General features: G+C 38.0%; 1 protein-coding gene across 1 annotated transcript; it reads left to right on the plus strand.

The window, feature by feature from the left end:
- The first annotated feature begins 3325 nt into the window (after window positions 1–3325).
- CABCOCO1 (ciliary associated calcium binding coiled-coil 1) lies at window positions 3326–49382 on the plus strand. The gene is made up of 8 exons (XM_085309354.1): window positions 3326–3362; window positions 3986–4095; window positions 6877–7046; window positions 10231–10375; window positions 16521–16593; window positions 45783–45893; window positions 46300–46440; window positions 49192–49382. Exons 1-8 carry the CDS (start codon window positions 3327–3329, stop codon window positions 49267–49269), a joined length of 864 nt encoding a protein of 287 aa, XP_085165480.1. The 5' UTR covers window position 3326; the 3' UTR covers window positions 49270–49382.
- Window positions 49383–72089: the final 22707 nt, after the last annotated feature.

Below are 72089 nucleotides of genomic sequence, written 5' to 3' on the forward strand. Positions count from 1 at the left end.
AAGTTGTAACTGATTCGTGACAATGTTTTGGGAAGTGTGACTGCAGTCACAGTCAGAGAGCAGGAGCTGAGGCAGCTTAAAATGAACAAGCTCTAGTGCTGGAGCCCATCTGGCTGCGGCAGCACAGAGTTCAGCCCAGCCTGGTCTCCCCGATGGAGTAAGGACAGGAGGGTCTCAGGTTCTTTACGCTTCGGACCTTTGACATGAAATGCGATAGCAGATAAGCTATTCCTGTGTGAACGTATTTTGAAGGATACTTGTGATTTTGCAAAGCTTGTTGTTGCATACAAATGGAAGTAAGTCTTCTTTTTGCATGATAAACTTTGCCTGATACCTTTGAAGAAATAGTGAGGAATTAATTAGTTTGTATAGATTCTTGGGAGTTCAGGTAAAAGTAGCTTTCCAGAATGTTCAACTTTTCACCTAGTAACCTGTTCTTTAGACCAAAAGACATAGTAAATGGAGAAAAAAAAGTTTTCATGCATCTGTACTTTACAGGACTACTCCTGTGATCTGGACTGGTGGAAGAGTGTAGGGTAGGCGTGTGCCTGGGGGGGGGGGGGCTTCGTTCTTGCTCAGCCTTCCAGGCCCTTTGCTCGTCTGCACTTACAGTTGGCTTGTAAGCACAGAAGAAAAACTGGAAGAAAGCTTGATAAGAACAAATACATTATGCTTCAAACTTTATTATGCTTTTCTTTCTAATAAATTGTTAAATTCCTCATGCTATGCTGATGAAGTCCATTTGGGATAATCCCTGTATAATGTCAATGTATTGCCTTACAAACTAGAGTCAGTAAGATGTTGACTGGCTGATGAGTAATATACTATTTATATAATGATGTAAAAGGACATTGTAAACTGGCCTATCTATTGGATATTCTGAGAGAAAGAAATAATTGCTATTAACTTGATTTCTTAAACATCGATAACAGTTATTCTTTTAATTTTGGCTTTCACTGCTTCCAAAGAATCCTTTGTTCGATGAAACACTGCTGTTCATTTCAGGAAAGCATTAATATTTTTACTAATTAATCAAAACTGTCTTTCAATAATTGCATAGCTTTAGTACATTGAGCTACTTACTTATTTTTCTAACTAGGGTATGCAGCTTCAATTGTATCTATATTACTGTTGTAGGAGTATTTCTTTTCATGCTGCATGAATTATTGCTATTAAAAACAAAAACAAGCTAATGTCGTGCTATTACCTCTGAAGGAAGCTTTCATTTGCTTCGTTCCTTTTGTTCTGATGAGGTATTGTGTCTGAGACTGACTTCTTTATAGTTCGGAACAGTAACTTTTCATATTAAAGTACATGTGAAAGTACTTCAGTGGTTAGTAAAGAAAAACCTAGTCTGTCCACTAAGTCCAGTGTTCTTTGCTACTGTCAGTCCTTTTTCATTGGTCTCCAGTGGTATAATTCAGCTGGCCCCAAAAAGTCTATCTTTTTTGAAAAATATATCTTCTCGCAATCCGGCAGCAGCAGGGGGAGCAGTGTAGCTTTATTTCGGGGCTCTGCTGTCTCCTTGACCAATACTAGAGTTTGCTGATTATCAGTCCAGAACAGTTGCATTCAATTTCACAATTTAGCTCGTATAAGGAAATCTTCCACTTGTCTCTATAGCTGAGCTAAAAACCTTATGCTTCATCCTGTTGTACGTCCTTGGCCATGGAATCCTTTTTCTTGACCCACAGATGCAAAAATGTACCTGTTATAAGTACAGATTTCGGTGTTCAGGTTTTACCCAGACAGTTTTGTGTCCTAATACAGAAACATCTCAGGCTTGTTGGAGTTGGACTCATTAGGCTGGAAGGGGTCTCTGAGAGCTTGGTTAGCCCAACCGCCTGCTTGAAGCTAAGCCAGTAGCAATTTCAGACCAAGCTGCTCTGGGCTTTGTTCAGCTGACTCTTGAAAATCTTCAGGGATGGAGATTCTTCCACTTTTCTAGGTAACGTGTTCAAATGCCTAATTATTCTCACAGTGAATTTTTCCCCCCCCCCCAATTCAAAGTCATTTTTCCCTGTCCTCAGTGTGACCACTGTCTCTTGGTCTCCTGCCATGCACCTCTGTAAAGAGTCTGCTTGTGTCGTCTTGGCAAATTCCTCTTCAGGAGTGAAAAGCTGTTATTAGGTTCCCCGGAGCCAGTTTTTCCTCCAGATTAAACAAGCCCAGCCTGTCCCTTCTCTTAGCCTCTCCTGGATCGTGTGCTGTAGCTTCCTGACTGTCTTGGCAGCCCTTCACTGAACCTGCCCAAGTTTATCTGCATCTTTCCTGTACTGGGGGCCTATGTAATTGGACACAGTATTTGTCTACATGTGGTCTAATAAATGCTGATAAAGTTTCTTTCCAGATTACTGGCTGTGCTCCCATGACATGGTTCAACACTCTGTTAGCCTTTACTGCTACCAGGGCGCACTGATGGCTCTTGTTTAGCCTACACTCCACCAGGACCCTCAGGTCCTTTATGGGAATTGTTGAATTTCATGAGGTTCCTGTTGTCCCATTCCTGTCTGGTACCTCTGCATAGTGGTCGTGCCCTTGAGGATATTGACTGCATCCTCCACTTTGGTACCATCCTCAAACTTGACAAGGGCATGTTCCATGTCCTCCAGGTCCCGGACAAAGGAATTAAACAGGCTAGATCCCTTGATAACCTGCTGAGGAACTTCCCTTGTAACCAGCCTTCAAGTAGAGTGCAAACCATCAACTGCTATCTTCAGGGTTTTATCAGGGTCCRTCCTTTGAGCCTGACGAGGCAGCCAGTTTTTCATTCATCTAGTAGTCCGCTCATCTGGACTGCAAAATTCTGACTTGAATACAAGGATTTGGTGAAATCAGTTCCTTTTTTAAGAACTTTGTAATGCTTTTGAGTTGTTTTCCTTTATTATATAATACCTTGAAACTTGCGGGAGGACTCAAGAGTTGCTAAAATGATGGTCTTCATTGTGTGACTTTCCTTGGGATTGCACCTTGAACATAATYGGTGCATCTGAACTAACTGCTGATAATCATTATCAGTATAGCATATAATTTTAACAGCACGGAGATTATTTCATAGTTGTTAAGTGTAATGTTGAGTGTCTTTACAAATGATGATTTAATAATGTTCTTTGACATTTTAATTCATTGACTAAATATTCTATAAAATTATATTTAAAAATCCGTTGAAAAACTCTGTAAAGCAGTTATTTATCTACTATTTTGTCTCTTTCTTAGATTTGTTGCTGGAGTCCATGTTCAAATGTTTCATTACGTGTGTTTGGTCCATGACACACACAAAAAATAAGAACATTTTATTGTATTTTATTTAGTAAGATGATTGCATTATGTGTTCGTGTTGCTTTTATTACCCCTGGCTACAGGTACGTTCTGGTATTTCCTATAAGGAACTGCCTTCTGTATTACAAATACGTAGACCTTTCCTGAAAAAGTCATGTCAAGTTCCTGTCTGTATTATCATTGTATTGTGGCATACAGCTTGGACTTTTTTTGTTTACGGAAAATAGTAAGAGTAAACATCAAATTTCTAAAATGTGATCAAGAACTCCAGGGTGAAGAGCAAATAATATGATATTGTGTATGTGTACTCATAATACCTTAAGCAGAAATTGATTTTAAAAATTAGTTACTGTGCAGTTTGGCATCATGCTGGTCAAATCTGGATTCATGGATTTTCTACATCTGTATATTTTTAATCTTTTTACTTACAAGTATATGTAATCTTGTGCTGCATATAATATGTTACTATATTCCCACATTAATTTAAGAGAAAAATACTGTTTTCCATGCATCTCCCTTCTTTTCTCTAGGCAAAAATGTGTTAGGGTGTCATGTTGATGACATTTAATCATAGTTGCATTCAGTTTTTTGTATTTGTTAAATCAATTCTTTCTGTACATTTTAGAAATGAAAATATTATTTAGACAAGTTACTGGTAAAATGAAATAAACCTTTTACAATTATATTCATATATGTGTGTGTATAGGAAGAAGAGCAAGATCAGGATACCATAGATGGAAAGATGATTCAATGGACATTTCTTTCTCCTTCCCAAATTAGTGCTTTGTCAGAAGAAAATATAGAAGGAGTTCAAAAGTAAGTGACTATGATAACAGTGCTAGAACTAAAATTGATTAGAACTAATTAGAATTAATAGTGAAATAAAAATTGTAGCACGTTTTTAATTTCTATTGCGATGATTGTGATGTTGATCTTTGTCAGATGAATCACTCATGATTTAATACATGTTGTGAAAGATAGGATTTCTTAAGGAGATGTGTTTATCTCAGGATCTTACTAAAACAGTTAGTGTTTGCATAACTCTGTATTATAACATGTGAGACTAAAAAAATCAGAAAGATTTTGAAATCAGAAGGGTTTTAAAATTTCAGAGACCTTTAAGAAAGTATTAATAGGTAGTCATTATGGTACACTGGGGAAGAAAGGGACAGCCAAAGATTTGTGAGGTAAGCCCATGTTGTCTTTCCTTTAGCAACACTGTCTTGTTACTGGAAATAATAGTAGTAACAGCTAAATTTAGAAGGCCAGAAATACAGCCTGAGAGATTTAAATACGAAAATGCTAGACTTACATTGCAGGAACGGAATTTTCAGAAGTGCTTAAAATAATTTAAGAATACTTGTCTCTACCAGTAAATTCTGGTACTCTTAACTACTTCTGGGGAAAATACCCAAAACACACAAAGTTCTTCAGAATAAATGAAATAAATGAAATGTTTAAGAGAAACTAAAATATATTTCCTGAAAGATATTCTGTTCCTCTTCATTTTTATTTTAAGAAAAAAATCTTTAATTGATGGGATTTTTTAAGATACCTGGACAAGGAGTTTCTCCACATCAAGTAGTAAAAAGGTGAAAGAATTTTTTTTTTCACTTACTCTTTTCACTTCTGTGATAGGCCACCCACTTTAATAGAAACAGAAGCATGGAACTCACTGGAGTCTAAGATTTGTTCAATGACACAATTTCCTGCTAAACCTTCTCATCAGTATTAAAAAGGAAAATGCTGAGAGTCCTTATGTTTTTTCTTTTCTCAATTGATCACATATGGATTTATGTGTGTGTGTGTGTATTTATACAAAGAAACACTGCACAAATGGATCTTAAAGTATATACTACATCTAATTGAAAAGGGGATGTTTGCAGAGTATTTTGTGCATTATAAGCATTTTAGATCCATGAAATTTCATTAGTACACCACAGTGCATCATTTTTATATACAAGGGTAGTTTGAAGGCCGCAGATAGGAACAGAAAAACAGATAGATGATCTGATTCAGTAAGAGAATTTTAATGTCGCGTGTTCCCGTATGTCTTGGAGTTTTATACTGCTGTTCATCTCCATAGCACTTGAGCACTTTTCATGATGGAGGAAATAGCAATCAAAATAAGGAAGAAATCTAAAGCACCCATCATTTCCCGATCATTTATAGACAGAGTTGTCAGTAGTTTGCTTTACAGAATATTGAGAAGATGAGTACTGGCATTGTTAGCAGCACCAGAAAAATCTAAATCCTTCAGAAGTTCTAATTATGAAAACACAGAGTTGGCAGAAGCTTCAGAAAGAAAGGATATGGACTATTTCAAACCATGGCAAGTTCAGTTGGCCACATTCCACCTCTATTTCAGTACATAGTTAAGTGTCTTGTACAGCTGTACAAATTTGTCAGAACAAAGGAATACATATTTTAAACAAAACTGATTGAATTATGCTTTTTACTTTGTTAACTATTGAGCCTTTAATTAAAAAAAAAACTTTCATCTTGTTTGACAATGTATTTCTGTTAGTTTGGTGAAAATCCTTAAAAAAAAAAAAAAAGAAGCACTTGCCTATCAGTAGGTCTGAGATTAATGCTTTTTATTAGGAAGGAATAAGAAACTGAGGGAACAAAAAAAGTTTAGCTCTTTTATAGGGGAGGAGAAATTGTAACTACAACTGACACCCATATCATCATGTGTAGTTAAGAAGCCAGAGACTGCTTTAATACAAAATTTAACTACTTCAGAAAAAGCTGAGGTTGTACTGCAAGAACTTGAAACTGAAGTCCTGGATCTGATCCTGTATATGATGGGGGAAGTAGAAAAGTTCATACAATAGTAGAAGACATTATTAATTCTATGTTTGGATAGAATATAGGTAAATAGGTTAGCAACAGCATGGTCTCCCTAAAGGGAATGTATTTTTCTCTCATCACTGCTTTTTAAATTCAGTGAAAATTTTCCAGGGTGTGCCAATAAAATAGGATGAAGCGCTTTCCTAAAATCTAAACTATTATGAAAGTGGAATTTAAACATCTAAATAATTTAGATGTTTCAGTAATCTTATATTGTATTATTTGCATGAATTACAAATATAACTTTTCTTCAGAGGGTACATGAAAAAGGAATGTTAAACAGGAGCAAGATCACTTGTTAATATTGTAAACATGTATTAATAAGAGAAATACTAGTAATAGAAAGTGAGACTAATTGACAYATTTTATTCTACAACTCCATCCCTGAACAAATATTGATTTTTCTCTTGGTTTTTCAGTGTATTTTTTTTCTGATTTTTTTTTCCTCTCTCATATTTGTTAATTCATTGACCATATTTTAATATTGAAATAGCATCTGTTGAAAAGCTGTAGGTGTTTATTTTTTCCAGTTGGCAGTTTGTCCTCTTATCATGAACACTTATACCTTGAAAATGATGTAGCTAAGTTTCAGGAAAATGTGTGTGTGTGTGTATATATATATATGTGTGTGTGTGTGTATATATATATACATATATATAAAATTACAAGCAGGCTAAGGTAATCTTTGGAATCTATAATTGTTTTTTTAATCTCAATATCTTACTATATGCTATTTCTTGTTAGAAAGCTGGAAGAATTCCTGAATTTTAAACAATTAAAAACATCATTGAAGGAAGCTATTTTGCTAGATTATTATACCTCAGGATTTTGGTGGGCTAAAGAAATGAACTTCAGTCTTACACAACTCACAGGATTCATGGGTCTGTTAAATTTCCTACTGGAGAACCTCAGTGGTAAGTATAATTAAAATTATAAAATAAAAATACCTGAAGTGGAAGACAAGAATGTCTTCCAGTCATTTTAACAGAATGATTTTTAATTACAAGTAATTGTAAAATTATTTATTTTCCTCTTGAATGTTGGCACGTTATAACTTGTCCTGATAATAAGTCTTCTTGACTGACATTAAACTTTGGTTAGAGGGGAATGTAGTCTGTTTAGCAGAATTTTCCTTGTTCTTTGTACAGTACATGGTGCAAGAGGGCCAGGCCCTGAATAGGGCCTGAATAGACCTTATCATTCCTTTGGTAAAATAAATAATAATTGCAGTAGAGAGCAGAGAACTCTTAAATTCTGGTTCCAGCTCTATTGGTGACAGACTCTCTCTAGCCTTGGGCACATTTCTCTGCTGTTTGAGATAATCAGTACATCCTGTAATGATTTACAGCGGGTGAATTACATTTATTTTATCATTGGAGGTGAACTCTTAGGCAGCTTTCTATATACCAAATACTGCACTTCTGGCACAAAATATATAGGTTAACTAAGAATTGGTGAAGGAAGTAAACTGGCATCACTGCCAAAGATGAAAAACAACAATAAAAGGACTGTAGCTCCTGCAGCTCTGAAGAAGTTTGCTGCAAAGTATATATCTTTGGTCTAGTGGGAACAAAATAGCCATAAAAATTGTAGTAACATCCTCTCAAAAGCCCTTTTCAGAGATCACAATGCTTACTTAACATTCACTTTGAAGGTAAGTATGTCGAGAAAAGTCCATCCCAGAGGAAGAGTGAGAGGACTCAGTGGTTCCATTCAAAGGGAAAGATGAATATTTAAAACTCAGGCTCGTAATAGAGGTTATATTCTTTCATTGTGATTTAATTCAAGGGCTTTTTGACTTGGAATTTTGACAGAACATGTACGTGCTTTATGATCATTGGAATTGCAGTTGTCCTTCCTGTTTCCAATGAGAAAGCATCATAGCATATGCTAACTATGTTAGTGCAACAGTGGAGGAGAAGGGAACGTGTCAGAAATCAGTTTTATTAGACTGTGTGTAATGCTTGTGCACCAGACAGGGTGGCAGCCCAATGGCTTATTAAAGCTGACTGACATTTTTCAGGAATATGATCTTAGTTGCATAAATCTTTGCCAAACTCTAACTCTTTAAGCTGAAATTTTCTGTGACAAGGTCTACCTCAGCTTAATTTTTACATAGAAGTTTAAAATAAAGCAGTTAAATGGGCTTCCAGCCAGAAACAATGGGAAAAAAATATGTTCTTTTGTGTGTGTGAAATGATCCTGGTATGTTTTTTTTAACAGGTCTGATACCCCTATGCTTTGAAGTAAAGCAAGGATGGTGAATTTACTTTTTGCTGTCCTGCAAAAATCCATTCAGATTTGGCTAGGATACATGGCCTTTGGGGGAAGAAAATGCAGTTTGTAAATGCTTACTAGAGATGTCTTAGATTTTTTTTTTCACAGCTAAATTTCCCAAATAATCCATCTTATGAAGTATGCTGTAGCCCAGGGCTGAAATGAATTTGCTTGTAATTACTGTTCTCAGCTGGTGCAAGCTGCAAGACCAAACATTGCAAATAATAGCAAAAAGCTACTATCTTCTAGAATTTTAATGACCATTTCCTTTTCCTTCCCTACACTGGACCTGGAAAAGTAAGCTGATTTGAACATAATAGCAACAACAATATAAAACAGGAAGAATTAATTTAAGAGGGATGTGGAAGCTCATTTGAGACTGGTAAAAGAGAGAGGAAAATTGAGATTTAGAAAGTTAGAGGCTGTGGATGATTGGGTGAAGAGAAACAGATGGAGAGCCAAAGAATCTTTGCTGCCTGGACAAGAATTTCTTGGGAAGAAAATGAAACAGGATAAGGATAACTGATAACAGAACAGGAACAGGATAACAGCTAAGGAGCCAGGATAAATTATTTCTGTGATTTGGTTTACCTTCTATGCATTGAAGATAACGGGCTCCGGTCCTACCTCATAGAAGTGCTGTGACAGGCATCCTGAGAGATGCAATCGAGACTGAAAATCAACTGGACAGAGGAAAGGGAAAATTTGGACTAGCTGGAGAAAGGGACTGGGTCTTGTGGCTTGTTCTCTGACTTTACTTTCCCGCTGGCTGCGATATTTCTGGTTCTATTACTCTTTCCCATTTCCTGTGGTTTCTCTTCTATTTCCTCTACGTTCTCTGTATGTATTGCCTCTGTTACCAAAAACAAAGGTGAAATTTTCAGGGTTTTGATTGCTGTACCACTAAAGGGCAAAACTATAAAGATCAGAATCTTTTAGTTTTTTTTTTTTTAATTTGTTTTTTGTACAAAGAACCAAGGAGCAGATCAGTAGAGTATTAAAGCAATAAGAAAAATAAATCTATTTCACGACTGCTAGATATGTCCTCATTTTCTACTCTATTTTTTTGAGATTTTATAAGAACAAGTAAACAGTATTTTTTCTTTCTAATTTCACCATAGTCCTAGTGATAGTATATGCTGAATACAAATCAGAAAGATGAAACCTCTAGTTTTAAACAGAAGGTTCAACAAATGCTGTGATATTTTCCTCTTTGTCAAGCCAGTTTATGAAAACAATTTAAATTTTAGTTTCAAGCTGGTTTGGCATTTGGCTTTGATTTCCAGAGTGGAAATACAAAGTAATTAGCTACTTCAGGCTTGCAAAAATCTCCCACTGTTTGATGATGCATGCAGAATATTAAGCATAATTAAATTTAATTAATTATGACTGTAAGCTCTTTAAAAACATATTGGTTACCCTTTTTAATATCTATTCCTGTATTACTGGTTTACATTGCAAGGGACTGGGTCAGAAGGACAGTCATTTACAATTCATAAACAACAGTAGATTTATTTTAAAGATAATCATACTATACACCTCAAATTTACCTGATATTCTGCCTACGGTTATATCTAATTAAGTAAAAGATAAACCTATAGCATCATATATATATATATATATCCTTATGATCCTTCTATTACAAGGCACCATCAGTGAATTTGTCATAGAACATTAACATACATTTCATTGGTAGGAATAATGGTAAAAGGCAAAAATGTTTGGCTGCTGTTTTTAAGTTTCTGCATGACTCATAACTTCTTAAACTTCAGGAAGTCTTGTGACTACAGTGTGCTAAACAAAATCTGGATTACTTTGCAGACAAACATATGACATTAGGTGATAACATAAAAGAACTCGGAAGAACAATGGCTGGAATAGGAGGAACTCATTCAGAAGGAAGTGGTGACTTGGATTTCTTCAGTGTTGAACAAGCCAAAGCAATCATTGATTACTTGAATATCAGGTATTTCCCAGGATCAATTATTTCTTATTCTAATAATTTAACACTAAGAAGTCTGCTTGTAAAGTAAGCTAAAATTAGTTAGTTGGATATGTTGATGCTCTACCAACAGAGTGGACACGCCAAACTTTAAAAAGAAAGAATAAACAAGTAGCAGTAAAGATCTGGCCTCAGATATCAAAGCTTAAGAAATTCAAAATTTAGACTGGAAGTTTATCTCCAATRTAAGATTATGCTGAAAAGATTCTTTTTGGTTTGTGTTTTGTGTTTTATTTTGTTTTTTTCCTGGATGATTTAAGGGAAAGCGGAGAGGGTAGTGTATAGAGAATGCTCTTGATTTCCTTTCAAAACATTATACTTAGATTCAAGTTGAACAAAAGCTTAGGTCATGTCTATAAGTATTTTCAGCCTTGCTAGCTGTAGTGGATGATTTAGCTGGTTTAAGGTTAGCCATTTTACAAAATTAATGGCTATGGCAAATCAGCATGAGTCATAAAAATGATTGCATTTCAAAGTCAGCAAAAATTCAGCATCTAGACAAAGAAGTCTCTTGACAGGTCTCAGTTTTTAAAGAGACACAGAAAGAGATGCAAACAGCAGTAAATTACTTATCTTAGGCTACTATCCAACTCATTTTTTCTATCGTATATCTCTGTATAAAGTCTCAATGATACAGTGAAGTGTAAAACTTATCTCCACTGACATGTCATAATCATAACAGTGGCAATACCCATATACCACTGTTTCTAGTATACGATGGACAGAATGCTTCTCAAGCTGTTGTATCACTCATGTATGCTGGGGGCAAGAAGAGATGGGAAATGGAAAAGATACTATTCTATTGCATGCTTATGTACTATGCTAGATATATATCCATTCAGCTTATTTCCTGACTTGAATGGCAATGCTAAAAGGAGGAAGTTTGGTTTGTAGCAGATGGGCATAAAAAATGAGGAAGATCGTGATGTCATGGTTGATCCAAATTTAGAATTGTTGGGAATTTTCTGACTATTCTTTTTCTAGGAAAAGTTTTACACATCAAAAATGTTTTTGTGTGTTTTCTTGGATGCGGAAAAGTGTTTCTTCATGAAAACAGACAGAAATGTTACAGTGGCTAATTGTATCCTGGTTTAGAGCACTCACAATTTCGGACTTGAGTGTTAAAACCCATCCCAGGTGATTTCTCTGGGCTATAAAGTCTGTCTGTTTTCCCTGCTCCCTCCCTGTCTGTCTGACTGTCTGTCTTTGTCTTATCTTTTTGGTGGAAAATGTAGTGAACTTAAGGTTCTTCCTGTTATGAAATCAGAACATCTCTTTAAATCTCAGATCTCTGTAGTCAAGGCAAACCAATGTCCTGCCAAGTACTAGCCCTAAACTTGAATGAAACTTGGCATTAAGATATCTCACTCAACTTTATCTTCTCCTTTCCCGTCTGTGCCTTTTACATATGTATGTGGAGCAAATGTTCTTTCCAAATTGAATCTCTATAGTTTGCGTGTAAACTATGTCTTGTCAGAAATCCTGTCCATGAAGCAAGTCCTTCATGGTCACAGGGATTTGGTGAGGCAGATTATGTGCTCTGTCCTACTACCACTGAAGTATTATTAACTCAATGGGAATACAATCAGACCACAAGGCTTTATCAGTAGATGACATTCTGGCCACCAGATACGTGATTTTATATTCAGATTCCGCTCAACTTGTAACAAGTACATGCTGTCACAAGTTCATGAATATTTAAACATACACTGGAGTTTATCATATGTATCCAATTTATACAATCCATTATCCCAATCATTTGAATTTCCTTTTTTCTAAAAAAAGAACTGAATCAGCGTACTTTTTATTTGGATTTTGAACTTACTCAGAGATAGGTGAGTGAGTTTTATTACAATACAAATTAATGCATTACTTCAACGTTTTTTTTATTTTAAATGATAGACCTATAGCTTTTTTTTTTTCCACTCAAGATAGTGTGACATGCTTTAGTTCAGATCACATTTTTACAGGTGAGTGATAAGCCCGTGGGATTTATAATGGAAATGAGGACAAACGCTTAGCCACGTTGGCACAAACTGTGCAGCAACTGTAATGACGCCTTCAGGTTTGGTGAAAGGTGACAGTTATCATCTTTTTATCTTGTCTCCTTGGGCAAACACGCATCAACATATCTCTTGACATTTTCTCTCAGGAAGCAGTGGAGCTAAGGAAAAATGTCAATGTTAATCACTTTCAGATTCTTATATGACATCATAAGATGCCCTATTCTTAAAAATCTTACTTGCATAAGTAAGATTCTTTTTGCATGATTGCTGAAAATATTGGCACAAAATCTTTTAATTGTTCCCAATAGATGTAAACAAACAAGGGAACAAAAAAAGCACATTGTGTAATACCTGAGAGAAGAAAGATAACTATGCTTTTGTTTTGAGCTAAATACTGAGGCTGTCTAATTTGTGATTTGATTTAAGGAACATTAAATGGAGGAATTCTTTCCTTACTATAGAGTTAAGGGTGTCAGGTTGAACGGACTTCTGCTTTTTTTTCCCCTTCTTCTTCTTCTTCTTCTTCTTTTTTTTTTAATATTCAGAATTGCCGAAAGTAATGAGATTTGTATTTGTGGGAGTATTATAAAATTATCTGTACATTTAACATAGTCCACAAAGAATACATTTTGAGACTCTAAGGGGAAGAACAGATTTTTATGGTGCTGTCAATCTGACTCCTTCCCAAGGCACTAGAATAAATAAAAGAAGAAAGTTCAAAATGTTAAGTTCTATCAATACAATTTGAAACATAGATATCGTTTTTTGTATGTCTATGATAATAAAATATTTTTTGTCTTTTCAAATAATCCCTGTTACAGTATTACCAGAAAATAGGCAGGTATCTGTGATGACAATAATGTCTTCATTAATCCATCTGTCATTTCCAGATAAATCCTGAAGTTYATGTAAACATAGTTCCTGTCTCTCCACTGAAATGTGGAAGGAATTCTTTGGTGAAGTATTATTATAAAAACATACAGCAAATGAAATGTCAAATACCGTAACTTAAATTAATTGCCTGTGTGATTGGGTTTGGGGAAAGGGAGCTTGTTACTTGTGGTAGCTCGATTTCTTAGACAAATTGGCAATCAAATTTATTTTTAAGAAATGATAATTGAATGACTGAATTAAATGTAAATGTAGAGTAGAACTTTTATGCGGCACTTAAAGAGCCAAATGTTCAATGAGGCTGCCATAATACTTCTCACAAAATCAGGAAATGCATCTGTACACATGTGCAAAAATACCTGCGACCATTCAGGCAAATGTGTATTTGAAAGTTATACAGATGCATTTGACTAAACGTCTTGGAAAAAGCATTACAGTCACGAGCGAGAGGCGGCAGTGCCACCTTCGCCCCTTCTAATGGGGAGCTGCTTTCAAGGGCCGGAAGACCCGCTCCTGTACCTTAGCTGGCCCTTTAGCACCGCTGAAATTAGAGGAAATTCTCTGTGGCCTGCAGTATTTCTTGAAGTCTCTTTGGTCCATGGCAGTGACCTGTGACACCTTGTAGAAAATGGTGGGGATTTGGGGAGGGACAGTTGCCTGAAACTGCGTGCACTGAACATGAGACTCACGCAGTTGATAGTATGAATGCGGCTTTGAACGCGGTTTCTGTGGTAGTTTCCAAAGAGCCTTACTTAGAAGGCACGTTTAATTGTTTCATAGTTAACAAATGTTTGCAAAACAGTTATATTTTGCCTTGAGATGTTCTGCTTGCTCTTCCTTCACCCCTTCTACTGTTTCGGTAGTTTTGGCCGGGAGTGTTTCTGTCATAATTTTTCAACCTGTTTCCATTAGGATTAATTTATTGTAAAAGAGAACTATCTTACTCRAAGGCACATATTTTTTCTAAAATGTACTGTGCCTATCATGCAGTTGGGTTTACTCTGATCTTCTAAAAAGAAAAACAAACAAACAAACAAAAAACCCCAAAACATTGTATTTTGAGCTTTGCTTGTTTCCTAGGAAAGCATGATACTTGATGCCCCAAATAAAAGCCAAAATTCACRTATACTTCTGCAGTAGTGAGAATTATTCCTGGCAGTCTATTTAAGAGACACTTAATRAAACAGGGAGGAGCTTCCCTAAAAGAAATCAAATAAAAACGTCGTTTTAAAATACTGGTGTACACCCTCTGAAGAGGGATAAGAAGAATTGTTTATCAGCGGCACATATATGCTATCTCTGTATTGGCAGTCGCCTTACAGACTGAAAGATGTGGAATGAGGGCACCACCTTTTGACAGATGACTTTGGAGTGGAAACTGTTGATTTCTTAATCTCTTGGCCCAGAAGTAAATAGTGTTAGGCTTTGATGTGTAACTGTAACACTTGATATCCAGTGGTAAGTAGCAGTAGCATTAGCATTAGCTGGATAGTTGCATACATGGTGTGTATTAGTTGCATCACAGAACCATAGAAAAATTTAGATTAGACGGGACTTCTGGAGGCATCTAGTCCAGCYTCCTGCTCCAGCCAGGGCTAACTTCAACATTAGGCCAGGTTGCTTATGGCTGTGTCCAGCCAAGTTTTGAGTATTGCCAAGGACAGAGMTGCTGCAGCCCTGCTGCTTAGCCTGTCCCAGGGCCTAATTGCTATCATGGCAAAAAATTTTTTYCTTACATTCAGTTGAAATTTTTCATGTTGCAACTTGTGCCATTGTCTCTTTGCCTTTCCTGTATACCTCTGGCTCCCTCYTCTCTGTACCTCCTTAGGTTGTGGATGACTGCAACTGGATCCCCCCTTTGGCTTCTCATCCYCTGGCTAAGCAAACCCAGGTCCATTAGTATCTCCTCCAGTGTCACACAGTCGAGCTCCGACCTTTGTATTGGCCCTGTGCTGTACTCCCTCCATGTTGTCCTTGTCTCTTGTACACAGGGGCCCAAAACTGGACACAGTATTCCAGATGTGGTGTCCAGGGGCTGAGCGAAGAGGCATCAGCCTCCTGGGTGCTGGCCCTCTTATAAAGAAAGCTATGCTCTGTGTCCTTAGCTGGAGAGGACAACAGCTGGTTACAGGCATTCCCTCCGATTATTGCCATAGCTTTCACAGGTATGTGAGTGTGATAAACTCTTTGAATCATTCCTCAACCTGAACTTTGTATGAAATCACAGAGCTGTGGTGTTAATCATGTGTCAAAATGACTTGAGCAAAGCCAGAAATTCTGTATCCTAATTTTAGGAGAACAAGTAATTGTAACAGATAGACTGTGACAAACCAAACCTTTGATTAAAAGATATACTATATCATTGATCATTAGGAAAGAGAATAAGAAAAATTATTTAAAACATGTGGAAGCCATATATATATTTTAAGAAGATAACATTGAGAGAGTTTACTGTAAGGTTTTTCTTTTTTGTAATAGACAATACAAGCATGTTCATCTCATTTTAAGTAGTCTGTCAATCAATTTCTGTCAATCTACTGTACTCTACAATTGCTGGAAAAAAACTAACTTCAACAAGGAATTTCTTTTTCTTTTTTTTTCTCCATTCCTCCCACCTTTTTCAAGAAAAGCAGCTCTTTTCCTCTGCCCGCCAGTCTGCTCTCTTCCTTGTGTTGTGCATAATTTTAAAATAAGCACCAGGCAAGTTTGTCTTAAAAAAGAAAAAAAAAAGTGCTGGTTCTGTAACATGATTCTGAGAGAATAAATGCTTCCATTCTTTATTGTTTTCATGTTCCAAGATCAAACTTGCTTAGTAGCCTACAGACCATCCCAGAATCTGGAAGCTGGATTGACTTTTGTTTCCTTCTTGTCTAGTGTTGCCAGTATTAAAGTCATAAGTATCCTGATGATAAATGCTTCAGGAATCGCTTTTTTCAGAACAGAGCTTTCAGTCTTCTAAACTCGTTTTCAGTAATGAGTGCGTGTGTGTATTCTTAAATGTAATGTGGTATTTTCTATAACTATCTAACAGTAAACCCTGTAAATTAAATATTCTGCAAATTATAGCTGAAGTTAAATAAGCATTTCTTATTAACATTTGGAATATCACCATAGTGGAGAATAACTGTTAGTGTAACAGATTTTTTTTTAATGGTGTTACCTTTCTAAAGATTTATTACTGTACTAGTACATTTTTTTCTCTTGTTTTCCAGCTTATTTCAACACTATAAACTGTATGAATATCTTTTCCATAGTCCTAGAGAAGAACTTGYGATAAGTGATGAGGTAAGTCATTTATGTCGATGGGACTCGTTATTGCAGAGTCATTTAATGAATGCACTGTGGCATATGTTTTATATTGCTCAAAGCTACTTCATGTCAACATTACTCCATTACTAACAGGATAAAATAGCAGATTAAAGAATACAAGTTAGATGTTTTGATCCTTATATTCAAAATGAATTTTGGATTTCAAAGAAGTGTAAATACATTCCTTGGCTAAGATGCTAGTTGTGCTAAATCAAGAGTACCTCTGTGTATATATTTTTAAGGTGGTGCATGTAATTTGAATTAGCAATGCATGAGTCTGATTATACTTCAAAGTCAGCAAAAAGGTTATGTACTAAGCCTAGACTGACCGCAGTCCTAATATTTATATATGTATATGTATGTATGTTTGTTTCTGTTGTAGCCATCAACAATTATTTATACTGATTATTCAGAAACAAGCTAAGTAGAAATTCAGCATTCTGAAGGCATTCGGTTAATAACAGTGAGWCGGCCTGATTGTAAACTTTGCCATGTATTCTAACTTGTATGTAGAAAAAATAGGTAAGAAGATGCATTGTCTCAAGATGTGATCTTTAATCAAATGGACAGATTCAGTTCATCAAATAAACCTTCCTTTAACTGGACTATACTTATTGAGGATATATTTCACAATGCATCAGAAAAGATTTTACTGTTACATAAGAAACAACTGGTTACTCTGAGAGACGCAGTAGTAGAATTTTTTTGAAGGCACTTACATTTTAGTTTATCAGTATACAGGAAAAATAGATTAATGCATTTGAATATGTTCTCTACCCTTGAAGCTAGGAATTTATGTCTATAAAGAATATGGTATAGTTTCTTCCAGTGTTGTTTATAAATAAATGAATAAAACACTAGAAGTATTTTTCCTGAAGTGGACGCAAATATTTTGGAAATTATTCTTAGCATTTGTAAGATGGAGTAAAATTCCGGCTGTGCTGAATCAGTGACAAAACTGTTATAAGTTAAGTAGAGCATGGCTTCAACCTTAGTATATTTGTTTGGTTTTTCTGTATTGACTAATCAGGTCAGTGATGGGTTAGCACTTCCTAATTGGTAAAAATATTTTTAATGAGGCTTCTGTTAAGCAATTCCGTGTGTAAATTTGGGTAACGTAYTTTACCAGTTATAAGCCACCTCTGAGTGGCTAAGAATCAGTTCTTGGAATCAATCAGTACGCGACTTTGCAGTTTCTCAGTCATGGAAAAAATGTCTGTTCTCCGCTGTCTGCCCCCCGAAGTGTGCCGTCCCCAGCTGGGCGGCGAGGGAAATGCGTGTCTGCGAGTTAGTTTGGGGAAGATCCAGCCAGGGACAAGTGCAATTTACAAATTCTAACCATCACTAAAACCTTCAGGACGGATTTTAACTGTAACTCTCTGTTAAAGCCAATTACTAGCTATGTGGCAGCTCGGTTTAGTAAGTCTATTTTGTATTCTAAAGTCCAAAGAAGAGAGTCTTTAATTTGTGCAGCTATACTGCCATACCCAATAAGATCAATGCTTATCTTTTGTGTAGATTTTATTTTGGTAGTGATGTATTGTTCCTCAACAAGTTACTGTTACAATATGTATAGCTTTGAAGCTATGCATACAAATTTGTGTGTCATGTATGTTCCCTTTATTAGTTAAAATGTGGTGAGAGGTGAACTCAGTGTAAAATTCAAGTTCTCTGGCTACAGCTTTGTTTCAATTCAAAATCCCTTTTTCATAACGGAGAGCGTTCCCTTGTATCCGTGCAGTGCCGGAGGTGAACGGCTCAGACTCTAGCAAGGGAGAGGAGCAGAGGTGGTTCCCTGTGCGTGGCTTTSGCGGGAGCGTTCCGGGAGCCGCGTGCCCAGCAGCGCACGTGTGCAGGGCRCTGAAGGGGGCTCGGCACTCTCGGGGAAATCTGATTGCTAAAAGGAGCAGGTAAAGCTGTGGTGTAAAACTGGCTGCTGTCTTGATGTATAGAGCACTGTTGTAACGAAATGGGTGCTATGGATACGCGGCAGCCCACGGCTAAGCTCAGTATGCTCACATCTTAGAAATTCTCATTTAGCTCTGCTGGTAAGAGCCTGTTCTTTGGGAAAGGCCAAACTGTAACAGCCAGATTTGCCTGAATAACAAGAACCRTGATGTTCTAAGAGCTTAATTACAGTGTTATCTTCTTCTGCAAATGAAGACTTTGAGGCAAATCGATAACATGAATGACTTGCTTCAGCTGAGTAAATCTGTGTTCCGTGTGTGGTGAAAGTATTACTTACTGAAGAAAAGTCCGATAGTCTAATGACAAGACCTGTTTCTTTAAAAGATCTACAGCTACAGCAAATAAAAGTAGTACTTAGTGTTGTAATGGATATCCTTTTGGAGAAGACACAGTATGTGTTTTCCAGAGAAAACTTAGTGCAATGGGTTATAAACTTTTTGAATTTTACTTTTTCTCTCATGCAGACATTTGTACAGTGTTCTCAATCAGATTTCCCTTTTGATCTTTCGCTGCAGTTATTTCCAAATGACCCTGTTGTTTCCTGTGTGGAATAAAATCAGACAAGAAAAGGGAAATGACTCAGAACTGAGTTAGATTATGCATACAATATCTGTGGTCATGCCAATTAACAAAATTTAAGTTACTTAAAAATGGCACATAATTAGTGAACTGTCACAGTCTGATTAATACTCTTAGTCTGATACAGCTAGCATAATAGAACYAACTTTGTAAAATACAGATAATATTTAAGTATTAAAAGAAAAAAAAAGAAACAAATGACTGGCTAATATAAATATATTTTAGCTTCAGCTAAAGCCTTTAAATCAAACTGCCTGAGGTGATCATATTGCCTAGGAAAAAAGGTTAAAACTGAAAGACATGAATGCTTGGTTAGATGATAAAACACACATCGTACATCTAATCTAGTTTGACAGTCTTTAAAATTTAAAACTTGCCTTTTCAGCTATCAAATCACTTCTCCTTCACTCTAGACCTACAGAGACCTATGTATTACATATGCATGAATACCTGTGAGAAAATCTGATGGTAYAAGGAATTACAGAGAAGTGTTAAAATTGCTGAGTAAATCCTTTGCTTTTTTTTTTCTGTTAGCATTATGAGCAGTTTCCCACATTCAAAACCATTACAGAAGAAATAGCACTTCAGCTGTACTGTGGCCACAATGCAAAATAAAATGTATGTACTGCTAAYGTAACAGAGTTCTTTAAGAACATTGTTGTTAAAGATACTGTTTTTTCCTTGTGTCAGTTCTGGAGATTTTACTCCCGAGCTGTGATTTAGTACACCTATATTACCTTGCRATTTCAAAGAAAGCAAATAGAGTACAGACTAAATCTTGATGTGCAGGGATTCARCGGAGCAATTCCCATTAACACATGTCAGATCTTGTAAAAAGGTTTAAACTGTTAATACATGAATTGTGTAGAAGGTTTTTATTATTTTCTATTTCTATGTTCAGTTAATTTGCTTTGCTTTGATAGGATGATATATTACAGCACATTGTGTAAATTTTTTTTTTCCTCATATTTACAAATTGTGCCTTATACTACAGTTCATGTTTTTGATGCTCTCTGTTGTGTATTTTTGGATGGAATCGGACTGAARTCTTCTGGGATTGTCTGCTTTGAAACATTTCCTAATAAAAAATAATGTGGTTGGTAAATCTAGTTTTATTTCTGGTTGCTTTAGCCAGCCTGATGGAGTAATCTGCTATTTTATGGCCCAGATGACTAGCTAAGTTTAACTTCTTGAAGTAGTAGTGTACAATGTAATTTTCTTTAGAGATGTCATAGTGGGTCAGGTTGCAATAAAAATATCAAAGATTAAGTTTAATGGTAGTGCACATTCAATATTATAGCAGTTACTAGATATCATACCCTGTGCTTAGAGTTCCGTAACAGTTTCCATTAATGCCTTGTTTCCATGTGCTCCTTGCTTTCCAAAACATTAAGCTTTTGGACTATGTCTGGTCTTTATCCAAATGTGGGGACTTTTTTTTTTTTTTTTTTTTTTTAAGAACAAAATACCTTCTGTGTTTGAATTCAAAGGGGGTGGATGGGAAGAATATACTATATGAAGACTAATAAACCTTTTTTTTCTGATGGTAAAAGACCTGAAGTCTGGGACTTTACTTTGATATATGATCCTCATTAGGTGTTGCACAGTTTGATTGGTTAATCAAAATCATTTTTAAAGCAATTTAGTCAATGATTTCTTGAGAACTGCATTTTGAAGCTGTRTGAAACCAGAACATTTCAGTTCATGCTAGAGACTCATTCCCCAGCTAATGGAGTGCACGCTTTTCAAAGCTTGATGGTTTGAAATATTTGTGATGCTTAAAAACCACTGAGTTGATTTTGTGTGGCTTTGTTTTGTAAATATCACCATGGCAAAGACATCGAGACTGATGTGAAGGAACCAGAGCACAAGACTAAAAGGGACCTCTTCAACTGTCCCTTCTTCTCATAGGCAGGCGTATCTATAATCCCCTTGAGAAACTTGTCCAGCTCCAGCTTAAAAACAGTTAGCTGTTTTGTCTCTGCTATTTCAGTTAGAAAGCTGCCCTAGAGCCTGATTTCTGTAATGGTTAGAAAACTTGTAATTTCCAACCTAAATGTATTCATGACAAGCTTATGTGCTCTTGTTCTTGTGCCAGTTTGTGCCAGTATTGACCTTTAGTGTCCCCCCCCCATTCTGGATGTTTACTTTTCCAGTGTATAAAGAGACAGCAATCTTACTGTCAGCCTTCATTTAGCTAAACTAAAATAGCCGGTCTTCTTCCCTCTCGACTTTTAAGATAGGCTTTTGTTACATACATTCTTAGGTACATACCATCTGCTACTAATCCTACTGACCTTTTCTATTTTTGTTTTTTAAATTCATTTTGTTTGTTCATAAATGACCGAACTGCGCCTAATATTGCTGCTGAGGTGAAAGCGAGGCCTTGCATGACGCAGTAGTGCTTTCTTTTTCTCTGCTGGGGATATTTGACATGGTGCATCCTAGAATCAGTCACGTGTGTCACAGCTGTGTCATTGGCTGTCTCCTAGCAGGCCTGCTGTTCTGGGTCCTCTTGATTTCTGTCTTTTCCAACTGATGTAGTCCCAGTATATAGCAGGTTTTTAAAAATTTTGTCCCAACAATGTCACTTCACAATTTATATTATTGAATATAAGATTGAATATTGTTCGAGGTCATTCAGTCTCACCTGTATGATATACCATTCCTCTCATGAGTTGATCACATCTCTCACCTTGTCTAGAAAAAGGATTTCCATATTAAATAAACTACAAAAGTAGTCAGGCATAGCGTAACTTTCATAAACCAATGTTGCCTGATATTCCTTTTTTCGTTTACTTTCATATCCTTATTTATTTTTTCCTTCAGAAAATGTTCAAGTCTTGCCTTCTATGGAGATCAAAACTACAGCTTCAGCAGTAGGTTCATTATTTCACAATTATGAATGTTTAAAACTAGCAGACTGGTACTTGGTTCTTTGATGTCTGAGGGAGAATTCTTGATGTCTGTTATTGAAGTGTGTAGTACCTACGACTGGATTACTGAAGTAAGCAATTGGAGAGCCAGCAGTTTTCAGGGACAAAAATAACTGATATTCAGTCTTTTGATCTCGAAGTTTGATGCTGTGATTGTAACCAGAGATCTTGGAGGACTTATGATTACACTGAATGAAAAAGAAGAGTCTGTTGGGATTGTATGCATCATTACTTGAAATATTTTAAAATAATACTACTTTTAAGCATGTCTTGCTCATTAGAAACCTCCCTTGTTTTTCAAAGAATGTCTCTGGTATATGCAGTTATCAGTAGTACCAGAAGTTATACTGGACTTTAACAATTATGTTTCTAGGTAGGTCACATGCTGATGGGTTTTTTCAGCTGTTTTAACATTTTGTGTGTTTTGGTAGCCAGACTATGGTGCCCTGGAAGCCACCGTGAGTTCCCGAGAGTGGGTGGAACTTTAAAGCCAGTGCTGAGTACTTCTGCAAATCTTGCATTAGAGAATGATTGACATTTCTTTTTTAAAATTACTTAAGAAGCATCCAATATGAAACAAATCTGCTTTTTAATTTGGTAGTATGTATGAAGTCATGAAAACAAAGATTCAGCCAGAAAAAATGGAGAATAGCTGACATAGGCTATACCTGCAGAATGCTGAGCACTATGGTTCTGACCCAGCCAGCATTTAAACAAGTGCCTCATTTTAAGCACTTAGGTAATTTTATTTCAGTGGACTTATTCATATACACAGAGTTAAACTGAGAAGTGACTGGCGTCAGACTGCTCTGTGCCCTGGAGGATGAAAAGCTAAAGACGCTAGAGCAAAAATAGTTTTTGAAGCTCATTATAACTTTGTTTCAGTTATGCAGTTACAAAACATTGCATTTATGAATACGGGATGTTAAATATGAGAGGGGGGGGAAAAAAGAATGTTGTTGGTGGTAAAACATTTCTGGAACTATTCAGGAATTAATGTATACACAGATGTGATCTCTTTTTTAAAAATTATTTAGAAAGTGGCTTGGTTTCTGTATTTTTATGTGGTGTAAATATATATAGTACTGATAACAGCAACTCGGAATTGTAGACTTTGACAGGAAGGGTAGGCAGTATATTAATGTCAGCATGTTTCTGCTCTTCATCAGAATATTTTAAGAGCCAGATGACTAAGTGCTGTATCAGATGGCCATAGCATATGTATAAAAATATTCATAAATCAATATTTAAGTATAGATGTGTGTGACTTTTAATGAAAAACAATGAGATTGGGAAAAATATATTGATTTGGGAACATTTTACAGTGGTTAAACAAAGTACCTGAGGGCTGATTAACATGATAAGAAWTCTGTTTTACTTTTCTAGTATTCCTGAATAGCTTACTGGGTTGATGCCCTTTGGGAGGCCTTGTTGCATTACTTGACCGGCATGTAACAAAGCAATCGGAGCTGAGCAAAGATCGGTAATTCTGTTTCAGAGGAGATTCAGAGATTTTGCAGTTTGGTTTCGTTCTAGTTTAAAAGTCTCCTTCTCTGGAGATMTTCAAGGCCCGCCTGGCTGCAGCCCTGTCTACCATGCTCTAGGTGACCCTGCTGAGCAGGGAGGTTGGACTAGATGATCTCCAAAGGTCCCTTCCAACCTTACTGATTCTGTGAAAACAAAATATAAAACACTCTTAACAGAACTGCTGTTCTAGCGTTGCTCGGTTTAAACTCGCTTGCTCTGCAGCAGTCCTCTTGAAGGCTGCCTCGGGATCCAGGCCCCCAGCAGCTCTGCCCTGGGCCTTACGGGGTGGTCGCTTCCTCTGAAGCGAGGTCCGTGTGCTTCAGGGGTTTGAGATCTGCCCTCAGCAGTCCATAAAGCATGTTGTTGGGGAACCAGTAACCTAGAAACCGTGTTGCCAGACTGGGCAGGGTGGCAAGCTGTCCAAAGAGCCATGTAGGTAAGCTGGTGAGGAACTGGGTAGGATGTTACTGGAGCGTTTGCAAATCCTATCCTAATTTTTTAGTCAGTTCAAAAAATAATGCTTGTGAGGAATCTGCCAAAAAATGATTTTATTTGAATTTTATTTGAATTACTTCATTCCAATATGTTCACTGCAGGACAATACTGTTTTTTATGTGAAAATATTCCACGTAGCATACTGTGGATCAAGGAGTTGTTTAAGAAGATACTGTGTTTCACATATATTTTTGTTCAAATTTAGCATTGGTTGTTTATTGATTGCCAGCAGCTACCTTTTGAGTATTTACTGGTCCAGTGGGAGATGACTTACTGGTGACTGTTTGGTTTGCAAGAGTAATTGCTCTATCTCAAAAATTTCCATTATTATTTTTACTAATTGGCAATTAGAGCTAGGCAGGCAGAGAACAGTGGACAACTTTTACTACATTGAACTATTTTTGTACTCTTTATCTGATGTTTCCCATCTTATTGCAGGTTAAACTGTGTTCATAAAAGGATCTGTGGAATGGACAAGTGATGTGGTATTTCATGGGAAATGGGGTCCCCACAGGGGAATGCTTATGTATCAAATTCATACGTCTTTTGTTATGAATATGTTTTTTTTACCTTACTCATATAAAAAATAGCATAGCATTTTTTACTGTAATGATTTATAATCAATATGTATTTTAATAGCATTTTTATCCAGTTGGTTGCTGTTATGAAAAGAGAGCAAACGTATACCAAGTCTAAATAATAAACAAGTTTTGCATTCCTTTAAAGTCTCTTTTTAAAATGCACCAGAAAGTTTGTGTTTTCTAATTTCATCTTGAMGTTTATAACTTGTCATAAGGTACAACATAAAGTATTTTTACTGAACATTGAATCTGATGTATTTGCATATTTAATTCATAAAATGTTATTTTGATTCTCTGTATATATGCTAAGATCAGCAAAATGCAATGTTACTAATTAGAAAGCTGAGGTTTATAGGATGTATGGTTGGTTTGTGAAATAACTTATGTAGCTGCTTAGGCTTACATTTAATAAACCTTAGCTAGGAAAATTGTTTAAATTTCAAAGAAAAGATAATAAATAAAATGAGGGCATAGAATATTAATGTGAACTGTGCCTTTAAAATATATATATATATATATATATATATATATATTTAGTATTCAAAGTTAAATAGTGGTGGTCTGTTAACAATCTAGGGCTATTTGGCAAGTCTTTAAACTTACTCAATAATCAAAACATAAAAGGACAATGGAAACGTTTTACAATAAAAGAAAAAGGAGTTGCGTACAGAAACCAAACAAATTATTCTCTGCTTTTCCTTGCTAAGGAGGTGAACTTTATAGGAAGGGCGGCAAGCCCTGAGTTAGGGTTGCCTTTTCCTGTCTTTGTTATAAATTATATCTGTCTGTGAAGAATCCTCTCCGGTTACTTGGTACTTCAGGGTTACGGGGGAGATGTGCATGTGAAGCTGAGAAAGACATGTAAGGGAGAGCCTCCTTCTATTTTCTCTCTCTCTCTCTTTTTTTTTTTTTTTTTAGAGGTATTGAGCTACTGTAGCTATCTCACTTTGGCCGCCGGAATGGAATCTCTTGAACTTTAACTCAAGAATATAAAATGCCTTCTATTTTTTTTTTTTTGAAAATGGCAATTTTTCATATTCATACGACTAGATTTCTTAAGATCCAGTTATATAAATAGAAAATTAACAAAACAACTGTTTTCTTCAACATTTCTATTATTTGTTGTTTGTAACTTTCCTTGTTAGACTTTTGGAAGACTTACGCACCATTTAGGTTCAGTGTAGTCATTCAAAATAAGTTTTAGTTAAGGTTTACGTGGGGAGGACATTTGGCAAAGGAGTGGACTTTATCCCAAGTGTAACGCTTGATTCTTTCCTGTAAGTCTGAATACACTCTGCAGCATTGTTATCTGCACCAAAAATGTGGGAGGTGGGTGCCARATAATATCAGAGGAAGAGCTGTGTGCTTGAGCTTGGTGCCCTCCACGTGCCCTCCTCTCCCTGTCCCTGACGAGCACCTAAAGAGAGCATGGAGCCATTGCAGTCTGAGCTCCAGTAGCCCATGCGTGCCTGTGCTGACAGGAGAGAATGGGCCGACCGAGGTCCTCTGCTATCTCTACTGTTTCTCTGTCTGTCTAAAGCAGAAGCAGGAGTCGTTTACAGGTTATTAGCAGAACAGAGAGGGAGCTTCTGTCCCTTTCCCTTTCTTCTGTGCAGGCTGACGGCCACCTCCCAGCAGCTCTAGCCCATTTAATTTTCATATTTTCTGTTCCTGTGTTTTGGGAAACAARTTCAGTTTTGGGACTCATCAGCCTTAAATAATCCTCGTGTGTTGTGACTCTCCTTGATTCACCTCATTGCTTATTATTCCTGTTACCTGAACTATTTATGTTCTGACTTCCCACTGTACTGTTGARAATTTGGTAGTCAAGTAATCCTGAGTCTCTTCTTGGCTAACTTATAACTACCAGGARGAGTACTTTGGTTTTTGTATCTAGTGTTTGCTTTTCCTTACATTTAAGAATGGGCAGAATCCTCAGCTGACCTTAAGAGATGGTAAGGTAGCGAGTACCTGTATGAATATTATTTACCTTTTTTTTTTTTCCCCCAAACTGATTTCGCCCTCAAAGTTTGTCTTTGTCTCAGATTGCAAAGCCTATACTAGAGCCTGTGTAGGTTCTGCAGATGATGCTGTGTCCAGGATAAGACCCAAACAGAGATGGATGTTTACAGCTGAAATACATTAACGGTTTGCTGTCCACTTTTGTTTTCAGTGATCCTTCTGATCTTTTGATTGGTTTTACGTGAAAGTCCCGCAACATTGTAAAAATATAATGTAGAAAATATTGCTACTTATTTTGTAGCACAAAACATCTTACATCTTTTACACATACTAATACATGTATTACTCTATTTTCTTGATGTCGGAATTCCTGTGCGTGGTTGGAGTTTTGTCGTCTCTGTGTTCTGTCCAAGTAACGCTACTCAAGGAACAATACCTTCGGAGCAGTTGCTCAGTAGTTTGTTTTGACTGTACATATCAAATTTGGCTTATGAATGCAGTCAAAGGAAATGGCRTAGATTCTAAGTGATAAAAATAAATGTCGCATGCTTCATTAATAGCAACACAGTCCAAATATGGTCCCAGAGTTAGGAAAATATCCTGTGCTGGAGAAGTCTTGAATTCTGGATTGATGAAGGTTGTGGGCAAGTTTCAGACATTAAGAGGCTGGAATTCAGGTCTATATTTTTAGCTTCCTTAAATGTTGTGTGTTGTGAATAGAGATTCACTGCAACCATTGACAGTGTGTATAGGCCCCCCATGTATATTAGTCTTGTTTAATAAAAAAGAGGAAGGAGCAATAGGGGTATTCCTTAGTGTTTATTACACTTCTAATATCTCCCTAGCATTCTTACAGGGTTTTTCTTAGCATTCGTTTTTGTATTCATGACACACATTTATCATTTTCAACTCTATCTGTTATACATTTAAGTGCATTTAATGATTTTYCTTTGTTCTAAGGGAGGTATTTTGTCAGCTTTTTGTGTTCTCCAAGAGTTAGGGTGCAGCTGAAGATTTACATTTGGAGAAATGTTAAATTACCTGTAATGATTATCCTTCAAATAAGGTATTTAGAGGTTTTACCGTCAGTTAGTTTTGTTACTGGAGTCTATTTTTAAGTTTTAGCATTACCATTAAAACTAATAGCTGGAGGGTAGGTTGGAGACATATTTTTCTTTCTTTTTCTTTCTCCTCCTTTTTTTAAAAAAAAAAAAAAAAAAAAAAAGAAGTAGTCCTACCAGTGGTACCTTGTAGTGCCCTTCTCTGGGAGTTCCAAAAGCATTTGTATTTGTTTTGAGAATGACCCCTGAGTTTATTGGAAGGTGCACCCATGCTGGTATGTAACTGAATATTGAATCTTACCTTCAAGATACATTCATTGTTGTCTAATAATCAAATTCTGTTGAGAGGTCAAGAAATTATCAGAATGAAGCACAGGGCCAAAGACTACTCATTTTGCCTATGATAAAGTTTTTATGTTCTGTCTCTTTCTGCTGCACTTGCAAACGTGATTCTCTGAATTATTCCTGAAATGTAAAAATAATCTCCTTTCCTTTAGAACCTTGGCATAGCCAGGCAGAATAGAAGTTCAAGACAGGATTTCAAGCTTATCTCCATTTCCTAACAACTCTTACTTTGAGTCCAGTTCCTACCATTGTTATTCAGACCATTTTTATTGCGGTGTATTTAATACACTTTGTTCTGATCAACCTCCTCAATTAAATGGGTAAATAATAATAATAATAATAAAAGGATACATTGTCAAATTATTAGAAGCAATCAGTCAATCCAAGCATTCCTGGAATTATGTAATGAGTAGAAAACATAGGACTTTGGTATCAGAGTCATAAAGGTCAAGTTTTTAAATCTGACAATGAGAAAACATTACTATTTTGGCACATTTTCTGTGAATTTAAATCACAAATTATTGTGTACAGTCAAAATCAGAGCAACTGAAAAAATAATACAGCACAGACTATTAATTTCAGATACAAATGACAGATATTAGACAAGCTTAGAAGTCTGACAGACTAAGAGAATCTTAATATTTGACAAGTGCAAGATAAAATGASAACTTATCTTGTGGATTATTTTTTTCTTGCATAGTAGAGGGAACATTACACAAACTAATAAGCAGAAAACAGCATGAATTTAGAATACTGTGCAGTGAGGGAGCTTATTTAGGAAATAGGAAAGCTTAAGGACTGTACATTAGACAGTGGCCAACAAGACACAGTATAGTAAACGGGAGAGTGTGGGTTGCTTTGGGAATTGGGAATTAGACACTGTAAATTTTAACTGCTTGTTTGCCATTTTGAATACAGTCACCACTTTGCAGACTGTAACATGAAAAGGTCTCATTCCACTTTGTAGTGAATAAATACCAATTACAAAGGCAACCTACTTTCTTGCTTAGCACTTATCTGTTAATGTACTACCAAATTTGAAAGCAAAAGTAATTGCTTTATCAGATAGATGTACATAGCTCCAGCCTGTACAGAAAAATAGAATTAGATTTTTTTTTTGTAATTTTCCCTTTCCTCTTTCTACCTAATCTAATTGAGGTAAAGTGAGTGAAGAGTAAAGAAAAGATAGCATGAATGTTAACAAACAAACCCCCAACCTGCTGAAATTCAATCGTATAACAGGCTTTTTTTATAGGTTTGTGTTACTTAGTGGTTTCTGTGTGTCAAGTCCAGTAAGATCCARTTGGTGGAGGGAATAAAATTTCACGTTAACAATACACTAAGCACACACAGTGCTAGAATAAACACTACTGGTGCAATGAGGTATTTCAGCTCCATTTTTACCTGTGAAGCAAATTGGCTCTGTCAGCTCCCTGTTAAGACCCATTTCTTTTCTTGGGCTACSTAGAGACTTCTGTGTGATAATAAGATAGTATCAGCATGCAATTCTATTGAACTTTATATTCGAGGAATATTAACCTCTACTTAACAATAACATTCTGAATTTGAAAATTAAAGAAATTTTTAAGATGGAGAATTTTGGACAAATTCATGGGATGGCCCATGAGAAGTTTATGCTTCTCTGAACTACTGCTGGATATAAATTTTGAGTTTGCAGTTAGGATTTAGGATGTACTTCATGGAGCCTCAATCCACAGTACTCCAAGAAATTTCAGGGGATCTAATAAAATTGTATCCAAAATACATGCTATAATACCATGGTGTGTAATAGTAGCAAAATTGGGYGTCAAATTGTAGATGATTTAAATTCAAAAATATTCTTGCAAAAATGCRAACATCTCATATTTACAGTTGTATAAAATGCTGCTATAGCTTTATGGGTGTGTATGTTAGGGAAAGTAGAAAGTTCTGTGTTATTTCATCTTATGGATCATTCCTGAACAAGGCTTCATATTCAAAACATTTTAACTGATTTTACTTTCTGTTTTCACAAGTAAATTAAGGAGCATATTTAATTTTCAACATTAAGTGAAAGGTTGCTGCAGTATTTCTTCAATATAACAGAAACTGTGTTTGTTAATATACTTTGGSCACATTTAAATTCTAATCACATAGGCGAAAGGAAGTAATGGCAAGTAAATTTAAATTACACAACAGTAAAGACTTTCATCCTTTGAAAATATTTTAGCACAGGCTTTTTTCCCCTCACTTTGATTATCTGTGATCACAGCAGCAGAATTCTATTGCTGTTGCCATAATTTCAAAAGCATAACTGTGCTAACATGAAATAGGTATATACAGGTACATTTGCCAACTTGTTTTAATTTTTTCATTTGCTTTCCACCTCCTGTCCTGGGAGGGGCTGCTGATCAGTACGCTGACTGAAGGAAAATGTAAATTTGTTGCAGGAGAGAACAGAGACATGCAGGCAGCTTCTGCAAAATAAGTAAGTCTTTTTTACTGGTTTCAGAGTGAAAAATATTAAATTTCCATCCCATTAAAATCTGTCCCTTGGACCTCTGGGATTGCCCACTACACTGGATGTTTCTCTGGATCAGGCCTCACGAGCTGTACACATCTAGTCATCTAATTCCCATAGCTTGCCTCCTCGTGTAAGCTGGGTCTTGGCTTAGAGAGAGAAGCGTCTTGTAAACAGGACACTTTGTGACTGTGGAGGCGAGGAGGATTCTGTCGGAAGAACCATTTTCCTCCTTCTCTCTGGCTTGATGCCCTCCTGCCATGAGACTTTCCACCTCTTTAGCAGCACCTGCTTATTGTAAAACTGAGATGGAGGAACTAAGAGACACTGTGAGCAAAAATAAATTCCTCCATTTTTTTTGTTTATTGCCACATTTAACCTCTGTTCTTTTAATCATAAGCACAGCAGGAGAAAGGGGATGTGCTTTAACAACTTGTCAGGTATTAAGTAGTGTGAATTTTTAGCTAGAAATCATTCTATCAGTAGGAAGTAAACAATGAGGCCACATATATTTAATTTTTAATACATTTTGAGTTATGCTGTTCTTTTAATTGCATTAATCAGGCAGGCTCCAACACTGCAAGCCTGAGGCTAGAAGTGCAGTTTCAATGCTTTGTAATAAATTTGCCAAATTTTGGAAATAGATGAAATGGCTTAATATTAAATATTTACTTGATTTAAATTTCGCTAACCTATGCACTTTATAATTCATATTTTTTCGGTGCAACCTACTACCACAGCAGGATGATCATAATAGTAATTGCAGTAGTAAGCATTCTTTTTGCACACAGGTTTTGTTTATAAAACTAGACAAATAACTAGACCAGGAGTATTGAGGGAATGCTAAAGATCTACAGAGCATTTGACTTCAAGGTCACTGGTTTGAGCACACATCATTAAAGACACAGTTAACATCTGACTGCTGCTTCCTAACATAGGTGAAATCGGTGTGAGGTGTCATTGAGACAAGGACAAGGTCTGAAAAGGAGGAGGCATTGGGAAGCACCCAGCCTAGCAGGCTCCTCTCTTCCCCTGCCTGGAATCCTAAGGGCTGTGTTCGTTCTTCAGTCCGGAAAGGTTAAAAAGGTTGTAGCCACCCTGCTTGGTCTCGCTCGATTTCGTAAGTTTGATTGAGTTGAGCTGGGTTACTGCTCAGTTGAAACAGCTCCAAGGAAAACTCAGGTGTTGTAGAAAATAGTTTGATGATGTAATAACCGGTGAACCCAGTTTGATGCTACTAGGTGCTGCAGAACAGGCTCTTGGAAAGCTGTAAAACTGGTGTGCTGGCCCCTTCTGTTACCTCAGGCGTATAAATCACAAGCATAGGAACGTTAGCCGCGAAGTCTCCCTGCCTGCGTCCAGGGGAGCGCTTGCAGCCTGCCAGCGCTGGCCGCCGCGCAGGCGAGACCCCGTGAGGTGCKCCTCCTTTTGTGCGGTGGTGTGGCGGGTCCAGGCTTTTCTAAAGAAGTGGTTGTCTTTCAGTGGTGTGATGATCCCTTTACGTGGGACTTCGAAGAAGATCAGGCGTGTTTGGAGGAATGAGTGTGTGTAACATGGCCGCGGATTTTATTAGCCACTTCATATCTAGTTGTCAAAATATAGTAATTTGCCTTTGTCTAATAGGCTGGAAGGGTCTTGTTTCTCCCTTCCGTTGTGTGAGCAGTCGAGACTCTAAAGGTTTGGTTCCCTGGCTGAGTCTGTTGTCCTCTTCTGTTTTGTTGCTGTTTTAAAATCTGGGTTGAGATTGGATCTAGGATGCATGGATTTTAGTGAAATAAGGACTTCAATTATTATAAAAGAGCTCTCGTCTTTTCCAAGGTGGTTTTGTTTGCAAGCATATATAAAAGCAAACGTGTAACATAAGCAGTTATACTATTAATAAGCTCTCTCAAAAAAATGTTTTACTAGTAAGAAGGGAAATAATATGAGAGAGAGGAGAGAGGGAGAAATTCTGCCTTCTAGACAAAGGGAAATAAAAAGTGTTTGTAGATAAAATACTGAAATAAGCAACATTGGTTTGATATAGTTTGTTCCTGATGACCTTTAGCCCTTGTTACTTGTATACTTAAAGCTTCTATATCTTTGAAAGAGCTTTTTTCACAAGTTTTTTATAGTTTAGTGTATGTATACATTGAAAATGATCATAATTAATAATTAAAGTGGGATTTTCTTTTTATTCTCAATGCTTGTCAGGAGCAAAAAGCGGTTTTTGAAGAACTCTTAGCCGTCTGAGCAATTGAATTAGTCAGATGTAGCAATAGATAATTTATAGATGATTTTACAGACTTACAATGGGTAAATGCCACTGGAAGATTTTTGTAATAGAATTTTATGAATGAAATTGTGTTGTACTTGTAATGAAGTACATGATGTTCAGTAAAAGGAACTCTGGAATTTTTCTGAATTTTTGGTGTAATAACCTTAGCCCATGTTTGTTTTTATTAGGAAAATAAAGTTCAAGAGCCTTGAAGGGGCTAGATGCCTTTTTGACTGAATACAACAGCTTTGTTTATAGGGAAAGTATTTCAAGCTCTAGGTATTCACACATTAAAAAGGGGAATGTTTGTCTTTTCATAAAAGACTCCATCTAAATTTCCCCATCACAATTTTATTTTTGACCATGACAGTTTAAGGGAAGGAGGCAGAGGTCAAAATCAAGATATTTTTGCTGTAGGCTAGAGGGAAAGTTCCGTAGTATATGTTGCGTTCTGTCTGAACGAAGTCATTGGGGTTGGTCCCTCACTTCGCACCGTGAATTTTTCGCCTCCATATTTTAATATGATATTTCGTGACATAAACAGCAATTAGATTTTAAAATTGTTTTCGTTTCTATAAGAAAACAGCATATGACTTGAAATAATTCAAAGAAATTTTTCAGTCACGAGTTACGGCAACCTGCAGTATTTGTTTGGAGGATTTTTCAGGGTCTGAAAGAAAGAAAAAAATTACATAGATTCAACAAAACTTTTACATTTCAAATATTAGTGCATCAGCTTTATTGGAAGATGCTGAAATTGTTCAAATGATCTCAGTAAAACAATTTGGACTACAGTTCCTGGAATGCTCATGAACCTGACATGTCTACATAGTCTTTTAAAGTCATAATCCATCATTCTGATGCTAGATCGATGGATTGTGACTTTCTGATGTCAGATCTGTGAGTTAAGGCTTTTTTGACTACAGCCTGCTATCCAATTATTGCCCCTATTCATATATTATAAATCATTACCCCTTCACCAGGTAGTCAGCAGTTTGTATTTCCCAACATTTCAGAGCCTTCTTTTTTCAGCCTTTGTTGCGCTCCCATTAAGCAATCAGAAATGGGGAGTACTGACCTGAAAAACAGAGCTTCTATCACAGCAAATCACTGAGGGAACAACATTTGTTTCTATTTTTTGTAGTTGTTAGACGCTCTGTTGAAATAGAGGGAATTAGATTAGATTGAAACAAATCTCATCCCCTTACTGCACAAACAAGCAATATAATAAATTAGTACAAAAGTTGTTGGCATATATTGACTTTATTTTTAAGTGCTCATGCCTRAGTTTCTCACAAAATGATGCTTTTTTTCTGATAAGGTGATTTTTTTAATATAAAATAGATTGGCTTTTGATTTAAAGCTGGAATTTGCTAGTATACTGCCTTAAGTAATTGTGTATATTACTGGCTGTTAAACAGGAGTTCCCTTAAATGAATTATTTATAGAGTAATCTTACTTCTAATGCAGTGATGTGTATAGTATAGGTACAAAATGCTTTACTGTAACCAGTTTAGGTGTGTCAAATCAAAATTTACCTTTTAACSTTATTAAAAGATACTTAGAGACAATTTAGGTCCTATCCTGCATCCAGAGAGGTCATTAAATGAAACGTAATCATGCCGTGTTGGAGAGTGATCTCAACAGGTTTCTCAGGCTAGTAGAATGTAGATCCAGTCTATATGTAGATGGGAAAAAATCGCTGGTATGATTTTTTTGGAGTTTTATTTCATTTTGCTCTACTGATAGTTCTTCATTAGGATATGATTTTCATAGTAGATGGCTGTGCATAAAATATGTCCAGTTGATACACTGCTAGCTGAACTGCTGTCAGAAAAGGATGTTAAGCAGTGATAAGCAGAGTGGTATAATGAATGTGGTAGAATTAAGCTTTTAGTGACTACTTGTTTGGGTCCTGTGTGAGAGCTGTCACAGCACTGCCTCGTACCTCAGTTCCTCCTTCATGTCACCAGCCACATAGATTCCAAAATCTTTGCCATAAGGACTCTTTCCATGGCATTTTTCTGGAAAAAAAAGATTTGCCTGTCTTGTGTTACCTGTGTTGCTGTTTTGCAAGTCAAGTGAGTCATCTGCAACTGTATGGGAAAGTTAATATGCTTTAATATGCTGTAACTTAGTTCTCCGTAGAGGAAGCTGACCTTGCCTTGGTATTTTCATGTAGTTAACTTCTCCTTGTTTTAGGAGCTCTGAACATTGCTGTTTCCTGTTGCCCCTTTTACTTTTGAGAATTTTGGCCATTTATACCTAAGACTTCCAGGGTGCTGCAAAGTGTTAGAAAGAGCTTGGGGTGTGTTGGGAGAGCACAGCAATAGACATGGCATGAATGCTTCAGGAGAAAACATGTCTTGAAGGACAAGTACCAGCGCAAATCAGGAGCGGTTTCAGTGCTGTTCTTGGTTTTCATGGAGTTCCAAAGTGATGCAGCTTTATAGCCAGATTCTGTTGACAGGAAGACTAGCAAAGCTCTTTGTCATCCGTGAAAGTAGGTTCCAACCCATTTTCAAATTTCCTGTGAAATGCAATTGCCCACTAGATGGAGACATAATATTTTATACATTAGTGGCTATACAGATGGTAATCAAATCCACCAGCTGCTGCCTGCTTTTTCTGGGCATCTCGCCAATTCACTGGCAGTATGTTGACTGGGAAGCAGACAGTGACACACTTTGATCGAAATGCTTGTATGATGATTTTTTTGTTGTAATATTATTGTTTTTTTWAAAAAATGATAAAAGAGATCAAGATGTGTGCCTTGATCAAAGAGTACTGCTGTCTGCTTCCCCATCAGCAAGTTCTAATTTATAGAAATCGGATTGCGTGGAAAGCAATCAGCAAAGGTTTGAATTCTTTCTTATTTTACTTGCTGCCAGGAGATGCTGACAAGTGAGAAAATTAAAATCAGAGAAGGTGGGGARAGCATTAGTAAAACACTAGTTGAAATATAATTATTTAAATTTYACATTTTTAATAATTTCAGGGCTGTAAGAAATCAGGTTAAAGCATTCAAATTGGCTATTACTTGTGTTCTAAGAGGAGCTTAGGATCTTTCTGTGATGGAGGATGTTGCTTTGAGGCTAATTTACCATGGAGAGACAAATATATGTGTAAAGTTARTTGTTGTCAAGGAGAAATAACCTTCTGTGATTTTGGAGCCAATTTTTTCAACAGTCTCTCCTATCAGTTCTTTCTTTCATATGGAGCTGCACATCCAGTACAATTTACTAGAGTGTATAAATATACAGAGAACACTTGCAAAGAACATTTAAACAGTCAGTTCTATAAATATGAAGACAGCATGTGCAGAATTTGAGGGCTCCTAATGAAAATTTGCCCATTGTATTTGGCAAGTACGGTCTTTTTTGGCTCTTGATACCAATTCTTTCTTTAAAGCTCTGAGTTGAAAGAAGGAAAATATGTCTACATGTCTAAACTTAAATAACAATTTCAGAGTTACGGATATATATGTACATTGAGGTTGTGTCAACAGGAGAAAGACTATGTTTTGGTGCATAGGTATGTGTTTCTGACCAGCACAACACACAAGCTCAGGGGCAGTGGTTAGAGTTGCTTCACATGCTGCCAAACATTAAAATTAAAATAATCATATRGCAGCAGAGACACAGGATACATGAGTTTTTGTCTGAATTGACAATTTGTCTAAATCCTCTAAACTGATRCAAGAGGGAGGTAGACTGAGGTAGGTAAGGAAGTGAATGGGGCCCATCTCCCCAAGTTTTCCAGCTGGTTTCTTCAATACGATTGTTGGGTTATGAGTCTATTGGAGCAGTAAGCTAAAAGCTTGGTATGGTCACAGGTGACGTCATTGCAGGCCATCCTAGACGTTCAGCCGCTTCAGGCAGCCYGGCGTGCTTGGCAGCTGTGGCCGAACAGGAATTTGAGACTAGAATAGCACGTGTTGCAGGTCAGCATTGCTACCAGAGTGGTAAAGACGGATCCGTTCAGCCTCGCTGCCTCTCCGAGCCCGAGACATKCAACACTGTTGCTCGCTACTTCCCATCTCTCCTCTGTCTTCCCCTACACATTTACTCACACTTCTCCCTCAACTGCTGAGTAAGCCTTTTCCTTCTACAAGACCAGTTTGGTTCCTCTGTGCCCTCCCCTTTCTTGCACCGACTTTTGCCRTTAGTGCTTTTTCGACTCCCTCCTCGGCAGCTCTGCCTGGCAGGCCAGACCCATTTGATGTTCCCAATAGGCTTTTTTCACGGAGGACTCAACTGAACAGCAGCAGCTATGGAGCAGGCAGTGCCGTGTTTCCGAGTAGAGGGAGACTGCCCCGTTTGAAGGCTGGGCGTTCTCAGGGTGCTGCTGTTTGCCATTTGCTTCCTTTATGTGCTTAGGCTGTCTCTGTGCTATTTATGAAAGCTGCCAGGGGAAAGGTGCCATTAAAAGGAATAAGTAAATAAATCCCTTTGGCATCATTGCTTCATTTCTTTTCTGTCAAAAGCTGACCATCGCAGACATGTTGTCCTTATCCCGTGAAGCAAACTGTATTCAGACTTACCTTATTTTCCTCACCTGTTTTTGTAGAACAGAGTTTCTTGAAAAGACAAAACGCAAGGAGAGGAAAGAATAGGATGCGTTTTAATCCTTCATATCCACTTATGTGGCCTTTAGAAAATTTTTGTATAGTTTTTTCAATGCCATGCTAGTGTCTGAAGAAAGAAAATCCGAAGCTCCTTTACTGTATTCAACACAGAATAATAAAATATACTGCTAAATCAAAGAATAATCGACATATATGGAGATATATAGTTGGACTGATCTGAATGTTGAGTTGCAAATAAGTATGCAGGTAACAAACTCTTTGACTAATAGTTGCTCTGAAATCCAAATAGGTCAACACATAGTGTTGAAAAACATTCCAATGCCGCACTCTCTACGGCTAGCTCAAGATSTTAGCTTCAGTTTAGTATCAATTCAAAGTTCTAAATCTGTGCTATCAATCCTAGCTTGACTGAAAATTCTACATGATTATGGAAATTTCTTTAGCAAATGTCAGATGGTTGTTTTTTGGACTGTTCGTGGTAATTTTCAGAAAAATCAAAATCAGTGCTTATAAGGGATAAGGAGTTAAGTGAGTGCTGTATTTTTTCTTCAGGGAAAAAATATTCAATGATTTTTTTTTCTCATTCTGTATTTAAACAATTTCAGAAATGTCTACATTTGATTATGTGATTTGTTGTGAGTTTCATAACAAGTCAAAGCAGACTGAGATTTGTATGCCTTTTCACCAGAAACCYTTTCATGCCCCAACAGAAATGGAAATGACCCTTCATCTCAGAAATCTTCCAAGTCTAAGTGGGAGGAAACTTTCTGTAAGGAGATACTACCTTCTCAAAAACAAGCTCACATCATCCAAGGTGTGGTTGGCTTTGGCAGTTAACCAAGAGGAAGTTTACTAGATTACAAATCAACCACCAAGCCAAGCTATGCTCAAACAAAGCTTTGTTTAACTCTAGTGTTAATCAGACTAAACCTGATCCTATCCATAAGTACATTTTTATTTAACATGAATGACAGCATTATAAGATACAGTTAAAAATAACCCCAAGTTTCATGTGAGTTCTGTATAAATAGACTTATGAACACAACCCTTAATAAAGGAAAGCCTGTTTACAATGGGCTATGAAATTTAATTTAAGTATGATATGAGGAAGCGATGGTTTCTTTTTACTAAAAAGCTATGGTTGGAGTACTTCAGTTTCAAGTTATGTAGAAACACAATTGCAAAGAAGTACTGGTAACTTAATGAGTTATATAATTTCTTGTGTGTGTACTGATCAAATATTCTGGTGTTAAAACAGACTAGTTTCACACAGAGAGGTGACTGAAAACTAACTCTGAAATTCAAGAGAAAAATTGGCTTACTTCTGTATTCCCAAATTGGAAAATGCATGTTAATAACTTAATTTTGATGATAAAAACATGAAACATAGGTCCCTAAAACAGTGTCTAGTCAATTTTCTGATAAAGTAAATTTGTTTTCCCATTTGTGATTAAAATGACCTACAGTAAGATTTTTTTTGAACTAGGTGTTAATTAAAAATATGGAAATGGACTTAAAAAAAACATTGCAGTTCACGGTGGAATAATTACCATAACTGATTTGTTCCCACAACTATGCCTGTTCTGAGATGTTTTTAAGATGTCTAAGTTACTGGTTGTTTTTCTGCTTGATTGTTTCCAAAGCAAAATGTGATTCCAATAAAAACAGTAATTGAATTTACAGTCCATAGGACAAATTGTTGTTTTAGCAGAAACTTACACGCTCAGGCAAAGACTTCATGTTTTAGGTCTAATAACGAATAAAGTAAGCTCACCATTTTTATGTGGCCCTCTATCTTGAAAAGTTTTCTAATGTAGCATATTTTGAAAAATCTGTATTGCAGTTTTTAAAATATTTGAGCAATTTTTCYATTGCTAGCTCAGAATCAATATTGTTCAGGTTTTGTTTCTTAATGTGATCTTTTAAATATTAGAGCRGTTTTTCTTGTACCGTCAGATAAGGGTGAATCACTATAGACAAGCGTGTTGAGATCTGATGCACCCGATGGGGAGGGCAGGGAGAGCTTGTCACGTGGTGGTCTGGGAATGTACGGACTGGGGGGAGGAGGGCTTGTCCACGACTGCTCTTGCGTGGAGGAAATGTTTTCAGAGGAACTGCGCAAGAAAAGAAGGAACCAGAAGGGAGTGTGATGGCCGGGCAGTGGGTAAGGGCAGTAGGTGCARTCTCCATCCAGCTTCAGGCAGTGGTGACGTATTACTGCGTCAACAGCCCCAAACTCTTCTTCTGYGATCGCGCTTGCTTAGCAGGAGCTAATCAGTTCCATGAAGCCGAACCCTTTTTATTTCAAAGGTTTCTCCTTGAACTTCTTCACGGTTGGGGGGAACCATCTTTGTGCCTTTCTTTCGCAAACGCTGTACTCATATTTAGATAGAGCCTGTCAACCGGGCTTACCCCACCAACGGGAGTCTGGTGGCGTAATGTGCGCTCCCTAGACACACTCCTGCCTTGGTACTTTTACCTGCAGTAATGTAACTAGTTTGTAAGTGGCGTGAGATACGCCAAAGAGATRTGTGTATGCCAGAGATACATATATTTATGTTAGTGCTTTTGGCAGTCCTCGGGCTGACCTAAAGCACTACAGTGCTAGTAATAGTTGGCGAGATACTACTGCTTCGAGGCTCAAGAGAGTGTACTTTTATGGGTTTGTAATGTAGTCATGTGACTAGTGAAAAAAATGATTTGTTTTTCCAGTATTTGTAGATCCAGCTAGGTGGTTGATGTGGGAGAGGCCCCACCCTCCTCTTTTTCTTTCTTTCTTTCTTTTTTTTTTTTTTAAAAGGTTTTAAGTCTCTGTTAAACATAACTACAGCCAGAATAGGAGCTGGCTTCTGTTTCCTTGTATGGTGGGTGCCCTTGAAGTGGAGGGGAAGGGCCGGCGTTTTGAAGAGTGCTGCCATACGAGAATTGTACTTTCAGGTACTAAAAAATCCCTCATACCTCCTCAAAACACATATACACTTTTTAAAAATGGTATTGTTAACTCCAAGCATTTTAAATGATGAGTCAGAACCCAAGATATCATGAGATAGATTTGCTTAAAAGTAGTGGTAGTTTGGTTCTTGTTGCTTGCACTCTATTTTTTTGAGCTTTTAAGATTTGTTTTCCTYTTTTTCTCTGCAGTCATGAGAGCTACATACTAACTTTATTTTTTAAATAAAAGCTGAGATTCTTTTGTATTCCCATAACTCTAGAAGAGTTGGCAATGCTGAACACTCTGTGAATCCAGAGTGACCGTTCCAAGGTGAATCATTTACTGATGTGCCCTCGGCATGAAAGCCAACTGGCGATTTTTTTTTTTTTTGGATGTCTCCTACTTTGTCTGTCTTAATAATCTGAGAATTGGCAGTATTACTCGGAAGCTTTGTAAAAGCAAAAATAGACGAGCGCGGCTCAGTAAAATGAGGATCTTTTTTTCTGGGGTCTTAGGATATTCTTACAGAATCTAGGTATTAAGGGCATTCTGCACTAAGGTGTCTCTGGAGAGGAATGCTGTGGTTATGTTTTGCAGAAGCACCCTTTTCTACTCAGTCAAGCATTAAAATTAACAATAGCAGTTAGAGTAGCAAAAAAAAAGTCCTAGTTGTTGCCTCGTATAGTTGCTGAAACAGTAAGAGGACTTGCAAAAGCTTAAGCTCTGAGTAAAAATATTTATAACTGTGACGGTGTGTTTCCTTAGTATAATTTATGGGCAAAATGTAGGAAAGGAGGAACACAAGCTATAAATAATATGCTATATGTAAACATAATGGTGGCAGTGAATTCTTTTTATTTAAAAATTAATATTGATGTTCATTAATATAAATTACCACATTTCAGATGACTCTGATGTYCTTGAGGCCAGATGTCACTGACTGATTTACAGCTTCCTGGGGGGGAGGAGCAGATCCTGTTTTGTCAATGTAGTTGTGGCACCAAATTGCTCCAGAATAGCTATTTTGGACTAGATTAATTACTAATATATTGTCAGCAAAGTTGTGTCACAGCTCTACATGTTTTTGCTTCTTGTTCTGTTCAAAAATGTGGAAAACTCTCTTTAAAATATATTAACTCGAATTCTGAAATGGAGGAAAAAGAGCATAAAGTATAACTTTTAACTTAATGACTTTTTGTCTTATTTAAGGAATAGTGATTTGCAATATCCTGCCCGGGAACATGAACACAGAATTTCCATGTAAATCATTGGCAACTGAGGAACATACTTCAGAGGCCAAGTTTAGTCCCTCATTGATCTTAATTTTCTACTTTAAATATTAACACAAATGTGTACGGTCAAAATAGTGCAGAAGCAAACTCTGCTATCTTAGTCATGCTGTGCAGCTCACGTATCTGGATTAAGTTTTTGAGTGCCTCGTAACATCCTGCAGTCCCTCGGACCTTGCGCGTAAATCACTGCCCGTAGGATAGCGGACGCAKCTGAAGAGCGGTCGGCAGCCTCCCAGACCCCCGCGCCCGCGCTGGTGGGCGACGCCGCAGCGCCCCGTTCAGCGGCCCCTTGTGCTTGCCTCTCCCAGGAGATGCAAAATGGTGGGTTGAGTCAAAGTGGGACAGCGGGTCTCTGTCCATTAGTCAATGAGTTAAATCAAATTCAGCCATATGAAATACAAAAACCTAACAAACCATGTCTTGTAAGTGTCTTTTATCCAAGCAACTGAAAGTCGGGTTTGTGAACGTGTGGCTGAGCATGCTTAGCAAGAATAGCAAAGTCATGTAAATCCTGTGTTATATATTTTGGTTCATAAGAAATCTCATTTAGGCAAAAGATAAGCCTGTGCGCGTATCAGTAGCATAACGTCCTACAGCATACAATTAGCAACAATATAGATTATATAAATGTGGAGGATAAAACACAAAGAACACCCTTTTAAAAAATGTGTCCGTCATTCACGTAAAGCCAAATCGATACCCCACTGAAGGCTATTGAAAGGTTTTGAAAGATGCTACCAGGCTTTAGCAGTGATCCATGCTGAACTCAGGATATTTTTTCCAATCTTCATAAATAATTATTTTCCTATCTTTCTTAAGCTACAATGCTTTCATTAGCAAATGATTCTATGATACAAACAGCTTTGTATCAAACAAGCACCTACGACACCCCAACCCTGTCTCTTCTCATTTAGGAGATAAGTAAGCGTAAACTTCAAATTCTGATTTTCTGCAAATATATTAGTAAATGCAAACTGACCTTGGCCTTAGCTTTGTTAATATCCACACTCTGACATTTATTCCCTGAGTAGATTCGTTTCCTTCATGCTACATACATAAATACTGCAGAGCTTTCCAATGACTTGAATTAGAGTGCAAGTAAATAGCCGTTTTAATCTACATAATATTTTGAGAGCAGACGTTTTGTGCTATGACTATTAAGATACACCTAGCAGCCATTTGTATAGTACTAGAAACCTCTTACATGTATTATTAAAGGTAATACTATCAGCTGGGCCTTGTTTCATGCCACAGAAACTTAAATAATAAAATATAGTGTGGATAAAATCAGCAATAATAGTAACTTAAACAAAATTAATTTAAGTAACAGATAACATCTGGGGGAAAATGTAATGGTATATTGGTAACTTATGCAAAGCTAATTTTATAATAACTACCACATCTGTGGAACTCATTTATTAGAATGCCTTACCAATCTTCTTTCCTGCCATTATTCTGCCTTAGAAATTTTCCTGTATGCTTTATTGTTTTTGCTCTGCTTACATTTATAAAAAGGTAATGTGCTAGCTCTCAATAATACGAAAAGCATGCAAGTATATGTACAGAGTAACATGCCACTTTTTATACTGTATCTGTTTTTATGCAAACTTTTACTAGAAAGAGTTCTGGGGGGAAAAAATTGTAGCATATGGCTATAAATTCAGAATGCTATTTAGACACCAGCTACAATCCTCTGCTGTGACTATGCTGAGATTTGATGTGGCTCGAGTGGGAAAGCAAAGGTGATGCTGAATGATATCTTCCATATTAACCTCTGCTGAATGTTAGAGCAGCCTCTAGCCTACTGCAACTTGTCCAGGTTCAAGTGGCCTTTGGCAACCCATTGCACCTTGAAATTAGTAAGAATGTTGAATTTAATTTCTGCTGCCTCCAGTCTCCTTCAGAGCATCCCTTTATCTGCAGCTGACACTGATACGCCCTCTACCCTTGTGCAGCTGTCCTAGGATTTCTTAATGTTTGAATTCTTATGGACTTACTGGACTGCAATGTGCATGAAAATACTGCAAATTAATTTTAAGGCCACCATCATCTTGCCAAACTAGTTTTCATACTTATATAATTATATTGATTCAAAAAGACACTTTGAATAAGACATCTTTGTCATAGTGAATAATGCTCAGATAATGACAAATCTTCAGGAATTAAGGGGCGTATGAATTTTTTAATGTAGGTCACTGGAAGCAATTTGCCTTAAATTTAGTCCAAATTCAGAAACTTGCAATTTTTTTTTTTAAGCTAACTGTATAACACTTACTGTGTCGTCTTCTCTGTTTTTAAGTAGATTGTACTACAGAGCCATTAGTACTGTTAAACATGAGGTTTTGTTCAAAGGAAATACAAAGACTTAATTGTATTTTTAAAGGAAAGTATTGCATCAGAAGGATTCATTTAAAAACATTTGCTGGCTTCAGGCTCTCACCACAATTCATTCGTTCTAATTTTCCTCTGGACTTGCTGAGGACACGACATATAGGAAAGAGCAATTCAGAATGGCATTTTTAGGTCACTATATTTTGGCTGTGAACTGTAGTACTGCTCATAAACTTATTACTAAACAAAATACTTCATATTCTACATTGCAGTTTCAGTGAATTTTAAAAAACTTTTGGCTGAATGTTGAGCCTATTATGGCTCATTAAAGAGACTAGTTCTGCTGTAATTTAGTTATTTCTTAATGATCCAAGGGTTATTATTAGACACAGAACAGCTGAGTAAAGAATAGCTCTCTTTAAAAGGATGCAGTGAAGCAAAAATATTATCCTAAAACAAAACCTCTGGAAATCTCATCCATGCTACAAAAATGTATTTGATTAGCTATGAATTGATTTTAAAAATCCAATCTAGATTTTTACAGTTTCATTATTCTTTAAATTTATATCAGAATGAATAAGTGGAATAATGAGTTGAGCTAAATAAGAAAAATATTTTGAGTTAATAGTTAAGTAATTAACCAAAAATATAATTTTAAGGGTGTGGAAACTATTTGTGAATTCTAGTCCAATTCAGCAAACATTTTTGAAAGAAAAATGCAAGGTGAGAGATCAAATAAAATTGAAATATTAGCTAAATCAAAACAATTCAAATTTAATTTTAAAATAGCATTAGAATTTTAAAATATAACTTTTTATCTTAGAAAGAATAACACTTAATTCTACTTAAGACTTTTCATTTTCTCATCAAAATGAAAACTTTTTGACTATTTCACTTGCCTTTAGACACTAACAAAATGCTATAAAGTTTTAGTCACAAGTGATGCAGAAAAATGCTGCTTGATCTCTTTAAAATCCATTTTTCTCCTCACTTAAATTCTGAAAATCTTTCTATCAGCCTTTGGGGTTCAAATAAGTTTGGAGTAGTACTACCTACCTTTTTTGGCTCTCTCTCACGAGACAGGTAATCTTAAAGACAATGTCAGAACCCCAGTATAACTTCTGAAATGTTTTAGGATAACGGAAGAGATCTTTAACAGCAAAAAGTACAATGACTTGGCCTCACTTTTTTTTTTTTTAATTTTGTCTTCATTTTTGCAGACCTATAGAACCTTAAATATTTCAAAACATCTAACTGTAGCCAAGTAACTGTAAATAAGCCAAATATTAATCTAGCTATGATTTTAAGGCTATGAGAAAACAACTTATGGGAGCCACAGTTACACCACTATGAGTTGATGAAGTTGAGCTACAGCATCCAAGCAAAACCATGCTGTAAAACTTGATGCAGAGCTGTAACATCTGCCCTGTACTTCCCCTTCACAGAGGTCTCAAATATACCRTTTTAGCATTATACCCCTGTTCTTTGGTCATTCAAAACTGCCTTGTGTCATCCAATTTGGCATGTGTGTTGTCTGTCATCCATAAACAAACAACCCCCTCCCCCCATGCGTGCACACACACACTTGACTCTTTTAAAGACTCAGGTCTTTCTCTGCATCACTCCTTAGAGCCCTAAAACTAGGGCCAAAGAAAAAGTGCTGCATCCAGCTACTCTGGTAGCAGAGTAATTCTCAGAGCATTCCTGGAGCAGCAGTTTACAAGGCAACAGAATACCATTAAAGTTGCCGTCTTCACAAGAAAAGAAAAAGAAAAATGGATTTTTTTCTTTCCCCCCCCCCCAACTGCCAGTATGTGATTGAACTTGCCCCACCTGCAGATGACACTTTTCCTGTTCCGCTGGAAGAAGGTATACCTTTTGATATCAGCTCATCACCTACAGCTGCAGAGATGGAATCTAAGGTATGTGTGTTTTCCTTTTTTTCCCCCCAAGCTATTTTACTATGAGTTCCCTTCTTCATTTTTTCCCATTGGAGCCCAGTCACTAATTACATTATTTTCTCCCGAATATTGCATGCATTCACTTCTATGATTGAATGAAGTTTCTGTTACTGTTACTACGTTGATGTGTCAGCACAGGAGGACATTTGTTTGAGTAAGCACCTCTGGGCTTACCCCCACCATGCAGGTTCATTAGCTCAGGATCTGCCTTGCCTCGGCTGGACAGTGCAAGAGCGATGCTGACGCTCGCTGTCAAAGCAGYTCTCAAAAGCAGGCTTCGTGTATTGTTGCGTGTCCTTCTGTTTGATCTTGCAGAGAGCAGCAAGATGTTCAAATTCACATATTTCTTGCGGTTGGTTGCTACTAGGAGTCTGATCTAGAAAGCTACCTGGAAGAGCCCTGTCCAGAAGCAGAATCCTTCGAGGGAGATGCTTTGGCTGGTTTCACTGTTGAAGACGTGAAGTCTGTAATGAGTGAAGTCACAAGTGAAATTATTGGCAACCTTGAGGTACTATCACTAGAAAGATATTCACTAATTTTGTCTATGGTTAATTATCTAGCCCAGCTTTAATGAATATAAACTGTATTCATGCTAAAGCTGGCAGAAGACACATCCATATGCTCTAAGATTGTGAATTAGCCTCTATAATTAACTCCTAGTTTAGTCAGCTTACATGTGATAAGATTAAAAATACTCCATAATATAACAACATATATATTCAGCATTACTATGTGTTAAGAAATATGGGCCAAATCCAGCTTTCAGCAGTATCAGTGATAAAATTCCTTTTCAAGAGTTAAGGATCAGCTGTTACAATTGCACATATGCAATATGTGCTTAATATAAATTGTTAAACGCGTGTGTGTTTCACATCCTCCAATCTGGGTAAGTAATACACRTGCCAATTCTAGACTTCAGTTTGTTGGTACGTAATTATAGGAGAGCTGCCTTAATGGAGTAGATCAGATTTCATTGCATGGTCTGCAGACTGTGAGGAGTCTGAGCTATTTCTTTGGGGTTCGTGAGAGGGAAGCAAGCAAATTTATCAGGGGACTTTTAATTTGTTGTTGGGTGATTTGCTTCTCTATAGGGAGGTCTGTAAACTGCAACATTTGGAAAGCCGTCAGAGCAGACCATTGTTATCTTGTAAACTGCTCCCTAAAGAATACGAAATTATTGAAAGCAAAGCAGCTAGAACTCAGTTCCACCCTGAAAATACTATATGATCTTATTTGCAACAACCAAGTGGTATTAGGTGCTTTGGACTTTGCATGTCATTACAGTTTTTGGTAAGGCACTTGGATACAGTAGTGTGTGCAATAGTTTATTAAATATAGAATATTATTTGAAAATAGTGTTATATTGATAAATTGCTTTATATGGGTTATGTATGAATGGGGAATCAATTGGAATAATGATGCTATCATTAGGTCTACCTGTTTAATTTCATATTCCATTTCAATAAGTCTTCTAGAAACAGAAGAGGACTTGGCCTATGTTGTCTTATTTCTGTACATAATACCTGTAGAATACTGTATGTTTTAAGAAATTAAATGTGTGATTTTCACTTAACCTTGCATTTCATTGCTATCAATGGTAAAAGCTTTTCTCTTCAACAAAAACCTCAGAGATTGAGAAATGTATTTTCTACTTGTGCAACTCTGTTTATATGCTCAGAAAATAACTCCCTCCTAATTATTAAGTCCTTCACCATTTCATCTTTTTTCAACTGGTTTCTCAATTTGTTGACCTTTCAAGTAATCTTGTCTTTAGATTTTTACCTGATGCGTCATCAAAGTCCTGCCATTATGTTGTTTATGCATGAACTGTGATTTTACAATCTGCATTGTGTGTCCARTGGACATAAGGCAACTTTTGCTCTAGTTGAGTCAAGGGTAATCTAAAATCACAGTGCAGGCCCTCAGCAATCGTGACATCAGCCAGGGTGAGTGTGGTGGCAGCTGATTTTCACTGGAGGTAGAGTAAGAGACAGAGATTTGAAAGCTGGAGAAGAAAGGGCAGTGGGGTTGGCTAGTAAAGGATTAGCCTGAAGGATCAGTGTACTTCAGGAAAGCAGCTAAATAAACAAATAGTATGAGGAATTAATGAGATAGGGACATATTTGTTTGTACTTGAGGGTGGACTGGACATGGTGGAGGTCAAAAACATCTACAAAGATGCGAAGTTGAGATAGAAATTCCAACTTTTTGATATTCATCTGAGCTTTTCAGAACTTTGAAAACATTATCAATTGGTGTATTGCAGTATAGCAGCAGTAGGGAGTTTTAGGACTGGCACATCAAGAAGTTCCTAAAAGGGCAACTAACTGCAAACTTTTCTGGGTCAAATCCATTTACTTTATCAAAATTACATGAAATTCATTGAGAAAGTTGCTGTAAGTTTTGAGTCAGTGTGTGTGGAGTTCATAAAGTGCCTTTGAGCCCTTTCCAGTTGTTTGAACAAAACTGTAACTCTTGGCAGGGCTGCACCCATTCTGTTCCTTCTATTTCTTGTGTATTTTTGCAGTGACATACACTGATGCTGAAAAATATACATAAATTCTCCATAAAAAATCAGTACGTTTGGCCATTGTTCCAGAGATCTCACATGTTCAAATGCTATGGAATTACAGACTGCTACACATTATCACTTCCAGAGTTTACTAAAATGCCGCAACCGTTGTAACTTTCCTACAAATACTACATTGCAAATTAAACACTCCGTATCTACAACACTCTGGATTTTCAGAATATGATACACACTCGTAATTGTAATTAAGAACATGAAGGAACATCACAGAAATAGGGTGTTTTTATTGTTCATTTTCAGTAATGCTTTCTAATTCCAGCGGTGTTTCAATAAAATATATTACACTAGAGAACAAACATCTGCAGCAAAGGAAAACAGTGGCAACAACCAAATCCCAAAGCAATTTTTCTGATTTGGTGTTTATTGGTAAAGCCTGTCTGAGAATACAGGCAAATTAGCCTATCTCCCAAGACAAGATTATGTGAAAAATGGCTGTCCCAAATCGCTTCCTGTTCATGGCAGACATACCCTACGCTGGGATTGTGCACGGTAATATGATAAAGTGTTATCACTTAAGTACAGGCTGAAACACCGTTATGTCTGCAAAACAGGAAGGTGTGTAGGATAAAGTCTGTCTTACTCCACCACAGTGTGTCAAACCCACAAAGACAATGTGCAGCCTAAGATAGCTCCATCATAACCACTTTTTTCTTTTGATTTTCTTTACAGGCAGAGATAAACAAACAGCTGCAAATACAAGAAGAAGCTTATACTTCAAGAATAGAAAAATTGAAAAGACCTAAATAACCAGATAAGAAAGGTGAGGTTGAAGTTTACAGAAACTAGAGTGTAGGGGTGGTACACAGAAGACTAGCTCCCTGAATAAACATAATCCTTTTTATGTAAAGGAAAGTTCAGTGAACATTTACTTAGAAAGAGTTCATCCCAGTTCCTCAAAATGCTGTGTTCTGAAAGTGATATTACTTAGTTTAAACTTAAAGGATTATAGACAGAAGGATATGTAATTCAGGTATGTTGGATGTGAGCTTATTTCCAAATAGAAATCTTAATTTTAAAAGAATTCTTTGTAATTTTATTCTCTTTCATTCTCCTATTTGTGGGATATTTAATAGTTTGGGTCACACCTAAGATTTTTAAAGGAAATTTTGCTAGGAGGAAAGTATGTAGCAAGAGAACATCATTTTGAGACATTGCAGATCTAATAAGGGAATTTAACATGTAATTACATGTGTTTTGCTATAGTTATTTGTTAATAATTTGTATGGGTTTTTTTTAATTGCTTCCCAGGCTTTAAAACAAATGTAGTATCTTGCACTTCTTTTCATATTAAATATTTAATATTTCACATTAAAATTACATAAATGAAGAGTTTGCAGTTTTGTAGTCTTCTAGTGGAAATTTTTCCTGACTGCACGTAACATTTCATTTGAGAATGTATTTGTTCATTCTCTGTATGCTAACATTGTTCTGTATTTTGTCACATTATAGAAATGTTTTAAACTCAAAATAAATCTGACCAAACGAATGGTAACAGAAGAACTGACTTAACGTTTTTGTTTTGAAACTGTGAACTATACTAATTGTCTTGTTAAATAACTCTGTGCCTAAGACAGCACATGGGTTAAATACAAGTCATGCTTTCAAGCATAAAGGCTGGATTAAGTAGACTATTTGAGAAATAGGACATTTTATTCATCACAATTTCATATTTGTTTCTCATAACATATTAAGCAAAAAGTTAATTTTTGTTTAATTCCACCCCCATTTTTAAGGTAATAATAAAAAAGGTTTTAAAGTCTAATCTCAACCCAGTCAAAAAAGAAGATAGCTTAAAATAACTTACCTAAAGGGCCTAGTTTGTCATTGCCTGACTTGCTTGTGGCTTGGGCTCAGAACCGAGATGACAACCAGAAGGGGGCACTGCCTGCACGTTGTTCATCAAGAACATTTCCCAGAATGAAAGACAATATCCAGTAGCTACGTTTGGTGGCAGTAGGCTGAATATACTCTTTAGAGTGCAAGTAAGATGTGAGTGGGCATTGACAATTGTTTGTAATTTTAAGCAGGCAGAGTATTTTACTAGGTCTCATGTGTTGAGAAATTTCTTTCCCCTGGTGCAAGATCAGTAAACTCTGTAACAGCTCAGTTCAGATCTCTTGGTTTTCTCTCCAGCACTGACCAGCAAGTTACTGAGAGCTTCCGTTCAGCTATAAAAGCTAACCATTCTTAGCTGATCATTGAAATAACTCACGAGAAATTGTTTACTAGTTTAAATTATCATTTAAAATTGCTAAGATTTTTTGGAGGGGGAGAGATTCCTAGTTATATTCTTAGTTGTTTTATTGCTTAAGAATATGATCTTTTTGTTATCAAAACTTTCTGAAAATCTAAATGTCCTTTATTTTGATACATAAATTCATCTTCTAATGCATAATGCTTGTGTTAAAAGTTTCCCTCTGTTTGAGCTCAGAGGTGAGAACAGCTGAAAAGAGCTGTCCAATGATAGAATATTTTTTACATTTTTTTCTGAAAATGTGTTGTTGGCAATTTAGCATTGTTTCTAAAACAGTTTGAGACTTAGATCTGTAGACGACTACAATCTTGCTACGTGGCTAAGCAGAGAGAGACTTAGAGACCTACACCAAATAAAGAGTTTTGCCCATATCTTTTCCTCCCTCTGCCAGATTTTGTAGAGCCTCTGGGAAATTTTAAAGTGCTTTGAAGATGAAAAGTTGTATGTGAACATCAAGTACTACTGCAATGATTTGTTAGCATTCACTCCTAGGACATATGCGTAACAGCTGAGGTATTGCTGAGATCCAAAGTGAAGCTCAAATCCCACAAACCACATTTGCAGCGATCTTCCCATTGAAATAAATAATGCTACCAATAAAAATAACCTCAGGGATGTGCGGGGAGTGGGGGGGGAGGGTAGTTAGGAAGCTAAGGAGAGGGAGGAAAGGTGGGTGAAAGGTTGGCATAACATCTCTATGAGCAGTCAGAGCACGTGTTCTGACATAACATATGGACATCAAATTGAGGAATCCTTTTATGTCTTCAGAATGCTAATAGGAAAGCAAGAAGTCATGCTTGGGCTGTACGGGTAGGAATAAAATGTTCAGCTGCAATACGGTGAATTAAGAACAGTATCCATTCTGAATTCCTGGCTTTTCCATTGGTTAAAGTCAGGCTTGCTGTTTTTAAGATCCCTTGTCATGTTGAGTTACCAGATAGTCATCTCTAAAAATAATTCTATTGTCATTTCTGGGGCCTACACTAGAGATTTTTGAGGCTTTGGTGTAATAATCTTTGATTTTTGTTGGACTGTTGATGTGACATAGTTCTTTACAGTATACATACTTAATGTAGTTCCTAACAGGTTCCCACCCTACAGAGCTTTCAATTTAAATTAGGCAGATGTTGTAGAGAGGAAGGAAAGAGGTTTTACGTTCTTCCTTCTCTGCCAAAAAAGAGGGTTTTTTTCAGAGGATAATGAGTTACCTGCATGACTACAAAATCCTTCTGGAGATGAAACACTATAGGATTTTACAGTGGTATAGCGAACATCTATTAATTATCCTCTAGTAAAGGAGACTTGTATTTTCTGGCAGTGCTTTCGTGCATTACACTGACAGAGCATGGAAAATAAAAAAGGTTTAGAAAAGACAGAAAGCAACTTTTCTAATAAGCTGGCTTGACAAAGATAGAAAGGGAAAAGGAGACAAAAAAGAAAACAATTTCTTTTACCTGTTTCACAGCGTTTGGCCAGGGCCTTTTCTTATCAAGTATTGCTTCTCTTTCTCTCCACCAAAACTCTGTTATAATTTGGAGATTACCACGTTGTTTCTAAAATTGTAACTGACATTCCTGGAAGATTTACTTTCCCAGAGAAACCACTGAGCGTAGGCATTAAATTCAACTTCTCACAAGTCAGAAAAGGATATTTTCTTTAACGACCTACACTGCCAACTTTACCACAAAATATGTGCAAAGTAAGCATCTGTCCATTTAAATCAGACTCCTAAGCACATGATTCAGCTGATCACCAAAACACATTTATCCAGGTGTATATATCATGCTTATTTGAAAAGATTTCTTGCATGAATAGTACATTATTTTTATTGCAGGTTTTTTTGGTTTTCTAGTCACACTAATTGTATAATGTGAAAAAATGTATTACATGCTTCCATTGTGATTTTTTTCTCCAATGGTGTATATATTAAACTTCCTGAGTCCTTATTTCTGCCTCTTAGCCRTGTGACGTACTTAGTCTCTCCCGTTTAGGAATGCCCGTGAGATCTCTCTCGTTCTGGTGAGATTTGCACATGCTGCTGCTGAGGAGCGTGCTCGGCTGCTACGTCTGCTGCACGGAGCCGACGTGGTATAGGTTTGGTCCKTGGCTATAAGCCAGGAGCGTACAGAAAAGAGATGCTCGGAAGAAAGGACACTGGGCTGTATCCCACGCATGCTGAACTAGCCCTGACTTTAGGGCAGAGTGTGGATGTGACAAGTGAATTTTAACGTAGGTTATGTATGTATCGAGGCTGGTAAAGAATGCACAGCTGACACCGACAGGTTTACCGGGGTTTCGAGGGGATGTTTGTACTCCTATTAGCACTGGCCAGCGTGATACGTCGTGCTGTGTCTCATGATACTGCGTGTAACTGGGCAATTCACCCTCTTCCCTCTGCATCCCGCCTCATCTTCGGATGGTGTTGTACCAGCCCCTCCACGATAGATGTAACCACATAGTTTACCTGTTACGGGGGCAATTTGGGGAGGGGTTGTGTTCAAGGTGTAATCACCTTCCACTTCTCTGCCACAGTCCACAAGGAAGTGACAGCAGTGACAAAACGTGCAGATGGCATTGTTTGCAAGGAACAAGTCAAAACAATGTAGCATTTCGACCTGTTGTGTTGTGGCACTTCAAGTGTGTAGAGCAAGCTTCAGATGCTGGCAGTTGTGGACCCAGATTATACATGCGTGACAAGAAAGAAAAAGAAAAATCAGAGGATAATTGCGGTGACTTAGGTAATTGAAAGTCCCATTCAGATGCAGAGCATTAAACAGAACTTACGATTAATAATATTGTAGAAAGAGCAGAATGCAAAATACTTGCAAGGTAGAAACAACCTGGCTTTTTATACAGTAGAATTAGCGGCCTATTGTTTTAAAGCTTGCACCGTCACTGACACCAGAGCATGGATTGCATTAAATCTGGGGTCTGTGTGCATGTGCTCACAGTGTTGGCTGCACCAGCTGGTAGTTGTATTTATTTTGCACGTTTATGCAGCTGATTAAAAGAGCAAAAAAACAAAAAGGTCAGTTGCTCTAACTACCCAGGCCTGGTGGGTTAGGGAGAGCAAGAGAGGAGACCTGTGGCATGACAGAAGATTGTTTAGAGGCTACAAGGAAAAATGCTCTGTAAAAAGTTATTCACCTAAAATGAGTGTAGTACTTTTCCAGTGCTGGCAAAGGGTTGCAATGATTTTGGATGCCAATATTCAAGGTGGGAGTCTTCGCAGGAGGATCTGAAGCACCTTCTGGATGATCCTGTTCCTCCAGTGACTGCAGGGAAGGCTTTGGGATTTCACCTCCCTCAGCTGAGGTTAGTCTGTTGACAGACTATTTCAGAATTGACATTTCAGAGTTGACATTTGTTTTTTTTTCTTAATCCTTTACAAGGATGTGTCATACAACTGTTTCTTAAAATTTGAATTTTATATCTAGTAAACTCCAGCCAGTACAGTTTCCTTGTCTAAAGGGTCTATTTTTGTATGGTTGCTTTTATTAAAATATAAGAACTGACATGTTATGGAGCAGAGTCCGAGTGTCCCAGGGTCCTCCCTTTGGTGTTGCTGTGGGAAATAGGGAAGAGCGTAAGAACTGAGTGCCATCACAGTGGTCTTCCATTGGTCGGTGCTTCAGAAACTTGTGGAGCCCAAGTATGCACCCAGACTAATGTTTAACTGAAAGCAATGGACATCTGCCCCGTGACTTTGTCTAGTCCTTTTCTGAACTCGGTTGTACTCCTGTCTACCACACTATTCTATGGCAATAAGTTGCACACTTTAATGATGTGTTGATTAATCCCAGTTGAAATGGATTCAGGAGGCTCAAGATTACTCATCTTAGAGGCTCTGAAGTTCTTCGGTGTTACTGGTCACTTTTATGTGTCTAAGTGATGTAAGTGGTGAACCATGAAGTCACTGACTTTTTACATGCGCAGCGAGCAACCAGACACAGGTAAGAAAGAGAAAGCTGCTGTCATTCTCTGCTGGACTGAGCCTGCATTTCTGCCACCTGCCCTGTTACTGTTTTTGCCGTTTATTTTGGTGCCAAATCTAATTTAGATCATAATCTTTCTGAGGCAGAGGTGTGTCATTCAATCGTTATCTGTGTGCTGATGGACACACATACCGCCCTACCTGAGTAGTAGGATGCTTGTTGTCTGAGGGAGGACAGATTACTGTGTTTGGCCTGTCAGGCAGACATTCAGTATTTTGCTGTCCTAGCCATCAGAGTAGCAAGTTTCTCTGGAGCGTGTAAGTCCGAAATTACCGTGCAGCTCCAAGAGGGTAACTTTGCTCTTTGATTGTTTTCCAAAGAAATATTCTCGATTCCTTTTCTGCCAAATTCATATTACGGATCATACTAACAAATTTCCCCAAGCCTTCCTGACCTCCTCCCTTTTTCACAGTAGTAAAAGAAATTTCACTCATCACTGAGAGATGTTAGAGACTACTAAATTTTGCTGATTTAGGAAGTGAGTGAATGAAACAAGCAGACAAAAATGTAGCTACTGCATTGCAGAATGCAATTAGTTCCATTAATAAGGAAAACTTGTGATATTTTTGCTAATTCACATTTCATTGGTAAATTGCCTGCTAATGCTGCTGGCTGGGGGCCTCCAGTCCCTGCCTCACTACGAGGCCAGAAGTGTGCATACGACACAGGGCAGTGCTAGTTTGGGGAAGACCCTTTTTTTCTCCCTTCCCCCCAGTAAATCTGTGCCTGGTTTACCAAAGTAAGGCAATGTAATGATGATGCTTACCACATTGCTTTGAACTAAGTGTTTTATTTTGACTGGAGTTCAGAGTTCTCGATGCTTAGTAGCACCAGTCTCTCTGCTACTAAATCATTTGTAGATGGCTGAGTGAGCCTGCCAAGGCTTTAGTCTGAGTAAGGATTTTTGGTTTGTTTGTTTTTTGAATGAGCAAGGTGAGAGAAAGCAAGTGTTTTACTGTACTTCTCTTACTATTCACATATACACAGTTATGTGACAATATTTCCCCTAATACCAATTTTTCATAACAGTTTTCTTACCAGGTTACTGTTTGGATAAAGGCAGGATTCAGATTTTGTATGTTGTTTTGTTATATTGCTTTAAATCCTTTTTTTCTTCTAACCCCACTTTTCTGGAGTAGTATAGCTATATTGGCCAATCTTCTACTGAAATAGTGGGATCAGTTATCAGTGCCAGTATTTGTATGAACTGATTGTTGTAGAGGGCTACGTGAAGATGTGGCTTTGTGATATATAAGCTTTGTGTATTGCTTCCCAAATAYAAATTATTGCGCTGATTTTTAAGCCCTTAATCTGCAGTCTTGCTAAGTCTTTGCTTGAGCAAAATGCTTCTTGATCTCAATAAGCGTATCTACCTTGGCATGGCTCAAGTATAGSAGAGGTGTGCTTGGATTGCTTGGGGCTGTCCAGCCTGGACACGAGCAGCAGCCGCGGAGTAGCCCGGTGGAGCTAGGGGTGAGCCGGCGCTCGGCCCGCCAGGAGCCCGGGTGAGCTGGGCGCTGAGCTCGGCGCTGCCCTCGCCGCCTGCTTCCCGTCCTCTCGGGCTGCGTGACGTTGGCGAGGGTGTCCCCACTCGGTGGGGGASTCTTGTGTCCACGGACAGTTTTCTCTGAGTGTACAGAGAACAACTCTGAGGCGATCAGTCTCAAAGCAGGAATTTGATTCTGTTTACACGTTTCTGTGCTGTGCTTCTAACAGGCWGAAGACGAATGTATTTTGCATTATTGAGAAACGTTGCGATTTAGATGGATGCACGTTATTCCTTAGCTCTGTGTCAACAATCAGAAATGGGCCTTTAAATTTATTAGTTCCCAATCTTGCACCTATCTTAAATCATTACCGTATAATAAGAACTCTGTATGGTGCATTGTCAATAAAACCTAATATTGCGAAGATTACTGATCGTCTAGTGCAAGTGGAGAGCACCATAAATGATTTAGAGAATAAGTGTCAAACGTTAAAGCTATCTAATACCTTCTAAAGTAGGTTGATACTCATAAATCTAAGATAAAGGACCTGTAAAATCACTTAAGAAGAAATAATACTCATTTAATCAGGCTTCCAGTGAAAAGACTAGGTAGGAGAGAAATTCAGAAGGAATTATTAAATCTCTTCAATTTCAGTACTTTATTGATAGAGAAAGCAAACACAAATTTTAATTACCTAAAACCATCTTAGTAATACTGCTAAATTATGACTCCCCTGAGGGGAAGGAAAAAAAAAGAAAAAGAAAAACAGCCAAAAGGCATCTCCTTTATGGTTTTTTATGGTTTACTAAGCTCTTAGTTTCCCAGATTCAGCACTATGAATATCAGACTGAGATATAAGGGGCATTTACTGGAACTGGTGTTTTGCTGGATCACAGGGRTGGGCTGATAGGTTGGCTTCTGCCCATTTGGCTATTGCCATTCACAGATAACTGAAGTGGTGGGTAAATATAACGCTCCTCCCTGGCAGGAACAAGACATCGTTCATTGGGGAAAGGTTGGTTAAAATGATAGTGAAACAAACTCCATGTTGACATGTAGTTGAGAGGTAACTTGTACAAACTTAGTCTATTGATTTTAGAGGTATCTTCTGCACTTTGATCCTGCAGAAAATTATTTTTCACTTTCTACTTTATTTTTCAGATCCGTTTGAAAGATGGAATAAACACAGGTGGCAGAAAAATTGGGCCATGTTTTTCATTACTAAAGGTCTGAATCTTCAGTTCTCATGCAGTCAAAATTTCCGTTCTCCTCAATAGGTTTTTAAGCCAATTTGTAAATTCCTGTTCATCTCTTTGGCTTTATGGTTGTTCAGAGCTCAACATCACTGACAGCATTTATTACAACTTGACACAGAGCTTTTCTTGAAGCAACTGTAATAGTATATTTAGCCGTGGAGAAATCTTTCCGAAGAGAAGTGTGCTCTGACTCATGTGACTCTGCTGCTGCTCTGTTGACCCTAGCAGACTTACTCATCGTTTACATAGTGGCAAACAAGATTAGATTTTGGCTTGGTGCCTTATTTCACTTGATCCAATAAATGTGCAACTTGAAAATGTATTTTACTTCAATTCACGTTCTTTAAGATAAAGTGGATATCCAACTTCTTTCCTCTAATTATGAAATAATAAAGACACATGCTGCTTTGAGTGGAATCAGTGAATGAAATTCAAATGCATCTGATTCATTTATATGGCAAAAATAACTAGGGGATGACATCGTTGTGGCTAAACTGTATTATCCCCTGCTGTATTCTTGCTTGCTCTTACAGAGGGGAAAACACACACACAAACACAAATGTTCTTATACAATGTCTGTCATCTCATTGAGCTATATAGCTGTGTTTGGGATGGTTGTTTCTGTGATATGAACGCAACCTTCATTACAAATTTCTGTTGATGGTGAATTTTTTAGAGACTGATGTCCATCTGAAGAAAATCTTTCACTTTCTGCTTTCTCTTCAGCTGATACAAAGCCAGAATGATTTCACTAAAATACCAGTTAAACAGAGCATACAATAAGGAAAGAACATTTCAGAAATCTGTCAGCCTTAGGAACATTTCTTTCCAGTTCCTGAGAATACCTAGGAATAGTTGGATTTGTTACTCTGAGACAGAGCATTTTGCTGCGTATATATTGTATGCAAGTTGTGTATATGTTGTAGTTATTACTTTTTTTTTTTTTTAACTAGTAACAGCTGGACTGATTTATACCTGGTTGTTTGTTACTGTAGTATCTGGCTGTGAATGGAGAGCTAGGAAAAATTCACACATGATTGAATATTCCTCTGAGAGCTGGAAGCTGAAGCCTTCATCATATAAAATGGCTTGTGAAGGGGAGAATTGCTTGGCGCTGATCAATTTTTATTTTGATGTCAGTGCTTTTTAAAATTTATAGTTTTTTTTAACAAACAGAAATGGTAGAAAGAGGCTGATGTCTGGTAGCTAGTGGCAGACACTATTTTATGGCAGTTAATTTGACAAGCCTGGGAGATGCAGGTAGCTCACAGGTGTTGGAAGTGGAAGGCCACTGGCATTTGGTAGGCACCAAGAGTGTGCGTTCTGGCCACCTTAACCCGGCAGCTCCGCTAGCAAGCAGGACTGTGGGGCTCGTCCTCAACTTCTGCCGGCTGCAAAAGCTCCGGCACGGGGGCCGGAGCAAGCTTGACACCGGCTGAGGATCTGCYCCCATCCTCTCCCAGGCTACGTGCTGGAGAAAAACCCCTCATTCCTCACAGGCAAATCACACGTACCCACGCCCTCCTCTGTTATAATTAAATTAAAATCTCGCCTACCTATCATGTTCTCTTCTAGGAAGAAACTATTATTTTTCCTTTCATTCTCTTCTACTTGAATCCCAAGCTATCAATGGCTTTCAAAGAAAAAGGAGTTTTTCTTTAGAAAAAAAATCTATTCATATTATTCATGATTTATATCAAGAAGGGACCTTTCTTCTTTCAACTAGCAAAAAAGGGAGGAGTTTGATCTTCCTCGAAATCATTTGAGAACCTTGTACGTTTCTTTCCAGAGCTAAAACTTTCTTACAAAGCTTCAGATATTCAGCAGAATAATGACTATTACATAATTGAAGCTCGATACAATTCCATGGGGCTAATAAATGGTCTCCTGGCTCTATAGAAAATGTAACAAATCATAATGGCGCTTATTGGGACTAGGCCAGGCACAAATGACAAAGCTGCTTTTGAAAGTGAGTTGTGGCCAGAAATACTCTCTTGGACCAAAATCATTTCCTTGACTGTCAGGGGTACATTTACTCCCTTTAATTTTCAGCCTAGATTTTATGTTGATCCTGCAACACTGAATAAAATCAAGCCTGACAGAGCTGCTACTGCAGCAGTTACAGATGTGAATGTGAAGAAGGCTGTTTAAGATGAGTCTGTTCCCTTGAATGTATTATTTTGAAATTATGCAGATTRTATTTAAAAAAAATTACTTGATATGTCCTTATTGTGTGTTTTTAAAGGAAGAAGATGATGCTGCACTATTAAGTGGCTTATTAACATTTCTGATCACAGCTCTTTTACTTAGAAAATAATTGTTCTGTTGTGTGCTGCGAAGCTGCTTGTAAACAACTGGCAAAGGGATATACTGTTTTGTATTCTCCATAGAGAAAATATCAAATTCAATTGATTAATCAAAGACGACATCCTTTGATGGAAGGGAACCTTTTCAAACTTTATTAAAAATACTGAATAAACCATGAGCTATCGAAATTCATAATCTGAACTTCTGCTCTACTTTCTCAGATACAGTAGCTGCGTGTAAACCTTGAAAATAACTCATAAAGCAGGAAATGAGATACATTTAATAATAATAATAAAAAAATCTCTCAGAACAATGTATTCCAAAACCCTATCTTGATTTGCATCTCAGTTACACCATTGTGGCTCCAATGATTTTACCAAAAACACTCTGTTTCCACTGGAGAGACTGATAAAAAGAATCAAACCCTGGACCTTTTCAGGCACTAGTTCAGAAACAACTTCACGCTCTCTGTTTTTCCAGAGAGGATTTTTCCCCCTATTCTGAAAGAAGAAATGAGATTGCTGTCAGTGAATCTGCCCTGTGATTACAGATAATCAAGTATGACCTGTAGATTGAATGAATGTCTTGTCTGTGTTTCAGGAGGACAGACTCACGGCCAAAGGCAGGATGGCTGGTGGGAATGAAGACAAGTGAAATGGAGATGACCAGAACTGAGGTGGAAAGAGAACTCAAACAGGTAGGACTAGCACATCTCTATCTTGTACCGAAATCATGCACCTATATGAAAGTGTTACATGGAAAACCATCATGCTATCCAGGACCAAATTCAAATGGAAGTTAGCACTTAAAATCCTCATGTTTGGCAGCAGGAAGAAGTTCTTAGAATGTGTCCAGATATTTTTATGGGAAGAAAAAACAGCTGAGAGAAAGACTTACTGAAGATGTACAGGCAAATGAGAGGAAGTGAAAACACTGGTTGATCATGGTAGAATAACCTAATGCCATTTTTGTTGAGTTTTTCAGACCTGCACAAGACAACAAAGTGAAGTGGGTAAGCGCAGATCACATCCTGCCATAACCTCTGGCTGGAAGATGGGATGGAGAGCAGGGTAGGGGCAGAGACATCTGCAAGAACCCAGCAGAGGCCCTCAGAGCCCTTGGTTCTGAAAGTAGCAATTTTTAGTTCGTTTAGAGCAGCAGTGGGGAAAGGAAAGCAAACCAGCTGAGAGCTTTTGGGCAAAGGCACTTGGCTGAAAGAGGTGTGGGGGGTCTGTCAGCAAAGCATCTGTCTCTGGCTGAGTCCTCCTTTGTTCTGGAAGTGAAGACTGTTGCTGGAAGCAGAGAGATTTGCAGCGAAAACCCTTGCCAGTCCCCTGCCAGAGTAAATATAGGAACACCAAAACTCTGATATAGTCTGGGACAAAAGAAATCATATTAATTAAAAGACAGCCTTCCTACATGCCATCCTATGCTATGAGTACTACTGTTGAAAGGGCTTAACCTAAAGTTAACCTTGCTAAAGTGCCAGAGCCAGAGGTTACTCTTGCACAGCCTGCCCAAGGTGCAGAACCTGTCCTCTGGCTTTATATCCTTCAAGGTTCTGTATTACTTCCAATGTGAGCCTCAAAAGCAGTTCTTCCTTTCTTTCTGATATTACTGTTATCTCTGTTACCAATGCTAGCGGAGAACTTACTTCCACAGTACTGCTGCTCTTGTTTCAGGAGGATGTGACATCCTACCTCTGCTCTCTGTTTTACAAGGTTTCTTCTGACCTGCTGAGTACACAGCTGAATRCCAGAAGCAGCACAACACAAGGTGGCCCTGCTGGGTAGCGGCATGGAAGAGAGATGGAGTGAAGAAACATGGTCCTGTCTCTCCAAAAAGGATTTGGACAGCATGTAGTGTGGACAAAGACAAAGTAATGACAAGGTAAAGAAGGTAAGGCCTGGCAAAGCCTCGTGATTTCTTGACGACGTTTTTCTGTGATGTGAAGGGTCAGTAAAAATGGCCTGGTCACAGTGCTATGCCTAAAAGGTGGATGTCTAACTTCCGCCTTTCTTTCTGCTAATTACTATGGCTAAATGACTCTGAAATTACCTCAGAGTAGCTGAGTACAGATTTTGGGCCTATGTGTAAACAGAAATTGRAGCAAACTGGTTTAGAGATGTTTGGAACAGGCTTATGGCAGCGTGCAACAAAGCAAATAGTTGAGTGAATTTGCATCATATTTAGTACGTCAAAGAAAGTTTTAAGCTGTGACTTGGAGAAGTCAAGCCAGGAACAATAAGCTTGTCTGGAGAATTCTGGTATTAGAAACTAAAGGATACGGAACTGTGTCCAAGGTAAATATTGATGTGCCTCGAGATGAACTAGTAAAACATCAAATGAAGCTGAAGATACTGCATCCGGGATAGATGTTTATTGTAAAAACGAAACATTTAAGCAAAAGTAGCCTAGTGATGAAGGAGGTTATTCTTAGGGAAGCCAGGCTGGAGGAACAGCATTTTCTGCAAGAAACTAATTCCAGTTATTTGTGAAACATGGAAAAAATTAGAAAGATAATAGAACTGAAAGTATAAATGAATAGCAAGCAGTTGTTTTGGACATTCAGAGTGGATTTTGGAGACTGAATCTTACCAAGGGACAAATTACTCAGGTGTCCAGAGCAACTCAATTGACTTTGATAGTTTTCTCTGTATTTGCCTTTGTATAAATGAGAGTTTACTCCCTTATGTCATATGAGCACTGTATATTAAGAAAATTTGAGAAAAATATTGCCTTTCATTCATTCCAGTATCATTCTCTTGATGATGGAGAATAAGTCACATTAACTTCACAAGGCATTTCACGACCACATTAGGAGCTTTTCCTTTTTGTGCAGTATTCCAAAAAAAAACCCCATGCACAGTGCTGTGAAAATAATCAGAAAGGCTCCATTAAACTGGAAATGGGAATAAATTGTGCTGCTATATTAGCAGTCTTTCCCACGTGTAGGTCCATGATGTTATCAGAATGTTCTTTTGTAAGATCCACTGAACCAGGGCTGTGGTGAGCTGACGTTACATTCATGTGGTTTCTAGTGGCAGGCATACTAGGGAAGAGATGCCAAAAATTGTAGTTGACTGCTTAGGAGCAGTAGGTATTCTATCACCAGCTTTATTCTACCTCAGAAATACAAAACTAATGCATAAGGACTCACTGCATAGAAAACATATATTTGGTCTGATCACACATAGCATCCCTATAGTTGTAGCAGCATTACTTTGTTATGTACATGGTAACTCAACAAACCATCCAGTTATTATACATGTACAGCCACAGTCTCCTAGGTGATGCCTTACCACAGCGCAAGGGTGCCCATTCTCTCATCCCAAAGGCACAGGATAATCCATATGACTGACCATGCGGCAGAGGGAAGAGAAGCAGGGCAGGAGGAGAAAGGCGAGAAGGGTGTCCAAGGGAAAAGAGTGGTCAGGAAAATCTGCTGTGCTAGAGCAATGCRTCTGCCCTCGTTCCATGGCTGTTTCTGTTGGGTTTCAGGAAAACAGCAATTGTAGTGTGTTTGGTGCTGCTGTATTCTGGGGTTGGAAGTAGAGGAGGGACTTAAGARGAGGAAGGTGGAGGTGACCTGGAAACTTTTATGCTAGAGAGGGGTGAGTGCTGCAGTCTCTTGTCCTCCCAGCAATCTTTTGGAAARCTGGGTTCCAAAATAATTCAGGACTTTAAGCGTAACAGTCATCTTCATGAACTGGATTTAGAAAATCCGCAGACAACCCATCTGCTTCCTTCATCTCCTATTCAATGACAAGGTTTCCTCTGGCTAGTTTCCTATTACAGCTACAATCAAATTGTAGTTGCTGGTAGATTTTATTACTAAAATAAACAAATAGCACCTTATTTGGTTATTGTCCGAATCTTCAAAGTTAAAGCTGGTCTTAGCATCAGTAGGGCTTAGCAGTACGGACACGTAATTGAAATGCAAAGGAAATGCCAATAATATAAAACACATGCTGCTTATGTAGATCACTGAGTGTCATTTTAAGTGCTCTCTGCAAAGCACCTCAGCGTATTCATCAATGAGCAACCTCAGCCAAAGTAATGCTGGAGTCGTAAATTCTTTGAGATGCAGTGCAGAAGCACAGTGTCATCCAGAAGGGCACTCCTCCGAGCTGGAGCTCGCCCCGGAGAAGGATGTTGACACAAGTGCTAGATATGTGGGATTGCTGTCAGTTTTGCCCTCTGAAACTCAAGTTCAGCAAAGGTCTACTCTAGATATAGCAAGAAGGATTCAATGAATATAAAAATAGATCAAAAGCAAGTAAGTGCTTTTTGTTGCCAGTTTCTTCCCCCCACACGCACTATTTTATTGTTTTTGTGCTCACAAAACCATTAGCTGGTTAGCTCACTTTCAGAAATACAAAACCTGCTAACTTAAYGGTATATACAAAACCAGATATGCATAACACTTAGTAACAATAAAGTGAGATTTCTTTTTGCCTCCTTAATTTTTAAAATCCAGSCAATATAACTTTTTTTTCTTGCCATCATAATATTTGGTGTTATTCCCATATGTATAGATTGCAACATCTGCRAGTTTTAAAAATTAATATAGAATTCCATAATTGTGTAAGCCTTGCTCATTTTAATAATCCTAAACAAGCAGCTTAGCTTTGATGCAAAACAAGATACAGTCAGGAAATAAAGTGCTCTATTTGTACAAAGCAAGCTACTCTAAGGGGCTAGTGTGTTCGTGTCCATGTAGTTGATACTCATGCGTAAGATGATTATAGTGTAAGACCATGCTGTTGAGAAACAGAATATGGACCTAAACTGCTAATACATAGACACTTAATAAGTTGCTAATAAGTGGAATTATGGGTAATAAATTGCAAAACAATTGCACTGATTTGGGAGAAGCTTATCTCTCTCATCCTCAGTCTGTGGAGAACCGCAGGTAGCGGATGACCGTTCTTGGTCTGTAATGCTAGTGTTTTCATCACCGTTATGCGACGGTCAGGAGGCCGTACTGCAAGCAGTGACGGGCTGCGGGGAGGAGGCACGTTCTCAGAGGAAGTGAACGAAGCAGGCTAGATGTGTTCTCGCTCTATTCACTAACCAAATCAATCTACTAAGCGGTGTTGTTACTGATTACAGAAGAGCTCGCCCAACACTAAGGGGGAGAAACGTTATAAAAAATCTTCCTATTTCCAAGTTACCATATACAGCTGCTGCTTTTTGCCATATGACTGTAGTGTTAAAAACTGAAAGTTAAATGCTTAAATCCTCTGTAATTTGTGTCTAAAAACATGCTGGCCACATTGTAGAAGAATTCAGTTGAGCATAGTGTGAGAATTTGCCACAAGAGAGGAATTCTTAGAGCTGCCTGTGTCTGACGCTATGCTAATAAATATACCCGGCAGGGCAGTTTTTTGTCACTGCACCGCATGCTCTGGAAGTAGACAGGCTGTAGTGCGAGGCTCTGCTTCCCAAGAGCAATTGCCCCGGAATTTGTAGCACTAGCACTACTTTTTGGTGCTGTAGTCAGTGTACTTCTCTTCAGAGGCTTTCTGTGAAGAGGAGGCACAGCATCAACATGACTGATCTTATGATCCAGACACTTTAAAAAAATTAAATCATATGAGCATAAATTCTGGGCTATATAAGGCACAATACAAATACATGTAACTGCTGCTGATGTGTTCTAAGGAGTAAGTTACCTTTTCTTTGGTTCTTCTGTTTTTTCTTTAATTCCTGTGTTTCGAGGTGTGGTTGGTGTGGCTGCATTTTGTCCATTTGGAAGGTCTGAAAAAATGATACGTGTGTGCTGTATTGTGCTGTATATGGATTCATGTTTAACTGTGCATGTATCTTATTACAGGCCATAAAATGACCTAGCCATTACAAATTGAGAGATGTTATAAATATGGTTCAGCATTTTCAGCTTTACTGAAGCAACGGTCTTATTCTAAAGGTAGGTAAAGTAGAAAAATAACTGTGAACAATAACTTCAGATCTTGCTGTTGCTAAGGATGTGGCAAGCAGTTTCAGGAATGTTTCTGCTTTCCCTGCATGCTTATAAAGCCTTGGAAAACTCTGGCTGTAACCGATTTCAGCATAAAGGAAACAGAAATAAAATCAGGCCCTTTTTCATGAGTTCAGTAATGGAGGACTGAAGCAGCAAGAGACAGGTGCTTTTCTGAAAAGAATGAAAGATCTGAACAGCTGAATCATGGTGGAGTAGCATACTTCTGGCTGGGAAGGTTTATTGTAGCTGAACCTCATGCCATCCCTCTAGCCGATATCTTAGATGAATCAGCATCATGCTATTTTTACCTCAGCTGTACCAATAGAGTTTATAATATTGTTCTGTCAGTGCTATTTATACATCWTCACATGCCTGACTACTCCAGGCTGTGCTTTTTTTCCACATTCTTGGATGATGTCATCCTGAAGTAGGCATTTTTATTGAACAAAGGCTTTCTTCAGAATGGCAACAATTAGAGCGTAGGGCAGAGTACAACGCCAGGAGTAGTGGAAATATAGAGATAACTCCCCCTGCCCCCCAGTTTTAAGGTAGCTCTAGGAGAAGGCTTTTGTTGCTTCAATAGCTGGGCAAGTGCRTTGCTGCCCCGGGGAATGGTTTGTAAAGGAGCCGTGCTGCTGTCAGTGCCACACTTGGCCTTTGAGACAGAGAAATGTAGGGAGAAGTGAGCTGTGAAGTTGGACTGCTCTGCACGGAGGACTTGCTAATGGTGTAATTATTCAGGGAAAGAAAGACAAAGCCCTCTGAGAAGGAAAATTTCCTGCCGAGACTATTCTACATCTTCTCCTCAGTCATCCACAAACAGAGAAACAGGGTTTCTCGTCTCTTTTCTTCTGTCTGAAGGTATTCATCCACTTTAAATTTTTTGGCCGTATTGTGAGAGTTTGAAAAAGCATCTGTTTGGGTCTGGCCAGCCTGGCCATGTGCATCTTTCTGAAGCCAGAGAACTGAAGCCCATTGTAGAAGGAAGCAGTGAGAGATCTACAAATAATTTGCGAAGAAAGAATTCAGCGTCTTCAGTTGATCGCCTTTTTGTTTGTAATGTTCCAGCAAGCCTGAAATTCTTCACTCTATCCCTATTCCCCAGTTCATCAAATGCATTTCCAGCTGTTTATCATCATTCCATAAGGCCAGCAACATGTCAACATCAACAGCTGTGTTCTTCTGATCTGCTACTTGTATTGGAGCTCTTGGAGTTTTAGCAGCTGAAACTTTCAATCAGTGCTGTTCAGACAGTGTATATAGCTTTTTCCTAGAAGTTATTTCTCAGGAGCTCCATATGTCCTCCAGCCAAGCTATGACAAACATATCACTGGATCACAGATGGAAGCAAAGAAAAGAAAGAGTTACCCCCCACCCTCTGCCTATGCTTGCAGCATGGTTGCACTAACTAGGCAATTTATTTGAAAAGTACTCATCAGTTGGACAATGTTACTAGCTACCCCAGAGATACAGCTGGAGCATTATTATGCTGTGGTTTTCAACCGCTTTTGATTTGCAGACCTCCACAAATTTTTTAATGGAAGTTTAGACTCATATGCGACAAGTTTAAACCTGCTGACAACAAGCTTGTTTTTTCTCAATTAGCCCTCATAGACTCTCTAGGTATGTTCCACAGACRCTCTGGGATCTGTCTCCCATAGGCAGGAGAGTCTTGGTCTGGTCCTGAGGAGAGCCGGCCAAACTGCCTTTTCACAGGTACAGTGGCCACCATTAGCTTAGGAACAGCCCTTCCAAGTACTCTGATATTTTTAAACCCCTCTTAAATTATGTCTTTCCAAAGTTTGGCTCTGCAGAAAACATGACAGCATTTGATAAGGACTCAAAACAGAAACAGAATAGTATAAATAGAAATTAAGAAAATTAGGAAGAGATGCCAAAGCAGCAAAACTCTAATGATAGCTGTGACTGTACGTGCATGTCATGCAACATGCAGCACTCCCCAGTATGCCAGGTTGACAGTCAGTATTCTTAGAAACATRCACATCTGCTGTGTCACTGGCTCTGCCTGTTTAGCCTCGAACAGGCCTTCTCATCTTCTTGCAGACTCTTTAGAAAGCTTTGGTTCATGCAGAGATATTGTGCCAGTCTCTCATGATGCCCAGCTAAACTGGTAGCAGCCTCTCTGGATGGATATTTTTTCCAAATTTGGTAAACTGTGCTTGTGCCATCTGGTCAGTGCAGATAGCCTTGCCCTCCCTCCAGCCAGACTTTTCTCAAATCTTGTGGAAATTGCTGTCTACCTGTGTTGTCAATTCAGACCTAATAACGTATCGTTTATTTCCCTCATGTATCGGATGAAACATGGGCCAGGTTCCCAGCTGGTAAAAGTCAACATGACTGAGGCAAAGTGATTTGTACCACCTGATGGTCTTAGTTATAGCCAGAGCCAGAAAGATGGAGCACATCATTTGCTACTTATTCATTATTGATGCTGTTTTTCCATAGGGCCATTGATCACCCGTGAAGAGGAGATAAATGGGTGAGAGCCATTCCCTGTAAGCAGCATGACAGCAGGGGGCTTGAGATGGAGATCCTTCTTAGAGGTGACAGGTATTTTTAAAATCGTGTTTGTGGTGCTGTGTCTGCAAAGGTGTCCCTGAACCCCGCAGCCCGGGAAGTTGCCAAATAAAAGCACTGCCAAACTGRAGGTCTTGTCCAATACCAAGAAACGAATGGCGAAACTCTAAAAGCAGTATTTGTAGGGAGAGATACCAACTCTTGTCAGACCAATTGATACACTCAGAAAAAAAGTGGACAATTTTTTGGGCACATGGTTCTGTTTAATTAAAAGAAACACACTGAATGAATGGGCCTGGAGTGAAGGAAGCAAAAATAGAAAAGCCATCTGTCAATATGCTACTGGATGGCTAATTAGAAAGCCTCAGGTTTCAACTGCTAAATGTTTTACCTCATTTCCTTACAAAATAGAGACAGCAATAAAAAAAAAATCTCCTTGGAGACTGAGCAAAGCTCAGTCCTATGGGGCATGCTGAGTAACCTCCCCTAATGGGCTTCTGCAGCAGAAGCCATAATGTGGGCCAGGAGGTGCTTCTGTCTCAAGGTTCACCATCTTTATGTAGTCCGGCAACAGGACAAGTGCACATGGCAGAAGAGGTAAGGAGAAGATTTGGGGTAGGTTCATATTGGTTGTCTCAGCCTGCCTGGGCAGAAGCCTTACTTCACACCCAACAACATGGCTGCAAAAAGTGAAACAGAGATGAGGCAGCCAAGCTGAGACTGTTAGATTTATCAAGATGTGATCCTTACATTACTTTTTGAGCTGTTACCTCTAAAAATACAACCTGAACGTTATATATGTAACATGTATTTAATGTCTGATTTCATAGTCACCACACACACTGGAAACATTATTAATGCAGTATAATAGGCAGGAATTAGTCCAAATCAAAGTCAGGAAATTCCATGTTATTGTTCTTATGGAGACTGTGGCAGCTGAATTATTGGGCTTGTTAAGGGACTAAAGATAACCCCATTCACAGTAGATAAAAACATTATGTATGAGCAAAGAAACTGAATTACAGTTGCAGTGGGAACAATAAGTGCGTAACTTGACTGTTGTGTGAAGCAAGTGGGAATTTCACCATGCTGTTACATTTTTACATTACATTTTACATTACATGATGTTGCAAATTACAATTTGGCACTTTTTATTTAGGAACAAATCTTGAAATTCTTCACCATAAGCTCCAGTGGAGGTTGCAGATCCAGAAGAATTCAGATGTGGTGATTCAAAGCTTGGTTCGTGTAGGTAGGATGAACTTCCTCTGTCCATAGCTTGTTGGGTGGATAAGACCACAGAAATCATCAGGAGTCTTTTTCAGACTCCTCAGCAGAAGACTGCACAACTTGCAAACAAATACTGGAATTGGTTTCTTGGTGGCCACGGCCCCTTGTTCTGGGACAAAAACCGTGGCAGGATCCTGGAGGATACAAGCAAACTGACAATATCCCTGGGGCCACAGCTGAAGCACAGCCCCTGTGCRGGGCTGCTCTGCCTGGGCAGGGGGAGCTGGCAGGAGGCGAGGGAAACTGGCCAGTGCAATAAGGTTAAGAAATGCACAGTTTTTCCTCCTCAGGGGTGAGTTACTCCTTCCCGGCCTGACACACAACCTGCTCACAAACACAGGCGCTTGCAGGCTGTGGGCAGCTTCCAGGCAAATCTCAGGATGACCGTTAGGATGAAGGCTGCCATCAGCTACGCTGTGCCCTTACAGCTCCCAGGCAGTCAGCTTGCCAGAGGACCTCAGAGGAGTGCTTTGGGCAGAGCAGAGGACAGCATCCTCAGTTAAGTTCTGGGTTACCTTTGTTCAGGGATCGCAGGGGGAGAGAATGGGTTTCATTATCCACTGCCCCTGCCAAGTGTCCATCCAGAGCCCACAAGGTGAGCATCTCAGCAGCTCCTAACTCGTTCCTCCACACAGGCAGCGGGAAGGGGTGCCTCTGCCAGTACGTCTCTTTCTGGAGAGGAGTGGGGAGATGAAGATGTCATCTTAGACCAGACCCACTGTATGTTCAGTCTTCCCTGAGGAGATATCAACCTATTTGTACCTCTACAGGTYCCACACACAAACCCTGCTGTTAGGGGCCTTGGCCAGCATGGTTATTTTTGAATGATACCACTTCAAAGCAGGAAATGATGTTGGGGTATTGGCAGTGTCACTACTCATATTGAGAAAGTATATGACAGCATTCCCATGAGAAGGACTTACAAGGAGGTCATTATGCTAAAGCACCATTGAATCATATGTCCTGTCATGCTTTTCTCCTAGCATCCAGTCAAAATTTTACAGAGGATAAGTAAGAAAATATGATAAAAAGAATGTGAGCATTTCAGCTGGTCATTCTTCCTCCAGTATTTGAAAAATGGCATCCAGGCACTGACCGCACTTTCTGGGATCAGAGAAGCAGATGCACTCAGGTGGGCGTTCTCTTCAAGCTGGGTGCAAAATAATAAGGCTGAAGAAGTCTCAGCCACAGGTTGTGGGGCAGTAACTGCACAGAGAACTTGGCACAAGGCACCCAACACTACCTGAGATCTCTAATTGCCGCCCATAAATATCAGATGTCAGTATGTGTAGAGAAGGTGAATATAGAGGAGAGAAAGTAATTTTAGTCTATGCTGTAAGATGATTCACACTTTTAATATCAAGATTAAAAGCGTCTGTTAGATTGCAAACTATGATTTTATTTTCATTTACATCAAAGGATTTAAGAGCCTTCAAAACCCAGTGTTTTTAAAAATAGCTTAAACATACTGTCTGGCAGCATGAGTCCCACTTAGCACAGAGAAGAAGCCAGGCTCTCCTCACATTAGGCAAATAGCTGGAAAATAAAAATTAAAGAAATACCTTGTCCTCAACTCAACTTGGCGACTTGTATCAGATTTTTGATTCAGGAAAAGAGACTTCGTGAAACACAGGCCCTTGTGGGCAGGACATAGCCCTAGGTGATCAGCCYTGCAGATCAGCAAAAACTGTGCACCGTAAAAGCCTGTGCGAAGGTTCAGAGCCTCAGTTAGAATTTTGGGGCTTGTTTGTATTTCAAAAGCAAAGGCACTGAATTGCATCTTGAAAACCGTATTCCAGTACAGGTTTCCTCAAAACACAGCCAAGGTTTGATCAAAAGGTTCTCAAGTCTTCAAACCTTGTGACAAACCCGAGGAATGTTTACGCTTTCAAAGTAAACCCCGAACTAAGTGAATTTGCATGGGCTGGCATCTTGCTACGGACCCCCCCCCACACACACACACACACTTCTAGCCAAAATCCCATCTGTGGCCTGCTCTTGGGCTTTCACTGCTGGCATTCTAATATTTTTATTGATAAACCTGCCAGCAGATGCAAAACATAAATATCTACATCCAAATGAAATATTTAACTGTATTCGTAAATCCTCAAATAAAAAGCAATCTTGTATTTTGGTTTCATTTAAYGGCCATTCATGTGGATCAGACTGCACAGTGCTCACTTGTATAAAACTGAGATAATCCTTACTGCATATAGAAATACATTTTAATTATAGGGCAGTAAATACTGTGTCATTTTTTGCTGTATGTATTTTTTATCAGCAGACAAAAGCTGACATTTATTTTACTGATAGCCCTGTATTCCCCTACCACTGCCGCCACGGCAGCGTTTCACCCAAGGAAATTGAAAGGATCAGAGCACATCTGATGTTCCATTAATTTAAAACGGCTGCCAGGACTTGCATATTGTAGCAGCTTTAAAGTGATTGAATTTG

This window comes from Rhea americana, unplaced genomic scaffold (assembly GCF_003343005.1).
Source record: "Rhea americana isolate MKP2758 unplaced genomic scaffold, rheAme1 scaffold_296, whole genome shotgun sequence".
In the NCBI taxonomy this organism is placed as follows: Eukaryota; Metazoa; Chordata; class Aves; order Rheiformes; family Rheidae; genus Rhea; species Rhea americana.